Below are 60,948 nucleotides of genomic sequence, written 5' to 3' on the forward strand. Positions count from 1 at the left end.
GTGATGACCATCCTGACTTCTGTGTTAATCATTCTCTTCTCTTCTTTATAGTTCTACCACACTCGTGTAATCTATCCCCAGACAATATACTGACTAGTCTTGAAAACGGAGGGCAGGCACACACCAGCTGTGCCAGGAGAGGGCAGCATGGCCCCCGCTGGACGGAGGCTCCAGGAGGAGGTGTGCGAAACAGTCTGCGGGTCATGGTCTGCCTTCCGCTTCTCTGGGAGTTGACAAGGCCCCTTCTGGGTAAGTCTCGAGCAAGGTCACGAGTGAGTCTTGGGAAACACAGGGCTCTTCACAGTTGGGTGCCTGGCAAGACTGAGGTGCAGACCAGGTGCTGGACACGCAGCAGAAGTACAGTCAGAGGAGTGGGCTGCTCTGTCCTTTCCACTCTGAGCCCACCGTGGCCTACCTCCAGCTCTCAGGGAGAAGCTGAGAACTTCTGTGAGTGATATGCGTGCCCTCAGCAGAGCATGAGGGGAGAGACCCTCATCAGCACAAGGCCAAGACAAGCCACGTACTGATGAGCATCTGGGCCACGCTCTTTTGGGCATTCTGTCCTTGGGTTAAGATGGCCCGATGGAAGTGGGGTCTTGGTGATGACAGTTTATCTCTTGGGTCACACTGCTGCAGGATGGCTGAGTTGCCCTCCACGTTGGTACAGAGCTGTCATCCTGGGATCGCTTTTCACCCTCCTCCAAGGGATTCCCTCCCTCCTCATCTCTCATGTTGAGTTTCCCGCTTCCTGTCTCTCGAGTCTTCCTTCTGTGTTTCCTTTCTTATTTTAGTGGAGCACATCCTTCTTGAGTAAAGGTGCTTGGGAGGTAAATTTTTTGAGACCTTGTATGTCTGGAAATGACTTTATTATTCACGTTTGATTGAGGGTTTAGCTAAATATAGAATTCTAGGTCAGAATAAAAATGTTTCCTTCAGAATTGTAAAGGTAACACTCCATTATTTTGTTCCCAGTGTTGCAGTTGAGGGGTCCAAAGTCACTCTGATGTGCCATTGTAGGTGACCTTTTTATCTTCTTTTTGTTCCCCGTGTCCTAAAATATCACAGCATGGTGCCTTGGATCTCTTTTGGTTTAGTGTTGATTGCAATCTGGTAACTCAGGCCCTTCAGTTCTGGGAAATCTCGAATTACTGTTTTATGGATTTCTTTCCCTGTTTCTCTGGCCTCTCTGGAATGCCTGTTATTCAGACGTTGAAGCTGCTGGACTGGCCTCTACCTTCTTATCTTTCTGATTGTGCGTTGTGTTGTCTTTTTGCTCTACTAATTGGGAGATCTCTCCAATTTACTCTCTCAACCTGTTACTACTAACATTTTTCATTTCTGCCAACACAATTTAATTTCCAAGAGGTTTTTTTTGCTCTGAACATATATATACATATTTATAATGCAAATTTTTAAAATTAACTACAGTTCATGCTTTATTCATATTTCTTTAGTTCTTATCTAATGTCCTTTTCCTGACACCACATTACATGTCTCCTTAGGCCTCTTGGCTGTGACAGTTTCTCAGACTTTGTTTTTGATGACCCTGACAGTTTTGAGGACTACTGGGAGGTATTTTGTAGAATGTCCCACATTTGGGTTTGTCTGATGCTTTTCTTGTGGTTAGACTGGGGTTATGAGTCTTGAGGAGGAGGACAACAGAAGTAAAGTGCCCTTTTCATCAGTTCACATCCAGGGTACATACTGTCAACATGAACGATCCCTGCTAACTTTGGTCACCTGTCGGAGGTAGTGTTTGTCAGGTACTCTAATTTCCCCCCTTTCCATACTGAACTCTTTGGAAGAAAGTCACTAAGCCATCCCACACTTAACGAGTAGGGAGTTATGCTTCACCCCTTGACAGGGGGGTATCTACATAAATTATTTGGAATTTAGTACAGATTTGTCTGTTCTTCCCTGTTTATTTATTTATTTAGTGAGGAAGATTCACCCTGAGCTAACACCTGTGCCAGTCTTCCTCTATCTTGTATGTGGGTCACTGCCACAGCATGGCTGCCAATGAGTGGTGTAGGTCCGTGCCCGGGAACTGAACCTGGGCCGCCAAAGCAGAGCAAACCAAACATAACCACTAGGCCACAGGGCTGGCCCCCCATTTATTATTTTATTTATTAAATCATTTATTTCTATTACTGTGAACTCATGGACATTTATTTTATACTTTGAATTATAACCCAATACTATGTTATTTATCTTGTTGCTGAAATTGTCCCAGCTATGGCCATTGAGAGCTTTCAGTTGGCTCTTGTGTCCCTTTGACATACCCCCTATTGTGTATGCATGTGTGTGTACTTTGTAAGCACTTCCTTACTTCCTGGCACCCACAGTATGCTCCAGGCTCATCTTGTCTATTCCCTGCCCCAGGCTTCAAGTCAGCCATTGCTTCAAGGACTCCTGGTTTCCTTTATTTGAGAATGGCCTTAGAAAACAAGACCTGGGCTCTGGGTGTGCTTTTGCTACTGAGATGTCATTGCTTCTATGCAATTTCAGCTAAGAAACCAAGGACAAAATTTGTGTGCTAAATATTTTTTTAATGGCTAGTTCTTGTTTCAAGGATGAAATATTTTTTCATTCTCTCTGAAGCCTGCAATGATATGTATTTTTTTCTTTTGAAATTTCCTTCTCCACATAGTCTCTGTTTCTTTCAAGATGCAGTTTTCTGTTTGATTGTCTTAGTTTCTTTGCCTTGTGACTTTGGGCTGTCTGGTCAGAGCCAAGGTAAGAGGAAAGTTCTGAGCACACAGTGAGCTGATGCTGGGACTCAATGCTGGGTTATCTGGGGGACTTTGCAGGGGGCGGGGGTCAGGCCTTTCCTTTAGGTTTTAAGGCTGGTCAGATTTCCAGAGAAGAGCTTTCCAGTCCCTTGCCTGAGCCCAAAGGTCTGGTTGCTAGTGTTCTGGGGGATGCCTGGAAGAAGAGGGCTAAGAGCCACTGCATCAGCATTCTGTTATATAGCCACCGAACACCCTGTTCTCATTCAGCACCCACCCCCTCAGCTGTGCCCCCAGCCCTTTCTTACCATTGCTAGAGAATAACCCCCAGACTTCTGCCTTTCCCAGCTGTTTCTGCCCTTTCTCCTACGTGTCCTTACGTGAGCCTGACTGCCAGCCCAGGGAGCCATCAGAATCCTCCTGGGGGTTTTCAAACTCAAGGGTGGTAGAAGAGCAGAAGGTGACACAGGGAGAAGGAGGGTGACAGAGAGAAGAGTGGGACATGATGGAGAGCCAGCTCATGGCTTCCAAGGCCCCAGCCCGGCTCTCAAGCCTGGGGTCCTGAGGCCAGCTCCACTCCTGCCCTTCCCCAAGTGTGACAATTCAGGAACCTCCCAATAATTGTCCCCATTGTGTTAAGTGCAGCATGGCTTTCTATAACACACAACTAAAACAGTCTTGATTTGCACCCCCTGCACATCTGTGGTCCTGGGAAGGGTTGGGGAGGAGAGTGTCAATGCAAATAATCTATAATCAATCTATAAATCAAAATTGGGGTGAGTTTATTATGAGCCAAACTTGAAGACCATATAGCCTGGGGCCTTCCTTCCCTAAGGAAGGAAGGGCTCCAAAGAAGTGGGGTGTACAGAGTGGTTATATACCATCAAAGAGCATGTATCACATACGATTGGAATGTCTCTTTTACAAGAATCACAAGATTGCCTAGCTGGCACAGCGATTCACACAGCAATTGATGAACACAGCAGGTAGCAGGTTTGTGGTCTCCAGCTGGGTGGTCACAGCAGGTCAGCAATCAATCCCTAGCCCAAGGAGAGATGCTTATCCTTAAGGAAATGCTGATGTGGGGGAAGTTACTTTATCTTAAGGGCATTTGTTCTTGTCTTTGGGACATAGTAAATTCTTAAAGCAAATATACAATGCATGCTCAACGGCCACATCAGGCCCTTTTGGAAAAAATAGTCAGGCCGAATTAGTTTTACACCAAATGGCTTCCTCATGTACTCCAATATATCCTATTGCTTGCCATTTATTTATCAAGGGGTTGGCGGAGGGGGCAGAGGAGGCCAGCATGAGGAGCCTCACTGCCCTGCATGCACAGTCTGTACCCCGCACTTGATACTTCTCTCCTTGAGTCCTCACAGTATCCCCATCAGGCTGGGATCACCACCCACGCCCCCCCCCCATGGAACTGAGGCTCAGAGAAGCCAATACCTTGGCCAGAGGAGCACAGCTAAGTGGACAGCCCAACTGAGACTCAGGCCAGTCAAGGGTGGCTAAGATTGGAGCCACGGGAACCTGTCAGCCCTGTGGCCCCTGGCACCCCTACCCCAGGGAGTTGGAGCCCGAGCTCTTCGTCCCTCCTGTGCTCTCTTCTCCCTGGTGAAGAGGCTAGCGTGGGGTAGGAGGTGGGCAGTGTCTGGCAGCTGTGGCATCAAGGAGAAAGTTAGGGCAGGGAAGGGAGGGGCAGTGAGTCTCAGGAGGAGGCAACGGGCTGGTGGTCTTCATCACAGAGGTACACAGCCTGGGCCGCAGAGCTGAAGGTGACAGGAAAGGGAAAGGAGGGTGGGCAGCCAGATACAGGCTCAAAAAGCCTTCCTCTCCACAGGAGGGTGAGCAGGCCAAGGGCAGAGGTCCCTACTCCAAAAGCCAGGCCAGCAACCATGGCGTCCTCCCCAACTCCTCCTCCTCCCTCACCCCCACACCCCACCTCTCACTAAGACCTGAGAATTCCACCTCTCAAACAGCTTTTTTTCTTTACATCAAGTTTATTTTAGTATAATTTACAGACACTAAAAGTCACCCTTTTCCAAGTGCGCAGTTCTGCATTTTGACACACATATAGTCACATGACCACTGCCATAATTAAAACATAGTTTACCCATCATCCCCCAAAATTCCCTCGAAGCCCCCCTGTAGTCATTCCCCTCCCCGTACTTGACCTTTGGCAACCAATGATCTGATTTGCTTTTTCCGTAATGTCATATTAATGGAATCATAGAGGACGTAGCCTTACGTTTGGCTTCTTTCCCTTAGCATGATGTTTTGGGTACTTATCCATGTGGTGCACTTGTCAGCAGGTCACATTCCGCCATATAGACGTACTACAGTTTGTTTGTCCATTCACTGGATTATAAGCATATGGGTTTTTTCTAGTTTTTGACTGTTGCAAATAAAGCCGCTATGAACATCTGTGTACAGCTCCTTGTGTGGACATGTTTTTATTTCTCTTGATACACACCCAGGAATGGGATTGCTGGGTGGTATGACAGGTGTATTTTTAATGTTATCAGAAGCTGCCAAACTGTTTTCCAAAGTGGGTATACCATTTTGCTTTCCTACCAACAGTGTAGGGAGAGTTCCATTTGCTCCACATCATCACTAACACTGGATATTGTCTGTCTTGTTTATTACAGCCATCCTAGTGGGTGTGTAGTAATAGTAGTTCATTGTGATTTTAATTTGCATTTCTCTAAAGTCTTGAAACAGTTTTTTTGTGTGTGTGTGAGGAAGATCAGCCCTGAGCTAACATCCATGCTAATCCTCCTCTTTTTGCTGAGGAAGACTGGCTCTGAGTTAACACCTATTGCCAATCCTCCTCCTTCCCCCCGCCCCAAAGCCCCAGTAGATAGTTGTATGTCATAGTTGCACATCCTTCTAGTTGCTGTATGTGGGACGCGGCCTCAGCATGGCCGGAGAAGTGGTGCGTCGGTGCGCGCCCGAGGTCCGAACCCGGGCCGCCAGTAGCGGAGCTCGCGCACTTAACCGCTAAGCCACGGGGCTGGCCCTTGAAACAGTTTTAAAATCAGTTCCTTCCTCTTGACACCTGCTGCCAAGACCACGGCCCCAGGCCAGGCCAGGCCTCATCTTCTCTCACAAGGGCCTTTGCAATAGCTCCCTAACTAGTCTTGTGGCTTTAAGCCCCACATCCCTGAAACTTCATATGCCCTAGTAATCTTTCCAAAATAAACACCTAGTTACATTGCTCACTTCCTTTCTTAATATCCATCAACAGCTGCCCTTTATCTCCACAGCCAGGCCCCCACTTTGCAATGCCCCAAGGGCCAGCAGGTAAGGGATGAGTGAAGTTGCAACCAGGCATGGGTAATAGGGAATGGTGGGGACTGTGGTGAACTAGGGGCCTCACCTAAAGGGGCAGCTGCCACTCAGTTCCAGCTGACCACTGCCCTCTGGCAATGCAGGCCCCATGTTGCCAGAGCTTCTAACTATTTAAGAGAAAACAACTGAGCTTTTTCAAGCGAAATCTCCCAATTTTTAAATGCTGGTAACTGGCAAGTCAATTAAAAAACAAAACCTCCTCTCTGGGCTAAACAGGGAATATCAGTGAGCTGAAGCCAGCCCATGGGACTCCAGTCAGCAGTGCCAGCTCACCTGAAGGCCCTCATAACTCTCCAGTCCCTCCTCCCCTATCTCCAGCAAGACCAGGTGACATGTGGTTCCCTGAACGCAGCACGCAGGTCCTCACTTCTGAACCTTTGGGTCTGAGGGCCCTTTCCACCTAAACCACTGGCCCAGCACGTTCCTGCTGGCTTTCCACCCTGGCTGGGGCTTCTTCCTGTCCAAGAGGCCCTGTTAACTGCGTCTCCCACCTGGCAGGCTGGGTCAGCTGTCAGTTATGCTCCTGGGCGCCCCTCCCCTCATCGCAGTTCTCATCACACCTGCAGGATCTTCTCACTGGTCCACCTCACCAAATTCCGTGCACTCTTCCAAGGACAGACCAGCCCCCTTCCCTGCACTGTCACCTCAGCTCTGTGCCCATAAATGTTCACTGTATTTCATAAACCAGAAAAAGGCAGACTCCTTTCAGAAAACTCAGGGTGGAATATGTACAGGTGTGTGTATGTACAATGATTTTTGGTACGCACCTTGCATGGCATGAGTGCTGAAAACTCAAGGCTGGAGTGTGTCTTGGAATGGGTGCCCCTTCCTAATCTGAGGAGAAGCCCCCATGAGACTTGGTAAACCTGCAGCTCTGACATCCAGGCTTTACTAGTTTCCCATAATCCTAGATGGCAGTCATTTTTGGTTCCCTGTTTCTGTTGTGCGCCTGGGGCAAGTGGCAGGTGAGGCTGAGGTGAGGACAGGAGCCCACCTGGTGGGCTCTCCTCAATGCAGGCCACACTCCGGAGCTAGAATTTCAAGCAGGGCTGGGCCATACTCAATCTTAGAAAACTCCCTCTGGTGGCCAAGGTGGAGGGTGCCTAAGAGGGACACCATGGCTGGATCCCTTCCTCTACCCAACCCCTCCTCTGAGGCCCTGGTGCCCCCAGCCTGGCCTGGGTCACAGGTTTGCTGCTCTTCCCAAATTCTGCCACCAACCTCCATACCCCTATGCCCCTAGACCTCCCCATCTGTAAGGTCCTGCTCCTTTCCCCTAATTTAAACCCCGCCCTGGTCACCCTGCGGGCCCTGGCTTCCTGTGAGGGCTGTTCCTCCTCCGGAGTCCCCCACTCTCCCCATCTCCAAAGTCCAACTCCCCCCACCCCATCCGTGGCCCTCTGGGCTTTTCCCCCCTGTGTCCAGCCTCCTTGCCTCACTTCCAGCTTTGCTTATCCAATAAGCGAATCCGGAATACCCAATACCCTGGCCTCTGCCATCATTTCATACGTTCCCAGGCCCGCTGGAACCCAGCTGGGCCGGAGGGCTTTGGGAGATGACTCAAACGGAGGTCGAGGTCAGCGAACTCCAGCCCCTAGGGGCCCTCGTCACTGCACTCCCCTCCCCTACTTATGAGCCTGCCCCTCTCCTCTCAGGCAGAGGCTTGAACCCTGCCCCAAGCGCACCCGCCTGTCCTAGGCCTCCTCTGTCACTGACCGGCCGGGGACACTTGTCTGCACACGGCCATCTCCTTGCACCCGCTCCGTTCAGATTGCTGGCGGCACCCCTACGAACCCTTTCCAGGGAGCGGCGGCGTCCGAGGTCCCCGCCTCCCCTCCCCAGTCGCTCGCGGCCGCGCCTCCTCCTCCCGGGAACCACCCCGCGCCGTCGCCCGGGCTGTCCCCACACCGACCGGCTCCGTCCCGTCCAGGCCGCATCGCCGCTGCCACTGCACGTGTAGCCAGAGGCCCGGCTCCTCGGTCCCGCCGGCCCCCTCTCAGCCGCCTCCGGCTCGCTGTCAGGCCGCGGCCCCGCGGGCCCCGCGGGCTCGACGGACACAGCGGCGCGCACCCCGCCTGCGGCCACAGGGCGCCGGCCAGCCGAGCCCGCGGCCCCGCCCCCGGCCCGGCCCGCCCCCCGCCGCCATTGGCCGCGACCGCCTGGCTCTCCGCGCACTGATTGGCCGGCGCGCGGGTCGGTCAGGCGGGCACCGCGGCGGCGGCGACGCGAGCGGACCGGAAGGGTCGAAGCGCTCGGCGCCCCTCGCACCCACGGCGACGGCGGCGGTGGCGGGCGGGGCGGCGGAGCCGGGGCCGCGGAGCCGCGAGCGGCCAGCGCAGCGCCGCCAGTCCGCCCGCCCGCCCTCTCCCCGGCACGGCGGCGGGGAGGCGAGGTGAGCCGGCGGGCGCGCGGGCGGGCGGCTAGGCCCGGCGGGGGCCGCTCGCGCTGGGGCCGCTCGGGGAGGGGCCGCTCAGGGAGGGGCGGCGGGAGGGCGGCGCGGCGGGGGCGGGGGCTGGGGCCGCGGGCGCTGGCGCCGCCCCGGAGCTCGGCCGCCGCGGGCCCCCGCCCGCCGCTGACAGCGGCCCGGCCTGCGCGCTCGCCGGCCCGGCGGGCAGACGGCCGCGGGTCCATGGGCGCCGCCCCCGCCGTGGGGCGCAACCGCAGCCCCGCCGGGATGCTCAGGGCCCGGCCGGGCGCCGACCCTCACGGCGCCCCGGTCTCCCCCGGACAGGCTTGCGGACAGGGTTGTTGTCAGGCTCGGGGAAGGTGTGTGAAAGCGTTGGGCGGCAGCCAGCCCCTGCGGGTGCTAGTGTGGCAGGAGCCCCCACCCGCGCTTCTCCGGGGCCTCGTCATTGCCCACTCGGTGCCCAGCGACGCCAGAGCCGGCGTGCCCACCTCCCCACCACTCCCCCACCCGGAGCACCGCTCTCCTCTGCCACCCGTCTTCTCCCCCCCCCTTGAACCTGTGGCCACGTTTACCTCAGGACCTTTGCACTGACTGTTTCCAATGCTTGGAGTCGTCGCCCGGATCTTTGCACAGCTGGGGCTCCTGCTGGTCCTTCCTCCGGTCAGACGGCTCCTTCTCTCTGAGGCCTTCCGTGACCACCCTCTTTCTTCCCGTAGTCCTTCTGTCTCATGTTGGTTAACTTTCCTCCAAGCATTCACTCAGGTGTGAAACGACTCTATTTATGGGTCTGTTTATTTTGTCTCCCCCACTAGGATGTAGCCTTATGAAAACAGGTAGTTGTCTAATTAGTCCACTGCTTTATCCCCAGTGCTTAGAAAGCCCACAGTAAGTACTCAGTAATACCTGTTCATTGAGTGAAGCAGCCACTCTGCCTGCCTGCGGCCTCTGCTCTCTGTCCGTGTAGTGACTCATGAGTGACGTGTGAAGCTTGTAAGCGGATGGAAGCTGGTTCTCGTTTTGTGAAACATTTGAATGTCCTTGACCCCTTTATTTGGTAACTGTCAGAACAAGCTGTGATATAAACTTACATTTCTGTAGCGTTGTCGCTCTAACTTCGCACGTTCAAGAGACATTGCATTATCTGGGTCAGGCTTTCTGCTTGACCCTGGGGACACAAAGGCAATACAGCAGGGTCCCTTCCTCAGGAGAGCCCAGTGGAGAAGGCAGACGTGCAGACCTTCGGTGCCAGGACAGAGTGCCACTCTGCGGTGGAGGGGCTGTGCCCTGGAAATGAGGAGGCCACCGGTGATACTGGAGTCGGGCCTTGCGTGGTGCTGAGAAGTGTGCCAGGCGGGGAGAGGCACAGAAATGGGTAGGGCAGGGCGAAGGAGGGACTTGAGCCTGGTGTGGGGTTGGGAGTTGGCCTGTAGGGCCAGGTGTAAGACAGTCCGGAGTGGTGGGGACCCCGGAGAACCAGACCTTGCCTAGCGTTTTTTAAAATTCAGAATTCTAGATTTGTATCTCTACTCTCCTGATTTTTAAATATTGGCAGTAGCTAATTAAAAACTTTTTCAGGGGCCGGCAGTGGTGCAGGGGTTAAGTGCGCGCGCTCCGCTGCGGCGGCCCCGGGGTTCGCAGGTTCAGATCCCGGGCGTGCACCAACGCACCGCTTATCAGGCCATGCTGTGGCAGCGTCCCATATAAAGTGGAGGAAGACGGGCACAGATGTTAGCCCAGGGCCAGTCTTCCTCAGCAAAAGGAGGAGGGTTGGCATCAGATGTTAGCTCAGGGCTGATCTTCCTCACACAAAAAAAAAAATTTTAATGCCGCGAGCTGAGCAAAATACAGACCTCATTCAGTTTGGCTGCAGGATTGTCAGCCTCCAGGGCCGGTTCGTAGGAGGGAAGAGCTGCAGTGAGCTGGAAAGGTAGCCTGAGGCCAGGGGAGCTAGGCCCTGCTTGTCCAGATACTCTCCTTTGTCACTGGAGCCCTGTGAGGAGCACCTATGAAACCCATTTCTGCAGAGGAGGAAATGGAGGCTCACAGAGTTTCAGCTGTTTGCGTCACAGCCAGCAGCTGGAAGGTGAAATTTGAACCCAGGTCTCCCCCAGATTAGCGTTCTTTCCTAGTCCCTCAACTCTAAGTATTCTCTTTTGGCTTTTAATTTGTTCTGGAAGAACAACATCTGATCTAGATAATGTTTTCTTTCATTTAACCGTTTTTTTCCCTTCAAAAGGATACTACAGGGTTAAAAATAATCCTATTATTGGTATAGTCTTCTCTGGAGAGCTTTTAAATTTTCCTGAGAATTTTCAGGATGCCAGGACTTTAAATAATTTGTTGACGACTAAAATGTGTTTATATGGCCCCCCCTAAATAAATGTTAGTGCGTACACTTCAGTTTGTCTATTTAAAATAAAATTTTAGTTTTCTGGATAAAGAAAAGTGCCAGGTGAAGCAATTAATAGTGAGTAAAGCAATTGTTTTTATGGTGCATAAAGTAAAACAGAAACTACATTTTGTTCTTAACGCTATTGATCCAGCAGTAGGGCAGCTATTTTTGGTCTAAATATGTAGTTATACTTCACTCCTGGTTAAGAAGCTGACATTTTTACTTAATTTTCCTTAAAAATAATTAAATTTGTACTTGGCCTTTTGTGATTGTGTGAACTAGTTTCAACATCAGTCTTGATTTTAACTGTTTATTATGAGGACTTTCAAACACACGCAAAATGAACAGGATGGTATCCAGCTTCAACAGTTGTCAACTCCTGGCCAATATTGTTTCATCCCTAACCTCATTCACTTACACCCTCACCCCCCATATTATTTTAAAGCAAATCCTATATATTATGTGATTTCATCCATGAATTTTTTAGTATATGTCTCTACAAGGTAAGGACTCTCTTAAACTTGGAAAAGCAATAATTCCTTAATATAATCAAATAACCAGTCAATATTCACATTTCCAGTTGTCCCATAAATTTTATAGTGTCTTTCATAGTTTTTTAAACTGGAATCAGGATCCACATAAAGTCCATACATTGTGTTTGGTTGATAAGTCTTTTAATTTTCTTTTAATCTGTAGATTCCTCCTCGGTTTCTCTTTGTTTTTCTTAGTAGGTTATTTTTTGAAGCAATTGGGTTGTTCTATAGCATTTCCATAGTTGGGATTTTACTGATTGCATCCCTGCAATGTAATTTAATGTGTTTCTCTGTATTTCCTGAAAATTCATGGCTGGGTCTGGACGAGGCTTGGTCAGACCAGGGTGCCTTCCTAGGTGGGGTGCACTCTTCCTAACAGAGGCAGGTAAACTTGGTTGGCTCACACTGTTGATGCTCAGTGCCTAGACCCGTTGATTCATTAGGAGGGTATGTTATTTGGCAGGCACGTTTGTATATCTTTACCTAAGAAGAACTCATTTTTTTAAAAGAGAACTGTGGATCTTCTCAGATTTTATATTGGGCTTTGAATTGCTAGTTAAAATATTTTTAACTGATACGTCAAATTCTCTTTGGAAAATGGGGTATAAATTAATAGATATAAAAATAATGAAAGTAGTCACTGTTTTAACATGAGAATTCCTTACAGCTGAGAAAGTTTACTAACATTTGAAGGTGAAATTCAACAAATTTGATCTTTTTGTTTGTTTTTTTGGTTTTTGGTCCATAAAATATTCCACTGCTTACCCTCCCCCAGCTAATTTTGCTTTAGTATCTTTCTTTCTTTTTTTTTTTTTTGTGAGGAAGATTAGCCCTGAGCTAACATCTGATGCCAATCCTCCTCTTTTTTGCTGAGGAAGATTGGCCCTGGGCTAACATCCATGCCCATCTTCCTCTACTTGATATGGGACGCCGCCACAGCATGGCCTGACAAGCGGTGCACGGGTCCCCGCCCAGGATCTGCACCTGGCGAACCCTGGGCCAACAAAGCAGAGCTTGCACATTTAACCCCCACGCCACCGGGCCGGCTCCATACCTTAGAATCTTTCTTAAGCAAAGATTGTGTACTCTAAAACATTTCAGAAATAGTAAAAATGGATTTTAAGGATACATGGATTACAAACGAGATAGTCCTTTTTTTCCCCGTAAAAATGAGGCATTAATATTAACTCTCTTTATGTTAAATAGGTTCTTCCCTATTCTGAAGTTGTAATTTGAAGTATTTCATAACTGAATTATTTGGCTATTAGGAGTATGAACAGTGTGAAAACCACCTTTTAGTTTTTCTTTCCATAGGCCAGGGTAGGAAAAACTTGGGCATTTGTTTAAAAAACATTTTTATCTCCCCTTCACTACAACTAAGAGAAAAAATAATTGAGAAAGAATGATTACTTTTAAAATAACTCTTTTTCCTAAAAAATACATATATATACACATACACGCATATATAGTTGTACAGAACTGTAAGTGACTTCATTTGTTAGACTATTTAAATGTGGTTTATCTAACCTGATGCTGCTGCCAGTTTGACTTGAGTGTATCTAGGCATGAGGGGCAGCCCAGGACGAAATCCCCCAGCTCTGGTTCTAGAAGCAGATGTCGTCAAAAAAGTTCCTGAAACATCCCCTGCCTGCCACACCGTGGGATGGAAAATAAATTCTGTGCATTGCACCTATCTTTTGTGTCTTTCACCGAGGTGCTCACCAGCGTTAGCTGTGTCCTCAGCTCTTGCCCTTACCAGATTTTAGTTCACATTTCAGAATGCAGACCTTTGTTTGGGGAGCAGTAAGTAGAACGGGTGTGGTAATAGTGTCCTCATGTCAGCTGACACTGAGCCTTTGCCCTGTCCTGGGCGCTGTGCTAGCTGTCCTCTGAGGTTGATTTTGCGCTTATTGCCATTACACAGGTGAGTGTAATTGCTTGCCCAAGATCAGTCAGATAAGTGGCAGACCCACTGCCCTCTGACTCCCAAGTCCTAATCTTTTTTTTTTCCTCCCGTGAGGAAGATCAGCCCTGAGCTAACATCCAGGCCCATCTTCCTCCACTTTATGTGGGACGCCGCCACAGCATGGCCTGACAAGTGGTGCATAGGTGCACACCCGGGATGCGAACCTGGGCCACCAGCAGCGGAGTGCAGGCACTTAACCACTACGCCATGGGGCTGGCCCCCCCAAGTCCTCATCTTAACCACTGCACCACGCTGCCCTCTACGTGTATTCTTCCTCTTAGTTTTGCCTTAACAAACATTTACTGGGCACCCACTGTGTAATTAGTAGGAGATTGAGAAACGGATCAAGCACATTTTCTGCCCCTACAGAGCTAACAGGGTAGAAGTAAAGATAGACTTACAGTGCAGTATAAAATGAATACAGGTTGTGGTGCCAAAAAAGGGTGTGTGCCCAGCACAGTTTGAAGGGAAAGGCTGTAAAGGAAAACTTGCAGGAGAAGCGGGTGCTTGCATTAGATTTTGAAGGAGGATGAAGGTTGGTCAGGAGAACCAAAGGTGGGGGAAGTCATTTCAGGCAGAGGGAACAGCTCAGGCAGAGGCCTGAAGGTGTGCAGGAGCCGGTGTGTCCGCTGGTCCCAGGTGGTATGATTAGTGCCTGACTGGGCCAGAGGGCCTGCGGACTCCTCGGCTGTGCTAAGGATTAGAATTTTACTCTCAAGGGGCCGGCCCTGTGGCTTGGTGGTTAAGTGCGCGCGCTGCGATGCTGGTGGCCCGGGTTCGGATCCCGGGTGCGCATCGAGGCACCACTTCTCCGTTCATCCTGAGGCCGAGTCCCGCATACAGCAACTAGAAGGATGTGCAGCTACGACATACAACTATCCACTGGGGCTTTGGGGGGAAAAATAAAATAAATAAAATCTTTAAAAAAAAAAAAAAGAATTTTACTCTCAAGGCAGTCGGTCACTATTGAAGGAGTTTAAACAGGAAGGTGTATGATCACTGCATATTTTCAACAAATCTCTCTCTCTCTTTTGATTCCTTGTTTTGAAATAATTTTAAGAAATTGCAAATATAGTACAGAGAGGTCCCATGCACCCTTCACCAGTTTTCCCCAGTGGTTGTATGTTTACATAAAATATAGTACAGTATCAAAACCAGGAAATTGGCATTGGTACAATGTTTGCACAGTTCTGTGTCCTTTTATCACATGTGGAGATTCCTGTCACCACCACAACCAAGATAGAGAACCATTTTGTCATCCTGTGGTCTCCCTTGTACTACCCCTTTATAACCACACCCTACTTGTCCCCCCAGTCGGTAACCCCTGGCAACCACTGATCTGTTCTACATCTCTATAATTTTGTGATTTCAAGAATGCCGTATAAATGGGATTATACAGTATGGACCTTTTGAGATTGGCTTTTTCACTAAGTATCATGCCCTTAAGATCCACCCAAGTTATTGTGTGTGTCAAATAGTTCGGTCTTTTTTATTGCTGAGTGATTTTCCATGGTATGGATGCACAGCAGTTTGTTTAACCATTCACTCGTTGAAGAACATCTGGATTGTTTCCAGTTTTGAGCTATTACAAATAAAGCTGCTGTGAACATTCACGGACAGGTTTTCATGTGGACAGATCTCTCTTTCTAAAGTGGCATGTGTACAGTGGTTTGGAGGTAGCAGGAATGGAGGCTGGGAGAAGTACTTAAGCTGTTGCCATGTCCAGGGAGCAAAGAGAAGGCCTTATCTAGAACACTGGGAGTCGAGGCTGGAGATGGGGAGGAGGAGCAGGCCCAAGTGACTGCAGGGGGCCTGTGGGGAGGCATCCTCGCTGGATCTTGAGGATTCAACAGTGGGTGATGTGATAACAAATACTAGTTACTCTTTATCGTAGTATGTGCTGTAGCTTCACTGACGTTCAGAAGGATGGCCCTGCAATGCTGTAGGTTTCTTGATTATCAAAGAAAGATTAAGTTGTTGTGCTATGCTATTTTTAATAAGGATTAAAGTAGGAAAAAAGAAAAATTTGATTAAAAATTTTAGCCGCAAGTATTGAAACAGAGGGTGATCGTGAAAATCTGCTTTTTTTTTTTTAAAGATTTTATTTATTTATTTTCCCCCAAAGCCCCAGTAGATAGTTGTATGTCATAGCTGTACATCCTTCCAATTGCTGTATGTGGGACATGGCCTCAGCATGGCTGGAGAAGCGGTGCGTCGGTGCGCGCCCAGGATCCGAACTCGGGCTGCCAGCAGCGGAGTGCGCGCACTTAACCGCTAAGCCACGGGGCCGGCCTGTGAAAATCTGCTTGTAATCACAGCAGTCAGTTAATTTAAATATTGCATGTCCTGGGGATTCTGAAGCATTAGGGTGATTAAAAGTTTGAGCCTGTGGATGCCTGAAGCATCTTCATCGTCAGAAGAAAAAGTGTCATGGTAGGGTGAAGCCAACAGGATGAAATATGAAGGACTGGGTTTTTCTGGCCTGGTCTTGACCACCAGCTCTGGGACACATCACTTTACTTTTTAAATAAAATTAGAGATAGTAAAGTGGTGTATTGGAAAGAGCATGAATATTATAGTCAAACACACCTAAATTCAAATCCAGGCCATGCCTCTTTCCAGCTGGAAATTTGGGAAACTCCCATACTGTCTCTGAGCTGTGTCCTCCTTTGCAGAGTGGGGATAGTACTGAGCACCTTGCAGACTGCTAGGAGAGCGTTTATAACCGCGTAGCTCTGAGCCTGGCCCGCTCTCCAGCCTCAAGTCTCATCTGCCTCAAACCCATCCTCAGTCCGGGTGTCACAGTGACCATTCTGCAGCTTTTCATTTAAAAGTGTTTGTTTAATTAGTTTTTCAAATGTGAAATCTGAGCATGGTTTAAAAAAACCAGAAAGTTAAGATGGGAAGAGTGCGAGTCTTGTTTCCCACTGTCTCTCTGCACTTGTTAGCATGTCGTGCATGTGCGTGTTTTTCCATAGATTGACGTTTCCTCTGCACTCTTCTTTTTTTGTGTGTGTGTGGAAGATCAGCCTTGAGCTAACATCCATGCTAATCCTCCTCTTTTTGCTGAGAAAGACCAGCTCTGAGCTAACATGTATTGCCAATCCTCCTCCTTTTTTCTCCCCAAAGCCCCAGTAGATAATTGTATGTCATAGTTGCACATTCTTCTAGTTGCTGTATGTGGGACGCCACCACAGCATGGCCGGAGAAGCGGTGCATCGGTGCGCACCCGGGGTCCTAACCCGGGCCGCCAGTAGCGGAGTGTGCGCACTTAACCGCTAAGCCGCGGGGCTGGCCCCTCAGCACTCTTCTTTAACTTGCTTTATTACCTTTAGATATCTGAGACATCTTTCTATATCAGCACATGAAGTCCCTGCATTGTTTTTAATGGCTTTATTGTACTTTTATGCCATAATTTATTCAGTCAATCCACAGTGTACATTTTAGGTTATTTCTGATTTTTTGCCTGTTACAAGAAATGCTACATTTTTGCATCAGTATCTTTGAATATTTATATACATATATTTGTTGGATACATTTATAGGATTGTAGTTGCCAGGTTAGGATTCATGTGCATTTAAAATTTTCATAGATATTACCTATTTTCCTTCCAAAAATGTTTTACTAATTTACAGTTCTCATCAGCATGTATGGAAATACCTGTTTCCTCACACCTGGGCTGATAGTGCACAAACTTGTGCTCAGGTCTTGCCTCCTTCAGGAAGCCTTCCTTTACATTCATCTTTCACTCACACACTCCTTCTAGTTGTTTACTCGCTCCTCCGCCTGGACAACACTCTGCTGGGCTCCTGCCATGCAGCCTGTGTATACTCCTAGGATACTTCCTGCGTGGTGTAATAATTATGCTGTTGGCGGTTTGAGGGAAGGGACTGTGTGGTTAGCGTTCTGTCCACAACCCCTACCTACCTCATGCTTGGCACACAGGAGGCCATCAGGAAATGTTTGTTGGGAGAATTCAGTGAATGGTAGCTGGTGTCCCAGGTCTTGGACTGTGTGCTCTCCACTGTTCTTTCCCACTTTAAAATTTGATAACTGTAAAACTGTAGTTAGAGCTATTTTTTTGATTTAGAAAAATTAATTAGATTTAATACTATGTTTACAGTATCTGAATTGCCTATATTTAGAAGAGTGCTAGAGGTAAGAGAAATTTTTTTTAAAAAGCTTTTGTTACTCTAGGCTCTAAACAGGTAGGCATGTTCCTCCTGCCCAGTGTTTATTTGTAGAGTGGGTACATTTTACTCCAGTATCCTGGAGGAGATTCTACAAGAGTCTCCAGTCTTGGAGAAATAGAGATTTTAGATTAGAGTTTTCATTCAACAAGCGTTCGTCGAAGCAGCGTGGTAAGTGGGAAGGACAGGGACGTGAGCCGAATGCCTTTAGCAAAGGCTTTGCTGATCCCTTCCCCGGAGGCGTCGCCTCACTCCACACAGCTCTGAAGAGCCCAGGGAGCAAAGTGTGTGCCCCTAGGAGCTTTTTCAGTGATCATTGGTGGGCGCTGGACATTTCCTTAAGTTTTCTAGCAGTGCTGTGTGAGGGGAAGACAGGCCCGCCCTGCTTTTGAGGAACTCCCAGCCTGGGGAAGGGAGGCAGAGACAGACCTGCAGAAGCCGGGTGACAGTGCAGCACCCACTGGGCAGCACAGTGCAGAAGCCACGTGGGCGGGCACTGGGTCCCACTGCTGGGAGCCAGGGTGAGAAACCAGCAGCTGCTAGTGAGGGGAGTGGAGGCAGTGACTGCACCTTCAGTGTGCTGTAATGTGGTTGAATGAAGAACGCTTATACTTCCCCATTTGTAAACTGTTTTCTGAAACCCAGTTGAGGACCATTTTGTTGAAATATAACCTCAACAGAGTTGGTTTCATTAATAGCTAAATTACCTGCTTTCTTGGGTTGCCTTGAGGTTCTTTCTCTTGCTCTCATGAAGCACAAGCTTGCCAGAGAAGGTGTCTTTGACAAGTTCTCTTTCAGGTGATTTTTTTGTGTGTGTGTGAGGAAGATCAGCTGTGAGCTAACATCCGATGCCAATAACCCTCTTTTTGCTGAGGAAGATTGGCCCAGGGCTAACATCTGTGTCCATCTTCCTCCACTTTATATGGGACGCCGCCACAGCATGGCTTGACAAGCAGTGCGTCAGTGCGCGCCGGGGACCGAACCTGTGAACCCCGGGTTGCCGAAGCGGAGTGTGCGCTCTTAACCACTGCGCCACTGGGCCGGCCCCTCACATGATTTTTTTTCTGCGTAATAAGAGCAACTCATCTCAATTTTAAAATTATGTTAAATCTTGAAATTATATTAATAATTTTTGAACCCAATGATGTAATGTACTCCCAAAATTCACTAAAGCTAAGCTAATATTGTACCAGTAGAGTATAGGTTACAACGGTTGTAGCGGAGAGTTCCAGAGTGCTCAACAAGGTTTGGATTAATTTGTGCCAGCCCCAGCTTGGGCGGGTGGTCCAGAATAGGGGGCGGCTTGGTGCCACAGGTAAGTCAGGAATCTGGCTGGTGGGCAGCTCTACCTTCTTCAGCATGTGACTTCCAGTTCCAGGTCTACGATGGCTGATCCCAGCCAGCAGTAAGGGAGAAAGATGGAGTGGACGGCAAGCAGCTTCCTGTAAAAAAAAAAAAAAAAAAAAATCTGGAAGTAGCATACATCACTTTTGTTCATATCTCATTAGCCAAAAGTTGATCATCTGGCTACACCTGGCTGCCAGGAAAGCAGCCAGATGTTGTCTTTAGCTGGGCAACCACTTGCCCAGCTGAAATGAGGAGGCTTCTGTTCCTAAAGCACAGAAGGGCAGAGCCGGTCCCGGAGTGTGTGCGTCAGCAGCCTGTGCCTACCTTGCTGCGCATCCCTTCCCTGCGCAAAGCTGAATTCGCCCACTGAGCGTGCTCCTGCTCACCCCCAGCTGCTTCGCCCTCGTTTCTCCTGCCTCCTCTGGGTCAGCAAGTCATGGGCATTCTTCATCCAAGCCCTGCATTTCCTTCTTTTCCCCCCCCTGCCATAATCCTGGTATTTTTGGCAGGTCTCCCTGTCTTCAGGCCAGTCCTGCCCACTCGGATGCATCCCTTTCTCATCTTCCCGAATGACCTCTTTGAAGAGCAAGTCTGAGCACATGCCTCTCGCACTTGGATGGCTCCACAGCCCTCAGGCCCAGGCCCAGATGGCTCCAAGAGGCTGCCGCGGCCCGTGGAGATCTGGCCTTGTTTTCTCTCTCCAGCTTCTCTCCCCTGCTACCCAGCAAAACTAAATCTCAGATGACTTGGCATGCTTAAAAGGCACCTCCAGCTCTTTCTACATGCTCCTTCTCTTCCCCACATGCCCAGAACTCCATCCTTCTGGCTTTAGGGCTCTCCTTGCATCTGGCCCCTTTCTGAGTGTGCCTGCAGTGTGCGCTCTCTGTAAGCTCTCCAGGGACGGGCACTCGGGCTGTTCTGGCACAGGTCCCCGTCCACAGTGGTGCTCAGGAAATGCTTTATCAATGACCAGCACCGCTGGTGTATTACAATATGGCAAAGAAACAGCAGGTTGTAGTGGCTACCTGCCTTTTCACCGAGTCTGTGTCTAATCATCTGTGCTTGCACCCCACTAGCCAGGCTGAGCGATTCACCGAGTCTGAGCAGTCAGTCAGAGCTCTGTGCCTCTGTGCCTCTACTGTCTGTCTCTGGCAAAACAGTCCAGGACAGATGGCATCTCCTCCATGAAGCTCGCCTTGTCTTCTGCACTCCTACACAAGGAACTCTTTTGCCTTTTGACTGTGTTATGTTTTGCTTATGGCCCTTACCTCATTGTAACTTGTATTACGATATAGATAACGGACTCATTCCTCACACTTCTCTCCCAAAATAGTGAATTATATACTGCTTCAAGGATGGTTCCTAGCTGATATTGCTGTGTCTCCTACATTACATATCACTTTCTTGTACAAAGAACCCCATAAGTGTTGAGTTGAATTGTCTCAGCCTCTTAAAAACTATAAATAAATTAATCTTTAGAAAAGGATATTCCTTCAGATGTCAGTAAAATGGAGCAGGAGTGTGAGGGAATCATGAGATGCTGTATTAAGGGTCAGATCAGCAAAGGTTTATTGAATGCTCACGTTGTGCCAGGGCCCAGGCCTTCCCTGTCCTCCTGTCCTGGGAGTGTGGGATGCCATGGTGAGAAGGCAGACCTGTCCCTGCCCTCGTGGAGCTTAGGGTCCCCTCCTCACAGCAGCGTGGCTTGGCCAGTCATTAAGCCTTGGGTCACTCCAGCATAACAGGGATCTGATAACCCTGCTGTGCAAGTCGTCATGAACAGTGTGTTAGTTCATCTAGTGCAGGGCTGGCCTCCCGGAGGCACTCCCTGGCAGGTGTGCAAGGGCTCTCAGTCCCAATGGCTGGTGGTACTAAGAGCTGTGCCTCAGCCACTGCCCTGAGAACAGTAAAAAAGCATGAAGCAATAGTCAGTTGGAGAAACTATTCATTTGATTTAAATTCTTTGTTTAGGCTTGTTATTAATCAATTTCTTTTCATGTTTAATGAAAACCTAGACATCATTGTATTGAAATACAGATCATCACTCCAAAAAACTCATGGGTAGACACTAAATATTAGATGGTGGAACAAACAGGTAGGAATTTGCTGGAGCTGTAGAATAAAATTTAAATTCTGTGTTTTTAAACAGTATAGAATGTTCATCTAATATGATTTTGTTGGCTTTTCTTTTTTCTTTTTTTTTTTGCTGAGGAGGATTAGCCGTGAGCTAAGATCTGTTGCCAGTCTTCCTCTTTTTGTATGTGAGCCACCGCCAGAGCATGGCCACTGACAGATGAGTGATGTAGGTCCACACCTGGGGACCACACCTGGGCTGCCGAAGTGGAGCACGCCAAACTTAACCACCAGGCCACCAGGGCTGGCCCTGGCTTTTTAATTTTTGGAAAAAGACCAAAATAAATAGCTTGCCGACTTTTCAATAAACGTTGTCAGGCAAGAGCCAAGGAACCAAGTATATGTAGCTGCCTGCCAATTTCTGTTTGCTTGTTTTCTGTATAAAATCATGCACGCTCCTGCAGAGTGGGCATCTCAGCCTCCTGTCTAAACCATGGAACAGCCGCTCTGAGGCTGCCAGTTTATACTCAGACCTCATGAAGAACGTCGTAGCATCCATGCTATTGACTGTAGGTTATGACAGAGTTCTCTGTCTACCATGTCTGGATTGAAGCCCATTAGTGATGTGAGGTATGGGGAATACAGGCAGGCTCCAAGACCACTTCACGAGGCAGGAGCGTGCCCATGGGCATGCACAGCACACGCCTGTGGCACCAGGCTGCCAACAGCCTGTTGTCTGCTTCCCCTGTTACATCTCTTTGGCATAGGACTTGCTTTCTGCTTCATCACTTTAACCAGAATTTGTGGACTTAGCAGAAGATGGATCCATTTGTTTTCCTGCAGGAATCATAGATGTAATCATTCTGAAAGAGCACCTCCCACTCTGGTTGAGATAATTTAGCATAAGCTGGTCCCACAGGAAGCAGGCTGATGAGAATCATAGAGTGACGTAGTCTTGTCATGGCTAATAAAATGTGCAAATTCTTTTCTCCGAAGTTTGTTATTTTCTAATCCAATTCCTTAAAATGTGGTCATGTGGGACCTCAAATTTCCTTCCTTTCATAATGGTCTTCTACCCCTGAAATGTGTTTGCATTTTTTGCATGTTGCTTAAGTTTAGAACTTGGTCAGACTGAGTTTATCAACTTACAGCCACATCGTCTTATATACCAATAGATTTGAAACACTATTAAGCAAGCTATGCATGTATAATTTCAGTAAGAATGCATGTTCATTCTGTTTTTCTCTTAAGGGTTCTGACAACTGTACCAGCTCTTCGGAATATTATATGACACTACATCATGAGTGACAGTAAATGTGATAGTCAGTTTTACAGTGTGCAAGTGGCAGACTCAACTTTCACTGTCCTAAAACGTTACCACCAGTTGAAACCGATTGGCTCTGGAGCCCAAGGAATTGTTTGGTAAGTATGGTCTGTTTCAATAGTGTGGATTGAGTTGTTTTTATAATAAAAACGAAATAAAACCAAATCATCAGAATTTAGAAAGACTGATGATAGAAATACTCTTTTCTTTGCTATAGGTTTGTGAGCTAAATTGAACCAACCTCTTGCTCTAGTTATATGTAGTCAGATTGTAGGATACAAACCCAAATTCTTAGAATGCTGCATAAATTTAAATAGGTAGCAATTTTTCTTTTTCTTTTTTTGTTTTGTTTTATTTTTCTTTTTTTTTTTCTTTTCCATTCCCCCTGTCATTATGATATTAGAATAATAGCTATGACAGTGAGTTTTAACAGAAATTTGGAGTTTTATTCATTTCTTCATCCTGGCCACCTTTCCCCCTCCCCCTTTATTCCCAATCACTCCTGTTCATTTCTAGGCGCCGTCATTGCAGTGCCTTGCCCTTCATTGGCAGGATGAGGCCAGTCAGTGTCATTATCACCCCATGGATTAACCAGGAAGGGATGCTGTGTGAGGGGTTGGGCTGGCCGTCTCTTCCTTGGTGTCTCACTTCAACTATGTGTCCAGCCCAGGACGTCAGAACCGTTGGTCTGACCCTGAACCTTAGTCTCTTGCATGGTAAGACAGTCAGCTGCCGCGACATCACTGGCCAGCTAAAGGTAAAGTTTTTCACATGTTTTCTAGACTACAGTTATCAGCACTTCCCGAACTTTTTATCCCTTATTTTTCTGGGCAAATTTTTTTTCTTTTTTTGGTCAATGAAAACAAGATTACCTTTGCATCTAAAAGAACTGTGATGAAGCTAAACATCCAGTGTTTACAGCTTGTAGGCAGAGGGGAGTCAAGATAAAAGAGAACTCTTTTGGAGTTCTGGTTGGGGAGCTTATGTTTTCTTTAGAGATGTTGAGTATAGAGAATCCTCACCAGTGGTTTGTAACTGATCCTCTGTTGTAGAGACATGTGATCAGAGAAGTCAGTTGTTTTCGTCAGCTTAGGTGGTTGGAGGCCCTGGGAGCTCAGAGGAGATGTAGTACAGAGCTTCCCAGAAAAGCTAATGAGGGAGAAGGGGCTGTTTAGAAGGAATGCCCAACTTGTGACTAAAACAGTGGTGCTCTTTCTCTCCAAACAATAACATATTCTATTGGTACTTAAATCCAGTGTGCCATGAGAAGCTTTAAAGTCAGTGGATGTTGTTCAAAATTAGGAAACTTTGATGTTAATAAAACGTTCTAGACAATAAAACATTCTTTTGATTTATAATCCATATCTTATTTGGAATTGGATGGGAATTTGACACAGGTAATTCAGCAAGACTGATATCAAGGACATTTGATGTAATAACCACATTAAGAGGCTGACCAGAAGTTCATAATTAATTGTAAAATGGAAGGCTTTAGGGTAGGCAGTTAAACTGAATGACTTCATTACAACATGTTAATTAACAATGAAATCACATGCTGCTTCATAAAATACTATTTTGCAGAGATTGATTTTGATTTCCAGTTTGCATATGCTACCTCTCATCTTTATTTTTTAAAGAAACGTGTAATAATGAAATTATTCGTTATGGATGTGTGTGTTTCATTTAAAAATTCTAGTTTTGAAATAAAAGTTCCTAATATGCCATTATAAGCTAAACTACCTCTGGTAAAAGTAGTGGTAAAATTATAAATGGAAAGTTCTGAATTTTTTAAAAATTTTAAAAACAGAGTCTAGAAATAAACCCATTCATCTGTACTCAGTTGGTTTTTGAAAAGAGTGCCAAGATCATTCAGTGGGGAAAGAATAGTCTTCAACAAATGATGCTGGAACAACTGGATATCCACATGCAAAAGAATGAAGTTGGACTACTATCTCACATCATATAAAAAATTAATTCAAAATGGGTCAATGACCTAAATATAAGAGCTAAAACCATAAAACTCTTAGAAGAAAACATAGGGGGAAAGCTTCATGACTTTGGATTCTTAGAAATGATACCAAGAGCATGAGCAACAAAAGAAAAAATTGTGCTTCATCAAAATTAAGAACTTTTTTGCGTCAAAGGACACTATCAAGAGAGTAAAAAGACAACCCCCAAAATGGGACTGTATTTGCAAATCATATATCTGATAAGTGTCTGGTATCCAGAATATGTGAAGAACTCTTAGAACTCAACATCAAAAAGACAACCCAATTTTAAAAAAACAACTTGAAAAGACATTTCTCCCAATGTCACTCTGCAAGTGGCCAATAAGCACATGAAAAGTTGCTCATTGTTAGTCATTTGGGAAATGCAAATCAAAACCGCAATGAGACACCACTTCACACCCACTAAAATGACCGTAATCAACAAAATAGAAAATAATAAATGTTGGGGAAGATGTGGAGAAATTAGAACCCTGGTACATTGCTGGTGAGAATGTAAAATGGTGCAGTCCCTTTGGAAAACAGTTTGACAGTTCCTAAACAAGTGAAACATAGAATTACCATATGACCCAGTAAATACTCCTAGTTATATACCCAAAAGAATTAAAAACAGATGTTCGTACAAAGACTTGTACACAAATGTTCATAGCAGTACTATTTCCAATAGCCAAAAGGTGGAAACAGCCCAAAAGTCCATCAGTGGATGAATGGATACATAAATTGTGTTATATACATATGTGGAATATTATTCATAAAAAGGGATGAAGCACTGATATGTGCTGCAGCGTGGATGATCCTCAAAAACGTTATGCTAAGTGAAAGAAGCCAGACACAAAAGGTAGTATATTACAGTCACGCATCGTATCACAACGGGGGCACTTTCTGAGAAATGGGTCATGATGCGATTTTATCCTTGTGTGGTGTACTTACACAAACCTGGATGGTATAGCCTACTACACACCTAGGCTATGTGGTACTAATCTAATGGGACCACCATCCTTTATGCAGTCCATCGTTGACCAAAATGTCATTATGTGGCGCGTGCGTGACTGTATATGAGTCCATTTATGTGAAATATCCAAAATAGGTAAATCCTTAGAGACAGATGCAGACTGGTGGTTAAGAGGGAGAGGGAAATGGGGAGCAACTGCTTATTGGGTATGGGATTTCCTTTTGAGGTGATGAAAATCTTTTGGAATTACATAGAGGTAGTGATTATACAACATTATGAATGTGCTAAATGCCGCTGAATTGTTTACTTTAAAATGGTTAATTTTATAATTATGTGCATCTCACCTTAATAAAAATTTTTTTTTTAAAAAAGTAAACTGGAAGATGCCTTAAACTAAGGGTGTTTGTCATTTTTAATGGATATTTAACTCCTGATACTATAGAATTGTTTATATAATATTTTCATATTATATTATACATAAAATATGTTGTAATTTTCTTATAGTATCTTAAGTTATATATTGACAGTATCTTAACAGTAATTTCACTTAATTTAATTTTCCTCATTTAAATTAATTTATGATAATTTTATTAATATTTGTAGGAGCAGCTTTCATCTCACATACAGAAAGGTAGAAAAAAGTATGTAGAGGCTAAAATTTTAACACCATCCTAAATCTCATCTCTTGCAAATCTCCATTTCCGTAGCCTGAGTTTTGATTCTAAGGAAAGATCAAAAACTGGGTTTTGCTCTTTTCTGCTCAAGAAAGAAGTCATTACTTTGAACTGATTAAGGCAGCTTATTAATGAGCCCATGCATAGCTAACAGTTAATTTGATGATCTTTGATGTCATTATTCGCTTAACTTTGTAACCCAAGCCAGTTATTCGTTATCAAATAAAAAACCTTTTTGTTAGGTTAACTGTACTGAATGCATGAAAACATGGTTAACTTGATTCAGATTATTGATATTTTCTTTTAGAAATGTTTGTACAATTATGAAAATTATTCTTAGACTTCTGGGATGTTTCATCTTTTGGGGGTTAGAGGAAGTGCCATCCTAGGAGTTAGACCTAGATGGTTGGAGAGCTGGTTTCCATTATTACCTTATAGCTACTTTCCCCCAGATCCCGTGCTGCCTTCCTCTCAGCCAGGGAGATAGGTGACTGCTCCTTGCCTGCCTTCTGGGCTTGAGGCTCCGTGGGCCGCTGAGCTGCAGCAGTGGTGGTCCTAGGAGTAGTAGTCCTCAAGTTGACAGGAGAGAGCCCTCACTGTGACACTTCCCCCACGTGTCCTTTGTGGATATTTTTCTGGCTCTATTTTGCACAACATCTTGGATATTGACATTATGCTTTAAGGTCCTCAAAAGAATAGTGTTCTGTATGTGGTGCAAAGAGAGGGTCTCTTGCCTCATCCTGCTGTTTGGATAGAGCAAGAAACTATGAATCGTGTCAGTCAGACCCCTTTTGTACCCGTCAGTGGTGGAAGGGCCTGAGCATCCCCACCATCAAGCCTGGACTTCCACACAACCTGTTTTCTCCAGTGGTCCCCTCCCTGCAAACATGGCAGGGTCTTTCCCATGCCCATCACTTTTGTCCCTGCTGCATCTCCTGTTTGGATTCTCCTCTGAAACCCTCTGGTCTGTCCAGGCCCTACCCCTGGTCTTTCATGACTTATCTTGTCTATGAAACCTCCCCAGATAATCGCAGCTCACACGTGAAATAGAACCTCCTCTCTGATTGAATCAAATGCTTGATTGACAAACACACACACACACACCCCCGCACACTCTCCAGGACTGTAAGATAATAAGTTTGTGTTTTAAACCAGTAAATATGTGGTAATTTGTTATAGCAGCAATAGGAAACTAATACAGGGGATATGTGTGCTTTTACCTTTTTGAGAAATAAAATATAGTAGCAATAGCGCATGGTTTACAAAACTTGTTAATCGTCTCTTTAAACCAGAGCTTTATAAAGACATAGGGAAAGTGTGCAGGTAAACCAAAGTGCAGATACTGGTACAGGGTTAAATGGAAGCGCTGGGATCAGAATAAAATATTCTTACTCATAATTTTGAATTGTTTTTACAATTGTCTTTGATTTGTTCCTTTGTTTTTGTTGTTCATTAAAAATATGTTAGTAAATTTATTAGGAAGTAAGTTTTAAATGTTTATCATTTTGTAGTACTCAAAAATATCAACTAAGTTGTAGAGTAAAATTAAGTAATTGCAAGATTTTAAAGCTCTGGTGGGGAAGATGTGTGTACATTGCTTTCATATATATTCATTTCTTCTTTCTCCTTTTAAAGTCTAAAGTTATTTAGCCAAAATAGTAAAGATTATTTCTTTTATAAAACAGTTCTATGAAGTTTTTAAATATTAGATCTGGCAGTACTTAGAAGTGACAATTAAAACCTTAACGTGAAATGGTTGGTATAGCTCTTATTCCTTTTTGCTTTCTCTAGTTCTGTACAAGCATGAATATTGGCCTCTTACATTGTTTCATTTTACCTCTATTAATATAAATAAATTAAAACATAATATTCAAACAAAACTTCAGTGATAAAGGAGATAAATGATAAAAGGCATAGGAAGGCTGTGATTCAGGAGAAATGACTTCTAAGTCCAGCTCTGATCCTCACAGCGGTAGTTCTTTGTGAGCTTGGGTAAATCATTGTCTTGATGGGCTTTAATATTTTCACCTCTAAAATGAGTGGTTTGGAACTTCTGATTTAAGATGGTGGATCAGACACCTAAGCAAAGAGACCAGGAGAGAGTAATCAATGGATGAGAGTTTTTAACAAGTTTCTGAAATATAAAAAGTAATTGGAAGCTTGATGCAGATAAAACAGAGCAGAAAAGTGAGAATAAGTAGATGAGACATTTGCAACGAGGAAGAGAACCTGTCTATAGTAGAACCCCAAAGAGGCTGTGGGTATAGAGATGATTAATACAGAAAATGAAGATGAAACAGGTGGCTAGAAGTAGTGTTAATGAAAAGTGTGTCTATAAAAGAACTATGCCAGTTGGCTCCCAACATTCCCACCCCTATTCCTCTGCTCAGCGTTTGCTCCTAGAGAGTTGGTAGGTGAGTGAAGAATTATTAGGCCAGAATCCAGGAAAGAACAGAAGCCTAGTGAGAGGAGCTCAGAATTTGGGGCCATCTTTCTCTTGTGGGCATTTGAAAATTCTGGAGTGGGTGACTGAGAGATTGAGTAGTGCTTTGGACTGCCTGTGGGGCTGGGAGACAGGGATTAGAGTCCAGGGCCCTCTAAAGGGACCTAGTGAACTTTGCTTTGAATTGGGCCCATAAAGGGCTGCATCCTAGAAGTAAGGATGAACCAGAAAGAGACAGGCTTTTGCAGGCACTGCCATTCAGCTTCAAATCATCTCATTTGCTGAACTGGTACTGAGGTGAACCCAAATTGCTCATGCCCCCAGGTACCCAGCAGAAGTAGATGTGAATTCCCCCTGAAGGAAGATAGCATCATGCTGTATATCAGATTATTTCTGGGTAGCAAACAGTTTTGCAAGTACAAGGTCCAGCACATAATCAAAAATAACTAGGCACACAAGGAGATTAGACAACATGCACAAAATCCAGCACAAACAACAGAGGAAAAAAACAGATCCACAGGGGATATTGGTGTTAATCAGATCCAAACTTTTAAATAACTATGATGTTATGTTCAGGATAATAAAAGGCAAGATGAAAAATTTGTGTGGAGAAATGAAAACTTAAAAAAAAAAGAACTAAATAGAAACTCTAGAACTGTAAAATATAGTCATTGAATTATGAAGTTAATTGATGGGTTTAACAGCGTATTAGATATAATTGAAGAGAGAATTCATGATCTGAAAGCTAAGTCAGAAAAAAAATATCCAAAATGAAGCCTGGAGAGACAAAAGGGTAGAAAAATACAGAAGAGAAGATTTATTGGTTTTCTATTGCTGCATAGCAAATTACCACCAACTTAGTAGTTTAAAACAATACCCATTTATAATCTCATAGTACTGTAGGTCAGAGTGCCTTCCAAGTGCATTCAGTTTGTTGGCAGAACCCAAGTCTTTGCAGCTGGAGGTCTGAGGTCCCCATTTCCTCACTCCCTGTCAGCCAGGGGCCTTTCTGCTCCTAGAGGCTCCCACATCCCTTCTCACATGACCCCCTCCATCTTAAAGGGAGCAATGGCACGTCCAGTCCTTCTCAGGATTCATCTCTCTCTGACTTCCATTCTTCCCACCAGCCAGAACAAACTCTGCTCCTAAAGGGCTCTTGTGATAGATTAGCCCCCAACCCCAGTCTCCCTTTTGTTAAATTATTGAGTGTGTTTAGCCCCGCTGTGGGATACAGAGTCAATATACAAAAAAATCAAATGCCTTGAAATTGGTAGAATGAACCACTTTGGAAAACAGTTTGACATTATTTACTAAAGTAGAATCTATGCAGTCCCACTCTTAGCTATCTGCTTATCAGAAATACATGCATGGGGACCCAGAGCCATATATGGGAATGTTTATGACCATGTTTTATGTAATCACTTGCAAAACTGAAAACAATTAAGTATCTGTCAACATTATGTCATATAGTCATGTAACAGAATATTATAGCAATGACACAGAATGAATTATAGCTACACACAAGAACCACTGATGAATCTCATGAATAGAATGTTGAATGAAAGAAGTCAGACACAGATGATTTCAAAAACCAGGCAAAAATAAACCGTGGGGGCTTGAAGATGCATATTTAGCTGGTAAAAGCAAGGAAGTGATTATCATAAAAGTCAGAAGTAGTTACCATTTTTGGGGTACAGGAGGGATCGTGATTAGTAGGAGATGTGTGAGGGGCTTTGGGGATGCTGACAAAGCATGGCTCTTTGTGATAAACGTTGAGCCGAGGAAGAAAAAAGGAAACAGGAATGAAGATCAGAGGCATAAGCCTTCTCACCAGCAACACTCACCACTGGAAATCGGTGGAGTTGCGAGGGCAGATGGATTTTGAAATCAACCAAGGGTGAGGGCAGAGTAAGATCATTTATTTTCTATGTACTTTTTCTGAGGAAATTGCTTGAGGATGTACTCCAACAAGAAAGAGCCTTCAAGAACGTGAAACATGAGCAACAGTGGAGGCCAGTGAAAAGAAATCCCAGGATGATAGCTGTGTAGTAGGCCTTGAAAAAACTCTTAAGAAAAATGTCTCCAAAAAGAATGGGATAGATTCCAAACAATAGATAATGTGAGTAAGAAAGTACCAGTGATAGGCTTAACAAAGATTTGGGTTTTTTTCTCTCAATTTAAAAAAAAAAAGTTTATTAGAAATTTGTAGGGGAAAAGCTGGAAAAAGTCATGGTCTAAGTATAAAACAAATGAAAAGGACATGATATTTGAGCAATTGATAGAATGTAAGAAAAGAGAATCCATTTGACCTTAATGTTAGAAACAATCTCATTCTCTTATGAGCGGCAGCAAGGGTCATGTGATCTTTAGAAAATAAAATGTAATCCAAGCTCTGCAATTAGTAATATTTACATGTGCACACACACATACACTCTCTGTCTTTGATTTTCAACTTTTATATCCATCCTAAAGAAGAAACACAGAAAGACTGGATTGTAGAGATCAAATAGATGTGTTATCAAGCTTGACCACTTAAGACAGAAGTTTAGAGGAAAAGAGAAGAGAGTAGAGAGCTGGAGGAGAAAGGAGCTGGAATATAATAGACTCATTTTACATACTGGGGAGTCAAGAGGTTCCTTTGAAAGTTGATGGAACAAGGAATTTAGGCATGTTATTTAAAGTTGCAAAGGTAACCAAGGGAAAAGTTAAAAATAACATGAGAACAAAAAACGGGGAGGAGTTGGGGGTTTCAAGTAAATTATTAAATCCTCAGTTTTCATAATGGGGAGTAAATAGTTCATTTCTAAAGTTGATAAATGAGGAAATCATGATAAAAGTATATTTGGATTTGAGAAGTGACCACAAGAAGTAAAACCAGGAATAATTGAAGGTAGTTGTTCCTGGAGTTGGAACTAGGAGTGGGGAAGCATGTGTCCACTCAGATGCTCAGAATTGGTCCTTTTGGCTCATTTTGGACAAAAACTTTTGAGAGCCAAAGAGGCGTATCTGTTTGCAAATTCTTGAGATTGAGAAATATATATATATAGGTACAAATACACACATGTATACAAGTATGCTAATTAATGATTTCACAAATAGATTTATATTTAACATTTTATAATTCATATGAATGGTATATTTGTATATGGGCATATGAATCTACATATGTGTGTATATGTACACAGTGTCAAATGAATTAAAGAATAATTCCAAAGTATCATGAATTTTGTAGCAATTCTTAACCAAATACAACAGCGGACAGCCTTCAGCTAAAAACAGGTTGAACTAAGCTAGGGTTGTTTAGCATTACTAATAGAAGTAAGTGTAAATAATATTATAAACTGAATAGAATCAATAAATAGAAACAATATTTTAAATGGTGCTTAGGTTCTCAGGTGGTCTTTAGCGGCTTTTAACGCCTGATAAGTAGCCAAAAGATACTAATAACACCAATGCTACTATTGGTACTAGTTTGAAACCCCAAAATGTACCATCAGGCTACTCAATATTTCATGTCTATTTTCTGGAGGAAAATGAACCGTAAATTTCAACTGGGAACTTGAGATGCTTGAAACACAGCCTCTAGAAAATTTTATTCTTACTGTAATAGTATGAGGAGGTATTTCAAGTAGAATTTTATGTACAGCATTTGCTTATTGTTAGGAGTTTTGTATGTTGGGGATTTACCTTGAGCTGAGATTTTGGCTGTTTTCTTTTTAGATTCTTTTGTCTGGGAAAAACACAATGAATCAAAACTTAGATTTATTATGTTCTTCTCATGAACTCAACCATTTCCTCCACTGTGATACCCCAAAATATACTTATATTATTCTGGGAAAATCAGTGACTTTTCTTCAACTTATTGGCATAATTAAACTGAAGATTTCATTTTTTGACCAGTCTTAGATGGTCTTTGTTAAATTAATTGTTTCAGAACATAATAATCTCAACTAATACAATGAGAAGTCAAGGTGCAAAGAATTACTGAATCCCATCCTAACTGCACCTGCCATGTCCCTGCCTCTGCAAAGGAGTCAGTCTGTCCTGTACTCTGAGCCAACTCACCTTGCTCTTCATGTATACAAGTACCTTGGGTGGAAACAAAGAAAGATTTTTCCTTATTTGTTACTCATTAAAAAAGATAATACATTGAATGTACATTCTGCATTGCTTTATTTTCTAAAATCATTCTAATTGATTGCTTATTATATTTCTTAATTATAGTGCTGCTTTTGATACAGTTCTTGGGATAAATGTTGCAGTCAAGAAACTAAGCCGTCCTTTTCAGAATCAGACTCATGCAAAGAGAGCTTATCGCGAACTTGTCCTCTTAAAATGTGTCAATCATAAAAATGTAAGTAATGTCTGTGTTTCCTCTATATTTTAATGTTGTCAATGATGTGATCATCATCTGAGTCTTTGGCGATACATTGAGTTTAGACCTGGGGTAAACTCGTGATAAAAATAACTATTAAAATGGTTATATTTTACTGATAAAATTCTTAACATTGGGGAAATTGAAGTCAGAAAGAGGCATCATGGTCGTAAGAATTTAGATCACTCAACAGGGGTAGGAATGTCAGTTAACCCTATAACCATTTGGTTTTCACTATTTCTCTTTCTATAAAATGGCAACGGTATTGACCTAACAAATTGAGAAACAGCTGAATATTTTTTGGAAAAACGTTCTATAAGTAGCTTTTTACCTGGTAATCTCAGTTTTAAATAAATATTTATTCAAGATAGCTGTACTTGGCATCCCCACAGAAATCAAAGCACTGTAAATTTTAGGGAGAAATAGTATGTCTCTAGAAAATGAGATATTCAGGCACATTGTATGTCCTACTACTGGTCTCTGAGCATTGTGTTAAGCATGATTTTGATAACTTTGCCATGTTATAAAAGTCATAAAATGTTAAATCTGGAAAGGGCTTTGGAGATCACCCCCTGTGACCCATTTTTGTTGGGGAGTGTGAGTATTTAAGATTACACTCAACTCTATATGGCTCCTTTTATTTTAACGTTTATGCTGGATCTTTCTGGTGTAGGGACATGAAATATGAAACTAAGGTTCATTCTTTCGAGTCTGTGGTTTGAGTTTGTTTTTAATTTCTCCAGTGCAAGCTTTATTTTACTTATTTATTTTTTAAAAATTTTCAGGTTACAAAAAATTATATGGTTATTATTTTTAAAAATTCCAACAATATAAACAAGAAAGCAAAAATCCTTGAATCCCACCACTCACAGATCACTACCATTAACATTTTGGTGAGCATTCTTCTGCGTATATATACACACATACATACGCGAGATCAATTATGTTATTATGCATTTTGCTTTTTTCCCTCATGAAATGTTACTAGATCTCATTTATGTTAATGAACATAGATATAAACCATTTTTTAAATGGCTACATAGTACAGATGCACAATAATTTATTTAACCAATCACATATTATTGCATATTATATTGTTTCCAGTTTTTTGCTCTTATCAAAAATGCTACAGTGAGCATCCTTATACATGCACCTTTGCACAGTTGTCCAGGTGAATTTCTTGGCCAGGATTGCAGGGTCAAAGAGTACACACACTCCTGGCTTTAATATATGCTGACTAATTAACCTCATGAAAGACTGTCAGTTTATGGTTTTGTTAAGAGTATCTACGAATGTCTTTTATTTCAGAATCCTCCAGCACGGCATACTGTTGATTTTTGTTTTACTTTTCCAGTCTGACAGAGAACAAATGATACCTTATTTTTATTTGTGAGATTGAATTTCTTTCCATATCTCTGTTAACCATTTTTTTTTCTTGAGAGTTTATTTTCCATGACCTTTGTCCATTTTCCTCTTGGACTGTTGATCTCTTTCTTATGCATTTATAGAAGATCTCTGTATAATGAAACTGTCAACCCTCACTTCTTTTCCATCTGACCTTATTTAGGTTGTTTTTGTCATACTAATTTTTTTTGTTTGGTTGGTTTTGGTTTTGGTTTAATGTAATCAAATCTCCTAGGTTTCCTGTCATGCTTAGGAAAGGCGTTTCTACACCAAGATTAGATGAATGTTTATCCATATATTAATGTTTTATATTTATCTTTGTTCCATTTTGAGTTTATCTTGATGTAAAGATTGAAGTATGGTTCCAGTTTTATTTTTTCCTTGGCTAGCCAGCTACCCCAATCTTATTGTACTGAACATTTCATCTTTCCCTCGATCATTTAAAGTGATTGAGGATGTGTGTTTGATGCTCAAGCAGCGGAACTCATTGTTAAACCTTTGGAGTGCCAAGAGTAGGCCTGCAGTGGGGTCAGTTCTAGAACCCTCTTTAAGTAAATGCATAACACTATAAGGCATTTCATCTTTATCATACCAAAAATACAAGCTTAGCCTTCATATTTCAAAACTTTAGAAATTTGCACATAGTGTTTAAGTTTTCAGAGTTAACATATTGCTTTATTTAGTGTCTTTCTACCCGTAATTTCCACTTTTTTATGTTAAGAGCCAGAAAGGCAATTATGTGTTAAAATTCTCTGATAATAAGTTACTAGGGACACATAAAAGTGATTTGATTAAAAGTGCATCTTATTTCCAAGGTGAGAATCCTAATCATTTAGCTTTTTTCAAATACCACGTAATAGAAAGTTTTGGTAAAAACAATAACAATAGTAATGAATACTGAGCTCTGCTGTGATTTTTTTCTGGTTTTAATACATTTTAATGTTAAACTTAATTTTTATAATCAAATAGAGTCATCTGACATGCTAAAGTATAATTAATTTTCTCTTTTCAGATAATTAGTTTGTTAAATGTGTTTACACCACAAAAAACTCTAGAAGAATTTCAAGATGTGTAAGTATCATTTTTATTCAGTAATGCACTATGCATCAAAGACTGAAAATTTAGTAAAGAAAGTAACTGTTTTTTTAACTTAGGAAATGTAGATTTCAGTACATTTTTAATGATGTCTTAGCTACTTTTCTTTGTAGAAGAGAATTGTTAAGTTAAATGGATAATAATATTCAACTGTTTGTGCCTAGATAGTTATCATCTCCATAACAGATAAAGGATGACTGAAAATAATTTTTCAGAGCAGACAGTGACCATTAATGCTGCTGATTTGCTTTACTGAAATATAAACAGTTTTTCTCCAATCTCCTGAAAGCTAGGATTGTAGGGTTCAGGTGTTTACAATTATTGTTTGAAACGGTTAAGTCATTAAATATTGTGTGTTTCCAAAATCTGAAATAGAATTATCTTACTGAATAATATATTTCATGAAATGAAATATTAATTTCTCATATCGAGATATAAGGCCCAACTCATCCTAAATTCATTGATGTATTCATTCATTCAACAAATATTTGATTGCCAACCATGTGGTAGGCACTGTCTTAGACTTGGCATATTTTAGTGACCAAAACAGGCAAAAATCTCTTTTATTACTTAAGAATCATAGGTGGTAATATTCCCTCCTAGAGCTTGCCAGGAAAGCCAGGGAAGGTAGACCATCAACATAGTAAATAAGGAAATGAATTGTTCGTTAAGATGTGGCAAGTGCTCTTGAAGAAGTAGAGCTGGGTAAGGGGGATCAGAGTGCTGGGGAGTAGAAGTCAGGTTGCAGTGTTCAGTAGGGTGGTTGGAGAAAGACCTCACTGGATGCTGACATTTGAAGAAAGACTTGAAGGAGGTGACGGACTTAGTCCTGCAGATATTTGGGGGAAGATGGAATCAAGATAGAAGGAACAGGCAGTGCAAAGGAGTGGAGATGGGAGCATGCCTGGTGTGCTCTAAGAACAACAAGAGGCCGGCATGGCTGGAGTGGAGGGAGCAGAGGAGAGTAGAAGAGGTGTGCTCAGAGAAGTGACGGGGCCACACACTGCTGAGCCTCTAGGCTGTTGTAAAGTTTTCGTTTTACTCTAAGGCAAGTCAGTAAGACTTTCAGCAGAAGAGTGAGCTTACCTGACTTACATTTTAAGAGAATAACTTTGGTTTCTGGGTGGAGAACCCACCTTAAGGGGTAGGGACATAGAAGATCAGCTAAGAGGCTATTACAGCAATTTGGTGAGAGATTATGGTGGCTCCATTTGGACAAGAGGGGAAATAGTGAGGGTAAAGGGAAGAGATTGGATACTGAAACTGTTTTGAAGGTAGAGCCACAGTGTTTGCTCTTAGAGAGGCCATGTGGTGTGAGAGAAAGAGGACTTGAGAATGATGCTTGGATTTTTGGCCTGAGCACCTGAAGGATGAAAGTGCTCTCAACTGAGATGAGGAAGGCTACAGGAAGGGAAGATTGGAGGGTCGGATAGAATCAGGACTTCAGTGTTGGACATGGACTTCGAGATGTCTATTGGACACCCAAGTGGAACTGTGAAGTGGGCAGTTAGGTAATGAGCCTGGAGGTAAGGAGAGAGGTCTGGGTTGAAGGTGTGAATTTGGAAGTTGATGGTCTCCAGATGGTATTTAAAGCCTTGAGACCAGAGACCAAGAGGACGTCACCAAGACTGTTCAGTGCAGTTAGAGAAGGGCGGAGTGTTGGCACTCCAACAGTAAGAAGTTGGGGAGAGGAAGAGGGCAACATCAGCTGGGATTATAGGACTGGCCATTGGATTTAGCAACATGGAAGTCATCGGGGGCCTTGAGGACAGTTTCAGCAGGGTGGTGGGGGCAAAAGCCTGATCAAAGTGGGATTAAGAGAAAATGGGAGAAGGATTGGAGATGGCAAGTATAGACACCTCTTTGGGGAGTTTTGCTTGCAAAGGGAGCAAAAATATGGGGTGGTAGCTGGTGGGGGAAATGAAGCGAAAAGTTTCCATAAGATGAGAGAAATAACAACGTGGTTTCTATACTGGTAAGAATGATCCAATAGCAAAAAATTTAAGATGAAGTAGAATTTCAGTGTTTGAGATTCTATTTCATATGATTTAAAAATTGTTTTGTTTTTAACTTGCAAGACATTGCATTATTAGTTTTGGGGGTTTTTTTGGAAAACTTTGACAAAGTTCCATTATATGTTTGCTTCTTTTCAAGATACCTTTAAAAGTTTAGAGAAAACAAATTATCTTTTTACTTTAGCCAGTGCAGTGACTAGGTCGTAAGTTATTACTGCTTCATAAAAATAATAATAACCATAAAGGAATTTTGGATAGTTTTCATGTGTGCTTGGCTGGTCTTTTTTTCCCTCAGGTATTTGGTTATGGAATTAATGGATGCTAACTTATGTCAGGTCATTCATATGGAGTTGGACCATGAAAGAATGTCCTACCTTCTGTACCAGATGCTCTGTGGTATTAAACATCTGCATTCAGCTGGTATAATTCATAGAGTAAGTAGTGATACCATATTAATTTTATTTTTAAAATCACAATCATTTTGTTGTCATAATCCTGGGCTGGCTGCTCAATTTGATACTGCAGAAGAATACTACTTTTTTTTTTTTAACTTTTACTTTTGAAGTAACTTAAAAGTTAGAGAAAAGTTGCAAGAACAGAACAAAGAACTCCCAAATACTATTTACCAAGATTCCCCTATTGTTAATATTTTTGCCATATTTGAAATCCCATTGTTTTGTTTTGGGAGGAAGACTAGCCGTGAGCTAACATCTGTTGCCAATCCTCCTCTTTTTGCTGAGGAAGATTGGCCCTGGGCTAACATCCATGCCCATCTTCCTCTACTTTATATGGGATGCCACCACAGCATGGCTGGACAAGAGGCGCATCGGTCTGCGCCCAGGATCTGAACCTGTGAACCCGTCTGCCGAAGCGGAGCGCGTGAACTTAAATGCTACGCCACCGGGCCAGCCCCTTTGAAATCCCATTTTTAATGAGCAGGAATTTAGATTTGGGATGGGGGACAGCTAGAGGCCAAGTAGTACATGATACAGTTGCTTGAGAAATCTTACATGAATTATGTACCCCTCATCCTGAGCCTCAGTTCTGCGCCCCAGATCAGCATGGCAGCATCCCTGGTCCTCCCCACGCCTGTCCAAGGCCTGGCACACTGATAAGCACCGGCTCCTGACGAGTGTGCTGGTATTTAAGATATAGCCTTTGCTGCCACGAAGTGTTCAGTTAAAATAATATAAATTCTGTTGACGAATTTGCTTTAAAAATAGTAACACTAGTTAAAGTAAAAATAAAGATTTCCCAACTTACCATTTTGTTTCTCTTCCTAAAATTTTCACAGACCTTTATATAAATTAAGGCACTCTTAATATCTCTTAAATACATTTTGTACTAAATTCATGCTTTAGAGTAAGTATTACGTTAGGCCTTATTAATTTTGTAAAGGGAAATGGTTTTGCCTTCCTTGTTTCTCCCCTCTTTGGCCTGGAGATATGTGGGAAAGCAATATCCTCCCATTCCCGGGGACCTTGGCAGAGCCGCAGCACACGCGTGCCTGTGTTAGGGAATATTCTGTTGCTGCTGCCCAGAAGGTCAGATAGGGTCCAAAGAAGTGTTTGGTTTGCCCAGCATGATTCAGCAGACCACCTCTCCATCCTCTTCACCACCCGACCCGTCTCCCTCCCATGTCTTGTACCTTCCTGTTCACACCTTTGGGAGCCTGCCAGGCTTGTGTTTTCTATGAAGGTCCTGCATGCTCATTGTGGGAAAGGTAGACAGAGCAAGTAGTGAAAGGCCCCAGTTTACCCACCCCACTGACCCTCCGGGTCCCAGAAGATGATGGACCAAGTTAACCCTTTAGTGTGTTAATGGTTTTTGGTGAGCCTTTCCAGTCTTTTCTCCTTTATATGATACCATACCCATAGATACACACTTTCAGTTTTGCTTATTAAAATGGTTTTATACTAAAGATAAAATTTAATTATTTGAAAAATAAAACACCCATAATCCCACCACTTTTTACTTTATATAATTCAAAAAATTAAAAGAAATGAAAGTCTCCCAGCTCTCCATTGGCAGTGACCAGTGATGGCAGTTGGGTGCGTTTCCTTCCTGACTTTACACTGACACCATCTTCTTGCTTATGCTAATGCCAACTTATCTGTCTGCGCTTATGTCCTTTTTAACTTATGTTTTTCGAAAATGGGATCATCTTGCACATAATGGTTCTGCAACTTGCTGAGTGAGTTGATTGGTTTTTTTGTTTGTTTTGTTTTTTATTTTTATCAAGGATCAAATAGTTTTACAAATATCTATGAAAAAGCAGAGTCCCCACCTCCTCTCTTTTATTTATCTCTCCCCAGAAGGAAATTCTTTTGGTTCTTTTAGCTGGTATTTTGGTGTTTATCTCCATATCTTGAAATGATATGAGTAGATCTCTACTCGTTGATCTTTGTTTAGTTTGGGTCAGTACCTACTGATTTAGCTCTTTCACCAACCTCAGCCTCAGCCTGCCGCCTTTCCTGTTCCTCTGTCCTCCCAGCATAGTTACAATGTAATTGGATGTGCATCAGTATCCATATTGTGTTTTATGCTGTCATGACCACATAAATGCTTTTCACAGCTGAGCTGTATTTATACCATGAATATATTTCTTTTCCTTTCACTTCTTTGTCCCTGGAGTGAACAACGTTTGTCTTTTATTTGTTTGAGTTTTGGTCTTTGTTGTTTTGTTTTTCAAGGAGGGAGTATTTTCTCTGTTCTTCTTGCTAGTTTAACCCTAAGCTTTCTGCCAGGTGTCTAAGTCGTCTCTCAGTGGACCCAGGTGTCTTATTTCATCAGTTTCATGTATCCTGGGGCCTGCGTCCTGCACCCATCTGGACTGGTACCCCCATCCCTGATGCAGCGGGGTTGTCCTACACCTCGCCCAGCATTTCCCTGGGATTTCCTCCCCTCTCGGTGTTGGATTCCCTGCTTCCTGACCCCTGTCTCTCTCTTGAATTACTCCCTTGTCTTGATGGAACATATCTTCCAATGGCTTCCCCAAAAGTGGTACATGGGAGGTAAATTTTTTTTGAGGCCCCAGATATCTGAAACTTTTCATTTTGCCCTGTCACTTGATTAATAGTTTGGTTGGGTATAAAATTCTTAGTTACAACTCAGTTGCTCTCAGAATTGTAAATGCAGTACCCCATGGTAGTATAGCATCTAGTCTGGCTTTTTAGCTTTCTAATGCCATTCTTTTTACTGATCCTTTGTGAGTGCCCTGGTTTGGGTTTTGTTTTATCTTTGGAGGCTTTTAAAATCATTTCTTTATTCCTTGTATTCTAAAATGTTAGGATGATATGCCTTGATGTGGACGTCTTTTTCATCAATTGTGGTGGGTACTTGGTGGGACCTTCAGTCTGGAAGGACATGCCATAGAGCTCTGAGAAATTAGTATTATTTCTTTAAGGATGCCCTCTTTATTCTGTTCTTTATTCGCTCTTTCTCTGAAGTACCAGCTGGTTGGAGCTCTTTTTTATCCTCAAAAATTCCTTTTTATAGCATTTTGTTCTTGTTGCATGAATGCAGTATCATCTCTCTGAGGGTAATCCCTGCATGGCTTTTCTTTCCCCTGAGTTCCTTTTTTGGTGTGTGTTGATCTCTCTCTGTCATGTGCGAGGCTTTCCCCAAAAGTCTGGCAATCCCTTGTCATCTGATCCTATTTAAGATGGTCAAGTAGAAGTGCATGGGTTGGGATTATTGAAAGATGGGTTTTTTCCTCTAAGGCAGCAGGTGGTCACAGCTCTCTCTGCTTGTAGGTCTTTTCTCTGGGCACCATTTAGTTTCTCTAGAAAAGCCTCCTCTGGTCTCTTTACTGAGGGTTATAAGCCTGGCTGCTAGTGTGAGAAGGCTGTGTGGGGTGGGGCTGGGGTTCTCACGTGCCAGAATGCAGACCTCTGCAACAGAGCCCTGTCTTCAGGCTGGGCCCCTCGCCCTTGTGCTCCCTGTGCCCCATACCAACACATCTGTTGGTATTGTGCCTGAGGCCCGAGTCTGCAAACTCAGTTTCAGTTTTTCTAGATAATGGGCTACAAGGAGTGAAAAAGGAGCCAAAAGCCTCTCTTCTAGGGTGGAGCTACGGATCTGAGAGGTCTGCCTTCACCTTTACGAAGACTTTCCAAAAGAACTCTTCGGTGTCCTGCTCCCTGCTTCACCCTGCCTTCCGCAGCACCTGTCATTCACTTCCTGAGCCTTTCCAGGGTGTTGTGGTCCACATTATCTCCTGTGGGCCGCTCACTGAGGTTGGAATTTCCTCCACTCGGCTAAATCATTTACTGCTTCCGTGCCGCTTTCCATCCCCATAGAGCGTGTGGGGTTTTTCGTTGAAGGCATTAGAGTGCCACGATGGGATTAGACATGCAAAAGATGTATTGGGAGAAGGCCTGTGAGGAAGAATGGGGAGTAAGTCGGAGAAGGTGAGGAGGCCGGCAGAGGGCACCATGGGTCTGGCCCCTTAGAAGGGAGAGAGGACAAAAGAGAGTTGGAGGAAGAGCCACAGGCTGCCATGCAGCCCTCAGAAAGCTTTGCCTGGCCCCAGAGTCCTCAAGCCACCTGTCAGAGGAGTCTGGTGTCACAGGAATGGGCCTCCTGCCCCACGCAGCCACTGGCCGAGAGCTACCACGGGCGTGTGGCCCCGGCATGAGCAGAGGGGAGGGTCGGTGCACCACAGTGGGGGCGTCTGTCAGTTGCACTCTTGCAGTGGGAGAGCCAGTAAGCATTTTCATGGCCACAATAGTCCACCCTTGCACCCCTCAGCTCTACTCCACACAGGTCAGGAGCAGCTGCCCATGCTCTCCAGGGCGTCTCTTCCTGAGGAGAAATTGAGAAGTGGGAGTTTGGTTGGTTGGACAAACTGTAGCCCCTGTCACTGCAGTTGATCTTGGAGCCACAATAGGTACTCACTCTCTCCCTTCTCCATTATTCATACCCTCAGCCATCCCCTTGGCAGGTCTCTGTGGCTTCCTGAGGTGACCCAGACCTTCATTCCTGAGGGGTCTGAGACTGGGGGCTCACAACAGGCCACTGGGTTCGTGAACCCACCCAGCAGTCATCTCCCCAGTCCCCGAATGTGTGATTGGAACTGATACAGTTGATGGTTGGAGTGACCCCTACGTTGATTCCTCGGCTTGTGAGGAGAGGGCCAAGTGGAAACCTGAAACTGCCTCCCTCAAGATAGTAAATCAAAACACTTAACTCTGGGGGTGGGGAAGGATGGAGGAGATTAGTGCCACCATTAAAACCTAAAGAATGCAGGGACGGTGGTCCCTCTTGTCTCTCAGTTTAATTCACTAGTCCAGCGCTTGAAGAAACTAGATGGATCCCAGAGAACTTAACCAACTAGTAGACCTGGTGGCCGCTGCTGTGCTGGACATGGGATGGCTGTAGAGCAGATGGATTAATAAGGCCTCAGGCACAGCATGTAGCCAGTGATGGGCAAACACATTCTTCCATACTGATTAGAAAAGAGGAGCAGAAACCGTTCACGCTGGTTTGGGATGGACAACAAGATTCTTTCACAATTTTGCCCTAGGCTTCTTTTGTCATACTGTGGTTGGAAGAGATCTGGACCAGGCTCCATTTATTACCTGGCCCCACCCCGCCACCCCTCCTGAGTGGAGGAGGCATGATGATGCTTTGAATCTTTGAGTTTCAATGTCCACTCAGAACTTGTGTCCAATAGTCCCTCCGATGTCTGCTTAGTCTCTTGTCCCAGGGTACAGTCCCTGAGTAAGTGGCCATAGAAACCTGTGGGGAAATCCAGGCAATGGACATTTGTCACAAAGTGCAAGGTCCTCCCTCCTAGGACACCTCTCTGGTCGGTGGGTTCTGATCTGAGAACTGACCAGAAGTGTGGTGGTGGTTTATGGGATGATGCCCTCAGCCTCCCATCCTCTGCTCTTGCCCTTCTTTGGTGACAGATGTTTGCACACCCTTGTTGGCTACCTGGGGGTGCCACACTGTTAGCCATCCCCACATCTGTGGGTCGAGCGCTCAAATTCAGGTGTCATTTGTATTTTAATGTGTGCTTCTTGTTTGGGATGGTCTTCAAGACTTGAAGGGGCAAAACTGTCTTTACTCTGCCACCTTGAAACTGCAAGTGCAGTTCATTTTAGGACGCCTCTGGTTGTATGTGGAGGCTGATGGGAGAGCAGCCATGGATGCAGGGAGCCCTCAGGAGCCCTGGGGCCCCTTTGAGCACCTCCCCGTTGGCAAGCATCAGGAGGCGGCCGCCTCTCCCCGTCCTGCCAGGAAGACTGTCTACATCATCGATGGCCCGATTTGTGTTTTATTTTCAGAGCTTTCCAACAGATGGTAGTCAAGTGTGTTGTTCCAGCAAAATGAGTGCAAGATGACAATTTTCTGACAGGTGGGAGTGGCGGAGATGAGCCTATTTTCTGATTCCCTCGGCAGTTCATCGAGCTTGCTGGCAGTGCTGCTCTGGCCATCCTTGTTCACGTGGCTGTGCTTCAGTTCAAGGCCAGGGTGGATTTCAGGGGCTGGCTGGTCAAGTGTAGACATTTCACATTTTGAAAAGCCAGCCTCCTAAAGAGAAAGCTCTTATTGACACCCCCACCAGGTGTAAGGAGGGATCTGTTACTGCCCTCCCTCCAGCACTGGATGTCGCCATTCTTCTCAAGGCCGCAGGAGAGACTAAAAATGGTTCCCTGTCCTGTGGGTTTTTGTTTTCTTTTTTAATTCATGAAGCTGAGCATTATTTTATCTGTTAGTAACTTGTATTCTAAAATGCCTGTTCCTGCCATATTCTTTGGCTTTAAAAAAGGAAACTAGAGACAGATTGGTCCGTTTTGCCCTAGCTACATTACCACCTCCTCATGGGGAAGGCTCGCTGGTTTGAGTGTGGGACTGATTCTTTCCTGGCTGTACTTTGTGCAGAATAGCGGCTGCCGGTGAGGGGTGGTGGCACTCCCCTCAGGACCTTCCCACCTCAGGACACAGTGCACCGGGGCCAAGTAGCGCCCCGGCATCTGCATGGGGCTTGGTGGGACTATTCACTGCTTTTTTTAAACTTTATATGAGTTACATTTTACTAAAGCCAGGAAGTTTAGAAAGAGAGCCTTTAACAGTAATGAAACATAATTTTAGCCGTTGTAAATCTTAAACGATTTTCTGCTTGTCCCGATAACACTTTGCAGCCATCGCTGTCTCAGAAGCACACCTGTGCCAGTTTGTGGCACGTCAGTTGGAAAGTTTTAGGAGCTGGGCCTGAAACGTCACACTTAAAGTCCTCCCAGGTCCTACTGTGTGGTGTGACGTGGCAGTTTGACATTGCAGCTACATGTTGGAAAACTCTTGTGAGAAGAATAGATGTGGATTATTTAGAAGTCACAGTTTTTAGGGTGAGTTTGCAGGCAGGAGTCACAGGCGAAAGTCAAATTCCTGTGGCCTGAGGAAGGATCTGGGATGTGGGGGATCAGCATGAAGAAAAGCCCTAGAGAGTTATGAGGGAAAGGAACTGCAGAAGTTGTGTTAAAGCGTTGAGAGTGTGGTGGAGAGTGACATTTTCTGAGTGCTGTGTCAGGCTCGGTTCTGGGCGCTGAAAGCACCACAAGGGTCTCCTCTCACAGAGCCCACACTGGAGGGCAAGAGGTGGTGTGTGTGGTGGGGAGTGGTGGGTCCTGGGGAAGGGGGTGGGGAGTTGGGTTGGTGATCATGGAATTCTTCTTCCAAGGAAAGAAAAAACCATTGGAAGATTCCAGGGTCAGAGGGTTCTGGCCCTGTGCTGTCCAATATGGTAGCCACTAGCCACATGAGGCTATAGAGCACTCAGAATGTGGCTATAATTGGATTTCAAAGATAGTACCAAAAAAAGAATGTAAAATATCTCATTAATAATTTTTGTATGTTGGTTACATTTTGAAATGATAATACTATGGATATATTGGATTAAATAAAATATATTAAAAATTTTACCTGTTTCTTTTCACTCTGTTTAAGGTGGCTACTAGAAAATGTAAATTGCATTATATTTCTGTTGGACTGCAGGGCAGAGCCGGAGTGCTGGGGAAACTGCAGGGTGACCAGGAGTGAGGGAAGGAAGGAGGAGTGAGGGGTGTGGAAGCTCTCAGGAGGTTTTAAGCAAAGGAAGATCATGGTTTCCATACCCAGATGGAGGTGAGCCCTCCATCTGACCTCTTCAGGCTGATTTGTGTTAGTTTCAATTTGAGAGTAGGATTTTCCAAAATCATTCCAGAATCCCAGGGTTCAGTTCTAACTTTCCTCATCCTTCTGGCACTATCACTTCGGTAGTCAACTGATTTCTCGAATCCTTACTAATGCGAGATTGTTTATTTAGCATGCTTTGGTTCATTTCATTAATTTAAACCATTTCTGTCCTAGGATTTGAAACCTAGCAACATCGTAGTGAAATCAGACTGCACCCTTAAGATCCTTGACTTCGGCCTGGCACGGACAGCATGCACCAACTTTATGATGACGCCCTATGTGGTAACACGGTACTATCGGGCACCAGAAGTCATCCTGGGCATGGGCTACAAAGAGAACGGTGAGTACAGACGGGACTGGAAGAGGCTGAGACCTTTAAAACTAGTGCGTTGGTCATCATTAGTGTTTCATCTTCCCTATGAACTATATGAAATATAATGTGAGGCCTGTGTTATACAGAAGTTATTGTAGTCCACAGATAAGAAATAATTAATTTTATATTTCCATTGGTTAAAATTATTCACTTAAAACTTCACTTTTGAAATTAATATTTTTGAACATTTATCAAATATACTTAGAGAAAAGTATGCATACCCCAAGTGTGCAGCTCGATGGGAGTACATCCCCATAACCAGCAGCACCCGAGGCCTCTCCAGGTCCACTCTGGGTCTTATCCCCCAAGGGAAGCTGCTATTCTCATTTCTGGCACCATAGATTGGTTTCACTTATTTTTGAACTTGATATAAATAGAATAATGCAACATGTTCTCTTTTGTGTAAAATTGATGTTTTTTTAACATCAAAACTTATCTAGCAATATCAGAGCTCTTTGAATCTTAGCTTTTGACAAATTTGTTGAGAAGAACTAAATCACATTGACTTGTTAAAAAAATGTCTGCAAGTTTGCCCAAGTCACCTGAAATGAGTTTTGCTTCAGGTTTATTTAGATGCTCTGTAGCCTGCGCTCCCACTCGAAGAGGCAGCTCTGTGGGTTTCCTGTTGTCCTCCGTGGAAGTGAGAGAAAATTAGACCCCTGGTTAGCTTCTCCTACCTGCCCCCACCAGCAGGGCGCCTAAATAGCCCTCTACCTGGCCATCTGAAGCCTGGAGTTCAGTTGGGCCTCACAGAAGAGGGTGAACGGCTGGAAGTCAGGCACCTCTAGCTGGGCCTCACCTGGAGCCCAGATGAGCAAGCCTGCCCCTGTGAGGCCCTGCTGACTGGCAATTTAGAACAGGACCATTCAAGAGGTGTGGGGTCCTTATTTTACAAAAGCTTCCATTGACAAGCTGGGTTTGTCTTTGGGAGGGGGTTTGAGAAAACACGTGTGGGGGTCTCGGGCTGGTTTTAATCACCTGGTGTTTGGTAGTGGACATCTGGTCTGTCGGGTGCATCATGGCAGAAATGGTCCTCCATAAAGTCCTGTTCCCAGGAAGAGACTGTATCCTTCACAGGGAGAGACCTAGCACTGACCACAGAGGCTGGGGCGAGGGTGGGCACTCCTTATTTCTGGGTTTTTGTTTGTTTTTTAAGCTGTGAAGTATTGTAATCTTTGGCACTAAAACTCCAGATTGCTGTAAACTGAAGGCTAAAACAGAGGTTGGCAATCATTCATATCGTGTAAAAAGTTCACCCTTAGCTAGCAATGTATTTTTCCATATTTGTGTGTTTAGTACACTGTTAGAATTCCTTTTCCTCACCTTTGTTTTGTTCATGGCACTTCATAATTTTGTCATTTCATTTTGTTTTCAGTTGATATCTGGTCAGTGGGTTGCATCATGGGAGAGCTGGTGAAAGGTTGTGTGATATTCCAAGGCACTGACCGTATCCTTCCCGGGACCTTCCCGGCTGTGCTTTCACAAATACCACAGACACAGCAGCACGCAAGGAAAGCGGCGCAATTCAGGACTGTGTTCTAAGGGGCTTCTTTTGTTTGTTAAGTCAGTGTCACACACCAAATGGTTCAATTTCACGTTTTCTTTTTTACTTGACTACCTGTAATGATTTTATTAAGGCTTAGAGTTAAGTTAAACCAAATATTAGCTCTCAGTTTTATCAAAAATAGTTTATAAGAAATTATTTATTCTTTCACCAATGTATTCTTATATTTAAATGAAAATACTATTTATTTAGATCATTCAATTAATTTAACTAGGAAAGTTGCTATCTAAATTTAATAAGCAGTATACTTGTGTCATTCAATTAATATACTATGTTGTTAGTTATCGGTATGCATTGAAATACTTTTCCCCGAGTGAGAACTGAAGCACACTGCATAAGACCTAAGTAAAAAAGATTAAAATGAAAAATTTGTGAGGAGCAACATATAGTAAATTTTCTTGTTTGTCTGCTGCCATTTTGTAGAAATTTTTGAAAGATCCATCTAGAAAGTTATTTTGTGACATACCGGGGAAGTCTAAATAAATAGAAAATGCAAAAGATTAACTTACAGTGTGGTCAGCAAATCATATTAATAACATATAACATAAAGGAGAATAGATAATATAACAGCTTTCTTTCCTCATATAGTCATTCTTTCATCTTTAATATTTTTTACTCTAACATGGTTCTTCACATATACCCTTTTTCATTTGTGTTCTAACCACTTAATATTTTCTTTAGTCTTTGATTTTGTTTTCTGTTATGAAAGCTTAAAGTGGTCTTGGTCCATTGGCAGATTACTGGTTATTTGTAAAGGAAATCAAGTTGTGTAGTCAGTGTTTTGTATGTATTTTATTAAAGTAATTTTAGCTTCTTATAATTTTATGAGGGTGGTTTTCTTGTAATATAAATTCTTCACAACACAAACTTGGAATGGGAGGATTATATCCCAGTCATTTTATTTACCTTCCTTTACATTTTCCACATCACAGATTTTATGTGAAGTTAATACATTTTCTTTTAACAAATTTTCTAGCAGTTTCCATAGCCTTACCTTAGATTCACTTGTTTCAAACTGTAAATAAAGAGGTGTTTATTTGCGAATAAACTCAATTAAAAAGGGGTAAGTTGATATTTTCTAAAGATAAATAATTTAGAAGTATCTACTTAACATTCCGTTTATCTCAATTCTTACTGATTTTGTGCCTTTCCTTTTTTTATTAATTAAGAAATATTTTCTTCATAAAGTACGAAAATGAAAAATGTGGGTACTTTTTGGTGCATTATTAAGTAATTTAAAATTCCCACTTTACATATTAACATCTTGCAATGTCAGTAATTAATAGTTTTATATATAAGGTCACTTAACCTCATTCTCAAAACACACATAGAGATTAACATCATTTTCCAAAGAAAATTTTGCCAACTTTTTCAAACATTAGTTTAAAAATTATTAGGATAGAAAAAGATTCCAGAAACCAGACTGAAGTTCTTCTCAGAGATTTGCTTCAGATTCATGACCTGAGGTAAAAAAGGAACTTTTGTCCTTACATGGCCTGTGAGAAAGAGCAAGCTTTAGCCAGGCCACCTTGGGCCCAGGTTCTGACTCCCACTTGGAAACTGTGCATCCTTGAGGAGTCAGGGCCTCTCTGAGCCTTGGTTCCCCTTTGGTAAAACGAGAGACCTGTGGTAGTTGAGTGACAAAGGCGTATGCACACAACCAGGAGGTCAGCCAGTCTTGCTAGGATTATCTTCCCCTTTCCCACTTCCCTGGAGTCACTAAAAATGACCCTTTACCATGAATCCAGTAGATAGGTATTGAGCACCCACCAATTTCTTGGCTCCTATCTGACTTCCATCGGCAAAGGATCACCCCACTGCTGAGCAGAGGGTAGACCATCAGGGTGAGGGAGAAGCGGGGAGACCGGGGCTATTGCACTGTTCCACCCAGTAGAAGACAACAGAGGCTCCCAGCGGGGGGCAGGAAGTGAGGTGGGGAGAGGGCTTGAACTCTGCATCTGTTTGAAGGTCAGCCCTTCAGAGAGCCTTGTTAGGATTTTGAGGTGTCTGTTAGTGGAAATATCAAGGGCAGAGTTCAGGAGAGAGATCTGGGATAGAGAAATAAACATGCGAGTTGTCAGTCTGCCAATAGTATGTAAAGCCTTGAAACTGGTAGAGAGTGCTGAGAGAGAGAAGAGCAAAGGAGGAGGACTAAGCCCCTGGGTGGCGAAGAAGAGAGGAACAGGGAAGGGAAGCTGAGAGGGCCCGCCTGTGATGGCGCCTCCCAAAGAGCGAGGGCCCTGGAGGCCAGGCAATGAGTTACCGAGGGAGGCTCCTTGACACTGTCAAAAGGGTGAGGACTGAGAGTTGACCACTGGATTGAGGGATGGTCACCAGCAACCTCAATGGGCATGTCACAGAGTGATAGAGGAAAAGCCTGATGAGAGGATATTTAAAAGAGAATGAGAGGCTGGGAATTAGAAATACCAGTACACAACTCCTTTTGCTGCAAATGAGAGTGATGATAGCTAAGCGGCGGATATGGGGCCAAAAGAAAGTGGCTGCTGTTTTAATATGGAAGAAAAAAAATCATGTTTGATTGGTGATGGAATGCTCCAGTAGAGAGCAAAATGGTGATGGTGTACCAGCAAGAAGAAGAAATTGCTGGAGCGGTATCCTTCAGGAGACAGAGGGCGTGGGGTCTGAGGTGAGCAGGCATGGCCCACAGTGAAGGACACTCGCGCGCGCAGTCCACGGGCTTCTCCTGCAACTGGGGCAGTGCGCACAGCGAGGAGTGAGTATGGGGAGAGGCATGGGAAGGGTAAGGAGAGAGGCAGAGGTGTGGAATTGTTTTCATATTTTGGCTAAATAGGTAAATAAAATGTAGGCAAAATTCTGATTTGGCAACATGTATGAACAGAGCAGTGAAGCAAGAACATGCTAGTGATTTGATGTCCAAACCCATTGCCCGAGCAGGTCTGCAGAAGGCTAATGTTTTGGAAGGACTGAGTCGTCTTTGTTCCTTGGAAGAACATGTGTCTGTTCCCTAGGTTCTTTCACAGTATGTAATTTCATTTTTCTAAGACATACTTCAATTAGTCATATTTTAAAGCTGCTGTTTATATGATTTCTTCTGGCTTGCATTCTCTTGTACAGTTGTTTACAGTTTCAGAATCTCTTTCCACTCTCATTATGCCAGTTATCCCAAGCCCCCTGTGAAATAGGCAAAGCTGGTATTGTCTGCATTTTACAAATAAGGAAGTTGAGACTCAAGGGAGAGTGATTGCCTGACACCTGATAAGTGTCTAGTGCACAATGGAGTCTGCAACCCAGATCATGTACTTTGAAAGGAAATAAGACGCACTTCTAGGTATTGCAGTGATGGTGGAGGTTAATGCCAAGTAAAAGAGAATGACCTCTCAAAGCTGCCACTGCTCAGGGTAAGCCCAGCGACAGGAAAGCATGTGGTCCCGTGGGAAAGGACGTGGCAAGGGCTCAGAAAGCCCTGGCTCCTGGTCCATCCCTCATGCACCCACCACCAGGCCAGCTGGCCCCATAGTGCCCTGGTTCCCCAGCTGTAAACTGAAGAGTCCATCGGTCTCTCTACTTTTGGGAGCCTTAGATCTAACGCAGCTTTGGTATGAAAACTGATTTCAATTTGCCTCTGTCATTACTGTCTAATTTCATGTTGAAGCATTTCTGTCATAGGTATTCCTTCAGTAACAAGGTAACTTGATTTTGATCTAGAATGGGAAGGCATGCAGACCTCACTGTGTTGATTTAATAAACTGTGATCATAGTTATAAAGATGCAGTGTAAGAATTTTTAAAAATAGTCTAAACTTGAAACCCAAATCTTATTTGAATATTATTTCAAAATGCCTCTACTGACCCGTTTAGCCTAGTTAACTACTTGTCGACAGGTAGAAATATAATTTAAGTTTTTCTTTGAATGATGCTACTTCATGTAATATGAATACAAGGCCTTTCAGTTGTATTTTCCTCAAGAGACTCCTTAGATATTGATCAGTGGAATAAAGTTATTGAGCAGCTGGGAACACCGTCTGCAGATTTCATGAAGAAACTCCAGCCAACTGTGAGGAATTATGTAGAAAACAGACCAAAGTATCCTGGAATCAGATTTGAAGAATTGTTTCCAGATTGGATATTCCCATCAGAATCTGAACGAGACAAAATAAAAAGTAAGATATCCTTTTCTCTCATATTTGTTTTCATAATCTGTGTGAAGCTTTCACTTTTTCATGTTTGCATTCTAAAACCTTTGAACGTTCAGAGACAAAATAGTTGAAACCCTCAAATAAAGTTATTTACAGGCTAGAATGAAGGCCTTGCATAGAGAAAGCTTGAAGACCTGGAAGTTTTGTCCTCAATAAAGTGGCTTAACAAATGCCTTTGGCCAAAATAAAAATATTCACATCAGTCCGAAAGACTCTTATGTTAATTACAGCAATTGGAATTCAAAAAGTTTTCAGGAATAAAGAGCACTTGAGTAAACCCTGTTATAGTAGTTCAGTAAAAAGCTCCTCCTCACCTTCCTCTGTGCCCATCACTAAAATGTGATGTAAGGGAAAAGAACGGATTTGTTTCTGTCCACATCTGGGTACACTGTGCCTCATCAGAAAAGCCCCATCACTCCTCTGCCTGTACTTGTGAACGTTAATTGCCGAATCGTAGAGGAGCCTAGTAGTTAACTAAGTGGTTGAACTTGTTGGTTTTTTCTAACTACTGATCTCTAGATTTAAAAACAAGTGTATGTTGCCAACATTGCATACAGGTAGGCAAAGCAGAGGCATCTGTGAAGTGTTCTGCACTAAAAGGTCTGTTCTCATTTCATTTTGATGTGACATCAAGAGAAAACACTCACCGTGCTTCAGGCCTGCACTCTCCACATTTCCACCCTGAGCTCAGCTCCTGCGTCCACCACGCTGCTCAGCAGGGGCCCTCTCCTCCCCCTCCCTGACCCAGAGGCTGAACCCACATTTGAAAGCCTGGTTTGTGGTGAAAGTCACTGCTTATTCTTAAAGAAAAAGGCTCTATTAATCTTGAACCTATCAAAAATTTCTCAAAGTTAATACATCTTTGTGCTGTCTGTGCTATCACATTTTGTTCTAATCACAAAATTTTCAGATTAACAGCATTAGTTTATTAACCTAATATTTGTTTTTACTCTAGCAAGTCAAGCCAGAGACTTGCTATCAAAAATGTTAGTGATTGACCCCGACAAGCGGATCTCTGTAGATGAAGCTCTGCGTCACCCTTATATTACGGTTTGGTATGACCCTGCTGAAGCAGAAGCGGTAAGCGTCTGTCTGGAGAAGACTTATGTGTAGAGGCAGGGCTTACATTTCCTTGGATCTTCTGTTTGTCAGTCTGGAATGACTACGTAGGATAGCAAGTCCTAGATTTAGTAGGACTCCTGATTACAAGGAGGCCATGGGACATGAGCCACAGCCCCTTTAGGGACCCTTGCTACTGGGGCTCCAGCTCAGAGAACCTTGGGAGTGAACATGGTCATGCTGTGGTGATGTAATCGTCTTCGTTTATGTAGACGCTGACGTGTGAGCATAATGTCACCAGTTTTAAGCCTCCATTATGTACTTGGCACTGTACCTTGGGCCAAATGACATCATCTTGTTTAGGCACCAATTAGGCTAAGAAACTTGCTGAAAATCACAAGATGGTTTGTCCTTCCCCAGAGGCACCTGCTCTGGGAGTCCCACCTCTGAGTGTGGGGCTCGTGTGCGTTTATCTCTAGTGGCACTGTATGGAGGATCTTTAGCTGTAAGTAAGATAACCACAGTGTGACATGCTTATTTTATGCCATCGGTGGAACACATTTTTATGTCTTGACCTATGGATTTAACCACCATTTTAGACATTGTTTTATATCAAAAGAATCTGATTTATAAACGTGATTTTTAAGTAAATGTTGGAACAGTCCATTTATGAGTTGGGGTTTGGGTTTGGGAGTTCTAACGGGAAGAACTGTAAACCTGAGCTGTGTTCTGCACCTTTTGTATTTCCTAGCACAGTGCCTTGTGCAGGGTGGGTCTCTAGGAAGCAGCCTGTGATTACTAATTTTATAATTACATTTAGGCAAATGTCTATAGAGTGTTTTGAGGTCATGTAATTATTAAGAGGACCATAGTAGCTCTATCTTTTTGATTAATTTTTCCTTAATTATTTTGATTCTGAAACTGATGTAATATCACACTTATGAAGAAATCTTTAATAAATCATGTATGGAATGAAACTACATCCATATCAGAAATAGAAGTCTTTCCAGTGATTCTGCCTTTTTCTTCATGCCTCATTATTTTTTGAACTGTTGACTTTACATATAATTTGATTTTTAGCCACCACCTCAAATTTATGATGCCCAGTTGGAAGAAAGAGAACATGCAATTGAAGAATGGAAAGGTAAAGAGAGCTTATTTTGATCCTTACATATGACATTTCTCGAAGTCCTGCAAAGGGGCAGCTTTTCACTTTTCGACAATAGCTTTTCTAAGGGAGGGGTGAGAAACCCTGCAGCCCCTTTAACTTCTCTTCCCACTTCCCAGTAGGATGAGAACTTCAAGAGAACAGAATTAGAGAGGAACGTGTATGAATTGCATCTTATGTGCCTCAAAAAAGAAAAATAAGGGCTTTTTCACATGATCTTACATTATCAAATCTTGGTTTGTAAACTAAACGTTTTACAGTTGTTATACAATTGAGTTATAATTGTTATAACTATAATACAATTGAGTAATTCTATCACACTTACCTTGATAACATGTTGCAGATTGTTGAGTAACCCCAATTCACAGGCCCCTGGAAAGCAGACATGGGGGACCCCACAGGGGACATGTGAACTTCTGCTGTATTTGTAAGCCATGTAGTTGTATGTGTGTTTTAAAATAGAGTTTGGGGAAAACTCCAGATCAAAAATGTGCAAATAGTTATTATTACCACTATAAGATTAACCAAATGACCCACAACAAACTAAACCATTAATAACGAGTTTAAACTAAAAGTTTTTCATTAAAAAGCACAATCAGTAGTAATTGGGAACTGTGGTCAGCACAAGTCAAAAGTTGTGATGTGTCCTGCCCGGGAGCCCCTCCTGGGATGTGGGGAGTGCCCACAACCTGCATGCACACACTCAGCAGGGCGTTGCACACAGCCACATTCGGTGGTAAAAGGCTAGCTCATAGGCCTCAGTAAATGCTTGTACTGTGCTAATTTTATTTCATGAATACCAAAATTTTAGGAACCCCTAATAGCTTACTTAATAGGTAAATAGTTTTTCCTATAAATGAAAATTGAGGAAAACTGAGGTTGAAGCCAAGAAAAAACTTAGATATGTGGATTAATTTCTGGCCAGTCTGGAGGGGCTTCTAGCCCACACGTGGATGCTGGTTACATTTGGAAAACCACAAGTACTGACAGAGAGAAACATATGCAAACTCTCTCCTCTTCTTCCCCTCTTACCCTCTCTCCCTCACCCCATCTCCCCCCTCCCCCCACTGTAAAACCCCTCCTGGATCCAGAACTACTCTACATTTTTGGCTGCCTTAATAGTTGGGTTGCAAAGATGTAATGGATCAAAACATGGATGTCTTGGTCTAGGTGCACTATATTACTGAATTCACAGTATATCACAATTAAAAATAACACATCACAGTGCCCTTGGAGTGGTTCCAGTTGATTTGGAAGCAAGGTTTAGAGATGCAAAGAAACTGATGAAGCACTTTAACTTGTGTTTCTATTTGAAGAGCTAATTTACAAAGAAGTAATGGATTGGGAAGAAAGAAGCAAGAATGGTGTTGTAAAAGATCAGCCTTCAGGTTAGTGATCGCTTTAATCATTTGCTTGTGTAATATTTTTCTTTCCCTTTTCAACTTTTATAAATGGCAGCAATGTGTTCAGCACCAGCTTGACCAGCACTGATCTGAACACTCTTTTGTGAAATAGTCTCTTCCATTTTGTTTTGTCCTGGTGGTGGCAGCTAACATTTGACTGATATGCCAGTTATAAACATTCTTGTTTCATACTTGCATCAGCTGCTATGAGCTCCATTTGTAGAGGAGGAAATTGAATTTAAAGCCTTTTCAATGTGCATGATCTTTTTTTGGCCCCACTCAGTTAAAAAATAAAATTACCATGAATCTAGGTAAAATAGAATTTGATTTTCTTTTGAGAAAATTGTTCATATAATTCTCCCATTTTTCTCCTTGATCTACCTAGTGGTAGAAGTCTAACAATTAAGTAATTATATGATTTTTAGAGACATAATATATGTGGTATTAACTGATGTCTGTAGGATTCTACCTGTTTACTAAATGAAACACTTTAGTTATTTATTTTCTCACCTCACTGCCCCTGGAAAGTGTGCAGACACACGCGCATGCCCACACGTGGAAGTGCAAATTGCACTGCTTCTTGTTCTTGAATTTTATATTCAGCGTGCTGTATGTGTCAAGCGTCTAGAGATTATATGACTTCAGTACGAATTTAGGGCGTGTTAACTAAGCACAAATTTAAGACTGCAAACACTGACCTCTGAGAGCCTGGATGTTTTATTTTTACTCAAACCAGACTATAGATAGTAGGAAATAAGATAGTTTCATTTGCCTTAAAATGTCAGTTTTCAGGATTTATAAAACAAAAATAAAATGAACAAGAGGCCACTAAATTTTTTTCCTTTTTTTTTGGTTTGTATACAGTCCTTACTTTAGAAGATGTTTTTATTGCCAAAGAATTTCTCAAAGGTTGTTGCCTTTTTACTTTCCTTCAAAAGTTGATGCTTTCCTCATAAGTGTTTATGACTGTAATTGAAATGTCTGATGACACATGAATCCTATTTGGGCTTAAGCCTTTTGTGATACTGGTAGTTTTAGGATAAATTCAACAATTTTCTTTTAATATCTTTTTAAAACCAGCAGGTATTTTTTAAGAGTTAACATGATTATACATGAGCACAATGTATATGACGTTTAGCCACTGGGAAGAAAAGGAAAATGTTGCAAGAAAAGACAGAGAAATATTTGGGATTCTGGGCCCAAAGAAAGACTCCAGGAAAAGTTTAAAATGGATGGTCGACTAACTTCCTGTTTATACCAATAGTTAGGATAGGAGACTTCAAAAGGACAGAGCTGAGAAATGGCCTAAGTCTCATTGCCTGGATTTGCAGCAGTGTCGTGCCTCAGATTTTATTATATTTGGTTTTCTTAGCACAGATGCAGCAGTAAGTAGCAACGCCACTCCTTCTCAGTCGTCATCTGTCAATGACATTTCATCCATGTCCACTGAGCAGACGCTGGCCTCAGACACAGACAGCAGTCTCGATGCCTCGACGGGGCCTCTTGAAGGTTGTCGATGATGAGTTAGAAACAGCAAGCATGTCATCAGTGAAGGAACTCACGCTTCCATGGGCCTAAAATACTTGGGAGTTGATGGAACCAAATAGAAAAACTCCATGTTCTGCATGTAAGAAACATGATGCCTTGCCCCTACTCAGTTCCAATAGGATTGCCTGCTTAGATTATAAAATGAAGCAGATTATATCTGAATAAGAAAAGTGCTAGTCACACTTGTAGAGATTTATTTTCAAGGTCATTTCAGGTGAGCAATTAGGATAGATGAATTTTTTAAAAAGTTGTGCGGTAATAGTAGTGACAATTCCTCATCCTCAGTAACTGTTGAGACTTACATGCATGTGACCACAAATGCCTGCTCGGACTTAGCGTCTAGCACTTTGGAAATCAGTATTTAAATGCCAAATAATCTTCCAGGTAATGCTGCTTCTAGAATTATCTCTTAATCCTCTTAAGTAATTTGGTGTCTGTCCAGAAAAAATAGATTTATGTGTATTAATTGGCCACCATCATATTATCATATCTTACCTTCTTTTATGCTATGATTTATTCTGTCTTTTGTATTTCAGAAGGAATATAATTAAATCTATTTAATAAAAATAATAACTTTTCTTAAATTTGTCATGTTTTGGGCTGAGAATTATCACTGCTAAAACCAAGACACTTTGTTTTCTCTAAATTGTCTTAGTCTGGAGGATTGTACATTCAGCTTTACTGCATGATAAAATTTTAAGTTTTGTTTTGTGCTGCTTAAGACATATACCTTTAAAATCCTATCCTATCCCTTTTCTCTTGGTCTTCTGGACTTATTATTTATTTAAAATGCTACCTAGAACTTCACCTTTTCTATTAGCCACCTGACACTCCATGTCAATAATATGATGGCAGATAGATTCCTAAGTCCATTACCTGCTGTTGGGGTAGAATCTTACATAGTGACCACTAAGTGATGGCAGTCACTTCCCAGGTGCTTGCTTCGCCAAGGCTGGGCTGGGCCCTTCCTTAGCGTCTGTCACTCGGGGTAGGATACACGATGTTCCAAGGCAGCATCTCCCTTTTCCCATATAGCAGGCACACTGGGTTTTCTTTCTTTGTGAAAGAGCCCACATAACTGCCCCTTTGGTCTGTTTCAGGAGGCAGGGCTGCTTCAGAGTGCCTATTGTTGTTGTTTTCTGCTCTGTGGAGGCACTTCCTTTTCCTAAGGGAAATCCATGAATGTTCTGGGGAAGCTCTTCAGAGGGATACAGAGGAAATGCCCTAAAGAGTAGTGATTAGCTATTGAATATTTTCTGATTTAAAACTGCTCACCTGAAATTGATACTTTCAGACTTTCTGATATGGAAATTATTCAGCAGTCACTAAGATACTGAGTATTGAAGTGTCCCTGCAGAAGTGGAGTACGAGGGTCACGTTTTGACCACTTGTGTTCATAATGCTTTCCCCTTGAGCTTGTTCTGTTACAGATTCATATCTTATGTTTACTTTGGAAGCTATTGGGTCAACATTGTTCTCATTCTATAGAATGTGTTCTGAAAAGGAAGTTTGATAAGAAAGTTATATTATAAATATTATCTAAAATATGTGATTCTCTCTGCACCAGTTGCATCTTATTGGTTGGTCTCATCACTGGAAACTGGAACCCTTGATAAACAAAATTAATATTGAAATAATAGTTTTACATTGTGAGGTTTAGACACATTTCATATACAAGATGGAAATACTAACTTGGATTGAGGCAGAAACACCTATTATATGGCTCGGGATTATTTTGGTTTTAGATGCCTGATGGTATAGTGAAGAAAGTTATGGCTATACATATATAAACATCTTAAAATGGCCTTTTCTCTAATATACATTGTTTAAAAAGACTTGACTAAACCTGTCTTTAAAAAGAAAAACAAAGAAAGGGGAGAATTTTAAAAATGCTTTCTCTGCCTTAGGCTTATGTAAGGGCAGTGCGGGGGTGCTGAGGGCGCATCGAGGGCGTGCTTTCCAGGCACCATTTGTGAGTGGGCTAGGAGCCCCGCACATGGGCTTTCCGTCCACTTGTTTCTTGGCGTGTTCACGGATGGAGCCCGTGTCGGTGTGGACAGGTTTCCTGCCCAGACCACCTTCTGTCAGGTAGCAGCAGGTGCACCTCGGACAGGCCACAGGCTGCAGATGACAGAGCTCCATAGAAATACCTCACCCCAGTCCAGGGTCCTCCTCCTGAGCCAAGATGTGCCAGGTCCTGGTGCAGTGCAAATGGTTTCAAACTGCTGTGGATGAATGCTGATGTCAGATAAAGAACTGAAAATGTACTCAACTTTTTCATCTTTTCTATTTTATTTTTGTAATTTATATTGTACACAACCCTGGAAGTAACTATTTTGAACACATATTTTTATAAACCAGCTAATTTATTATTAGCCTGGAATTTGGACTAGGTTTGTTTTGTTTGTTGGCTTAGTTTTCAGTCAAAAAGGAAATGACTGCCTCCGGGTGTGTTGGGTCTCGATTTCAAGTGCAGGTTCCGAAGAGCAGGCAGAGTCTCCCAGAGTAGGAGGGCAGTCTAGAAACACAAGCTGCTAGCTGCGGATCTGCTGTGGTCATGGAGATGGAAGTAGGGCTCCATTTTTGTCTTTGGGATGTGAAACTCAGAGCTGCAGTGCTGAAAGGAGATCCCCTCGCAGGCCCCTTCCTGACACCCAGGGCCCGGAGTTGAAACACTGAATGGGATACTGGTTTAATCTGGATTTGACACTGTGTAAGTCATGGTAATGATGTATGAGTTCCTCTGGTTGATCGCTAATGTAACTCCTCTGGTATTTCATACTGATAGTGAATACAGCTGTGACCTTTCAGATTGCATACAGCTGTGACCTTTCAGATTGCATATCTCAAAAGTAACATTGCCTCATGTTTTATAATAAAATATATTATGTGTGTTTTGATTGGTGAAAATAATACAGATACATTTTAAAAGAGAACTGTATAGCTTGTCCAATTTTTGTGTGTTTTATGTGACAATTGACTGTAGATTTCTACATCACTATCTCTGATTACAGATTTAACATGAATACGGGTAGATGTTGGAGTGTCATCATTTCAATCAATATTAGCAAATGTTTTTAAATTGAAGGGCAAAACATTTCTGTTAGTTCTCTTACTGAAAATATTCTGCAAATTCCTGAATCTAAATTTTTGAAAACATACAGTACAAAATTGAATATTCAGAGTGTTGGTGTAATTTTTTCTCACAAAGTCTGGCCAGGAGAAGCCAGCAGTTAGTCTTTCCTTGAATCACGTAAAATCCTTAATGGTGCTTATGTGTTTCTGCACAGGATGAGCCACTCTCATTTCACCTCTGGGTTTGAAGCACTTGAGGATGTTCACAACTTAAAAACCACAGGAGTAGAAGGGCCCTCAATGGCTCATTTTCTTTTTTCTGCTTAAAAGGACTAGAATCATTCCAGATAGATGGCTATCAATCTTATTTTTAAAGATCTCTAGAAAAGGAAAACATTTTTCTTGATATTGGTCTGGGTTACATTTCTGTCTTACTCCTTTCCCACTTTCAATGTAGACAGTACTAAAATACTTTTATTTATTGGCAGAAACAGTACCTATAGGTGGAGTGAGGTTTTTTTGGTGGGGGGAGGAGTAATATTTCAGAATAACCTAATGTTGTCCTGAAGATTCTGTGGCTACTCGTGTGAGTTTAAGCATAATGTTGCCTTTGACAATAAGGCAGTTAATGTTTTTTGGGTTGGTTTGTTTGGTTTTTGGTGAGGAAGACTGTCCCTGAGCTAACATCTGTGCCCGTCTTCCTCTATTTCATATGTGGGACTCCTGCCACACATGGCTTGATGAGCAGCGTGTAGGTCCATGCCCGGGATCTGAAGCTGCGAACCCTGGGTCACCAAAACGAAGCACGTGAACTTAACCACTACGCCACCAGGCTGGCCCCTGATGTTTTTTGGTTTTAATCAGGAAAGTTGGTAACAACAGTGACAGAGCGGCCAGTCACATCTCCTTAAGGCCGTCCATGATGCTGATTTAAAAGGGATGCTCCTGTCATGGTCATTGGAACTTGCCATTCGTTGTGTCCTCAAGGCCCAGGGCCAGCCACTCCTTCACAGTTTGAAAAAGCAAGGCTTTAGGGGCCAGGGGTCCTTGTGAGCACGAGTGTTGGCTGCCATCCCTTCTCTGTCATGGCACTTGAGAGTGGGAAGGAAGTTCAGCAT

At 43.1% G+C, this 60,948-nt stretch overlaps 1 protein-coding gene across 6 annotated transcripts; it reads left to right on the forward strand.

Moving 5' to 3' along the window:
- Nucleotides 1-8,320: 8,320 nt before the first annotated feature.
- MAPK9 (mitogen-activated protein kinase 9) lies at nt 8,321-59,789 on the forward strand. 6 transcript variants are annotated; one of them, XM_087429187.1, is made up of 12 exons: nt 8,321-8,478; nt 22,246-22,416; nt 32,618-32,747; nt 35,185-35,243; nt 37,578-37,716; nt 45,638-45,803; nt 46,829-46,900; nt 51,359-51,541; nt 52,533-52,657; nt 53,717-53,780; nt 55,121-55,192; nt 56,585-59,789. In XM_087429187.1, the coding sequence occupies exons 2-12, from the start codon at nt 22,295-22,297 to the stop codon at nt 56,725-56,727; spliced, it is 1,275 nt and encodes a 424-aa protein (XP_087285313.1). In that variant the 5' UTR covers nt 8,321-8,478; nt 22,246-22,294; the 3' UTR covers nt 56,728-59,789. The 6 variants fall into 6 exon arrangements, with proteins under 6 accessions (XP_087285313.1, XP_087285314.1, XP_087285311.1 ...); XM_087429188.1 differs by lacking the exon at nt 46,829-46,900 and adding an exon at nt 47,212-47,283 and having other exon boundaries at nt 56,580-59,789; XM_087429185.1 differs by lacking the exon at nt 46,829-46,900 and adding an exon at nt 47,212-47,283.
- The last annotated feature ends 1,159 nt before the right edge of the window (nt 59,790-60,948 follow it).

This window comes from Ceratotherium simum, chromosome 4 (assembly GCF_057802395.1).
Source record: "Ceratotherium simum simum isolate JZ-2026a chromosome 4, ASM5780239v1, whole genome shotgun sequence".
NCBI lineage: Eukaryota > Metazoa > Chordata > Mammalia > Perissodactyla > Rhinocerotidae > Ceratotherium > Ceratotherium simum.

Bases quoted from the DNA above. Each gene is read 5' to 3' on its own strand.
- MAPK9 (XM_087429187.1), top strand. From the start codon at position 22,295: ATGAGTGACAGTAAATGTGATAGTCAGTTTTACAGTGTGCAAGTGGCA. The intron at 32,748-35,184 runs GTAAGTAATGTC...TTCTCTTTTCAG, and splicing joins AATGTGTCAATCATAAAAAT to ATAATTAGTTTGTTAAATGT. The intron at 52,658-53,716 runs GTAAGCGTCTGT...TTTGATTTTTAG, and splicing joins ACCCTGCTGAAGCAGAAGCG to CCACCACCTCAAATTTATGA.